This window comes from Helianthus annuus, chromosome 9 (assembly GCF_002127325.2).
Source record: "Helianthus annuus cultivar XRQ/B chromosome 9, HanXRQr2.0-SUNRISE, whole genome shotgun sequence".
Classification (NCBI taxonomy): domain Eukaryota; kingdom Viridiplantae; phylum Streptophyta; class Magnoliopsida; order Asterales; family Asteraceae; genus Helianthus; species Helianthus annuus.
In genome coordinates this window covers 180,444,302-180,516,390 of record NC_035441.2, presented here as the reverse complement: position 1 = coordinate 180,516,390, position 72,089 = coordinate 180,444,302, and the positions used below count along the sequence as shown (strand labels likewise).

The 72,089-nt window shown below is 36.2% G+C and overlaps 4 protein-coding genes across 6 annotated transcripts; 3 read left to right on the top strand and 1 right to left on the bottom strand.

The window, feature by feature from the left end:
- The first annotated feature begins 20,926 nt into the window (after nt 1-20,926).
- On the top strand, nt 20,927-21,526 carry LOC110875064 (F-box protein At1g67340). Its single transcript, XM_022123311.2, has one exon. It carries the CDS (start codon nt 20,927-20,929, stop codon nt 21,524-21,526), a length of 600 nt encoding a protein of 199 aa, XP_021979003.2.
- A 4,051-nt stretch (nt 21,527-25,577) lies between these two features.
- Nucleotides 25,578-33,636, top strand: LOC110875063. Of its 2 annotated transcripts, XM_022123310.1 has the most exons (5): nt 25,578-25,706; nt 26,237-26,290; nt 27,650-28,790; nt 33,047-33,100; nt 33,369-33,636. In XM_022123310.1, exons 3-5 carry the CDS (start codon nt 27,650-27,652, stop codon nt 33,383-33,385), a joined length of 1,212 nt encoding a protein of 403 aa, XP_021979002.1. In that variant the 5' UTR covers nt 25,578-25,706; nt 26,237-26,290; the 3' UTR covers nt 33,386-33,636. The 2 variants fall into 2 exon arrangements, 1 of the variants encoding a protein (XP_021979002.1); XR_002556484.1 differs by lacking the exons at nt 27,650-28,790; nt 33,047-33,100; nt 33,369-33,636 and adding an exon at nt 26,559-26,751.
- Nucleotides 33,637-42,770: 9,134 nt separating this feature from the next.
- On the bottom strand, nt 42,771-50,756 carry LOC110875062. 2 transcript variants are annotated; one of them, XM_022123309.1, is made up of 5 exons: nt 50,628-50,756; nt 50,044-50,097; nt 47,545-48,685; nt 43,232-43,285; nt 42,771-42,963 (listed from the first exon to the last, which is right to left on the bottom strand). In XM_022123309.1, the coding sequence occupies exons 3-5, from the start codon at nt 48,683-48,685 to the stop codon at nt 42,947-42,949; spliced, it is 1,212 nt and encodes a 403-aa protein (XP_021979001.1). In that variant the 5' UTR covers nt 50,044-50,097; nt 50,628-50,756; the 3' UTR covers nt 42,771-42,946. The 2 variants fall into 2 exon arrangements, 1 of the variants encoding a protein (XP_021979001.1); XR_002556483.1 differs by lacking the exons at nt 42,771-42,963; nt 43,232-43,285; nt 47,545-48,685 and adding an exon at nt 49,508-49,775.
- Nucleotides 50,757-62,812: 12,056 nt separating this feature from the next.
- Nucleotides 62,813-68,018, top strand: LOC110879908 (probable inactive purple acid phosphatase 27). Its single transcript, XM_022128449.2, has 11 exons — nt 62,813-63,107; nt 63,398-63,489; nt 63,584-63,653; nt 65,376-65,498; nt 65,580-65,672; nt 65,786-65,915; nt 66,193-66,274; nt 66,360-66,492; nt 66,576-66,781; nt 66,863-67,298; nt 67,390-68,018. Exons 1-11 carry the CDS (start codon nt 62,817-62,819, stop codon nt 67,693-67,695), a joined length of 1,962 nt encoding a protein of 653 aa, XP_021984141.2. The 5' UTR covers nt 62,813-62,816; the 3' UTR covers nt 67,696-68,018.
- Nucleotides 68,019-72,089: the final 4,071 nt, after the last annotated feature.

Genomic DNA, 72,089 nt, shown 5'->3' with positions numbered 1-72,089 from the left:
CGTTGAGCAAGCTTGCTTCAACTTCCTTTCAACATCTTGCCAAAGATGTAAGGATAGAAATACTCAAGAATCGATCAGTCCTGTTACCACAAGTCAACGTGATCGAGATAGGGCAACCATCCTGGATGACCCCTATAATTCAATATTTGCAAGAGGGGATACTCCCTGAGAACAAAGCAGAGGCGAGGAAGATTCAGAACAAGGCCCTGCATTACGAAATGAATGATGGTATTCTGTACCGAAAATCCTTCTTGGGACCACTGCTACGCTGTGTGGATCCCCAAGATGTGAATTACTTGATCAGGGAAATCCACGAAGGAATCTGGGGCATCCATGCAGGGCCGCGCATGGTTGTCGCGAAGATTATGAATGCCGGATATTACTGGCCAGGGATGCATGTCGATGCCCTGAAGGAGCTCCGCAAATGCGACTCCTGTCAGCGACACTCTCCAAAAACCCTGCGCCCTAAAAACGATCTTATCCCCGTATCGACATGGTGGGACCCTTCCCAGAGGCTCCTGGCGCCATCAAATTTATAATAGTGGCCGTCGATTACTTCACGAAGTGGGTGGAGGCCAAAGCTATCGCTTCAACTACAGCTATGATGGTGCGCAAGTTCATTTGGGAACACATCATCTGCAGATTTGGCCTACCACTCAAGATTGTAACTGACAACGTCACCAACTTTGCGTCTGAAGACCTCCAGAAGTGGATGAAAGAGATGAAAATCGAACACACTTTCTCCTCCGTTGCACATCCTCAAGGCAACGGGTAGGTGGAAAGCGTGAACAAGTGTATCGTCGATGGGATAAAGGCCCGACTGGGCACAAAGCGAAGAGGCTGGGTGGATGAGCTCCCGAGTATTTTGTGGGCTCACCGAACCATGCCAAAGACAAGTACCGGCGAAACCCCTTTTAGCCTAGTCTATGGCTCAGAAGCGGTTATCCCGGCGGAAGTTGGCCTGCCCTCCCCGCGCTTGACAGCAGTCAACGCAATCGACAACGAGGCAGAGCGACGTCTTGACTTGGATTTGCTAGAAGAAAGGCGTGAAATCACGCGAGTTAGAGAAGCCAAGTACAAGACGCAACTGGAAAGGTACTACAATGCAAGAGTCCGCATCTGTACCTTCACTCCAGGAGAATACGTCTTCCGAGACAACGAAGCGTCAAATGCTGAACGCCCAGGGAAACTGGCACCCAAATGGGAAGGCCCATACTTGGTTCACGAAGTGCTAGGCAAAGGGGCTTACAAGTTACGCACCCTGGATGGTCACATCATACCGCGAACGTGGAATGCGCAACAACTGCGCAAATGCTATATGTAATTAATCTCGGCCTTGCGCCTTTACCCGCTAATGTCGGCCACGCGCCTTTTACTTCCCTATGTTGGCTACACGCCCTTTACAATTAATGTATGTTGGCCTAAGCGCCTTTTTCCAAGTCAATGAAAGCATACGACATGTTTTCCATTACTTCTTTCGTTACAAATGCCTGTTAAACTTCTGATTAGCACGAAAACACTCCAGTAACTTACGAGCTCTCAAATGAGAACGCCTCCAAGGTCCTCCGCGAACAGAGCGCGAGACCGGGCAATTGCACTCACACGAGAGACTTCCATTTATTCGTGCTAACTTAACCAAAGTTTCTAACAACAGTGCAATAATTGTAACGGGAAAGAACAAATAGCATTCATTCAGTCTAAAACAAGCGCGACTGCGCAAAAGTTTACATTCAAAACAAACAAAAAATTACAAGGCACAAAGCCTGTCGACAGAGCCTATTCAAATTCATCACTACCATCACGTTGATCGCCTTCATCACCGTCATCACCATCGTTTCCACCGTCATCACCATCGTTTCCACCATCATCACCAGCTGGCTCCTCCTCATCTGATAGTTCAACAGTTATCGGTGGGTCGAGAATGGCCTTGAGGCGCTGACACCAGTCATCATGCTCTAGAGCCTTTGCGACTAAGTCCATCACAGGCAGTGATAGGTTATCATAAGCATTTTCAGCACGTGTCAACTTGGCACTAGCCTGGTTAGTCACCGAGCAATGACTCACGTCAAACTCCTGTCCAAATACCTCTTCAACATGTTGCGCACATTCCAGATACCCTCCTCGATGACCAACTGCGCGCGCGGCATCTGTCAAAGCAGCAACAGCGCGATCTAGCTCTCCAGCATTAAGGACAGAGTTGGCAACCTACAACGAAAAATGCGCATTAAAAACAACTCCTAACACAACTTCCAAAGGACAAAAGAATAGCATACCAGCACTACTCCGCGGCTTCGCATCCACTCGGCCTCAGAGACAAGCGTATCAACGATGCCTTGAGCTTCAGAATAGTTAGTCTGCGCTACATTGAGGGCGGCAGTACTAACATCACGCGCTTCCTCAGCAGTGGCAGCCTTAACTTTCTCCGCTGCAAGGTCGATTTCCAAGGATTCGCATTTATCAACTTGATCATTCAGGCGGCGTTTCAGTTCAGCGATCTCGACATCCTTGGCCTGTAGATCCTTGTCTTTGCTCGACAGCTGCAACTTCACATCAGCCAACTCAACCTAAAAAGCGACAAAGGACTTAGGCTATCTTACAAACAGAGCACAGAAGGAAAGGGTATAAGTTTTACAAACCTCAATCTGCTCCTTAGCAGCCTGTGCAGCTTGCGCATCCTCAACCTTCGCAGTCAACTCAACAACCTTGGCTTCAAGATCGACAATCTTGTTACGAGCCGCGAACGCGCGTTCATTGTCTTTCTCACATATGCGTTTGAACTCGGTTTTCTCCTTAGCCAGCTGCTGTTCAGCAGCTTGAAGTTTGTTTTTTAGGCCCTCACGCCCCAATTCCTCCGCTTTCTTATCAGCATCAAACTTTGCTTTCTCTTCATCAAAAGCGGCTTTGGACTTCTCGAACTCGCTAATACGCTTCAACATTCGCTCGCGGTAGCTCTCCCAATCCGACCGCTCCCTAACCATTGTCCGCCACTCACGAACTATCTGATGATTAGCAGCGCGAATGTTGGCCTCCCCGATCACATAAGTGCGATATAGCCCTTCATGAGTCTTCGCCCTCTGCCGATTAACCTCACCAGGAGTAAAGGAATTTAGGAACCAATCGCGGCAAGGCCCGAACTCTTGAAAGGTGTCCCTTTGCTTCAAACCCCAGGGAGCTTGGTGAGGAGCATTACCACGTTCCTCTTCAGTATAACTTTTATAGTAAATATCACCAAGGGTATCCTTCGCCCCGATAACTTGTGGGTTATAACCCCCAGCGCCACCAGAGCTCGCGCCACTAGAAACATACCGGCCCGATCCCCTGGTAGAAGTTACCTTGGTGCGATCGGGGACCTCAGAATGCGTGGGATGGATAGGTTTCTTAAACTCAGGCTCTTTTCTCCTCTCTTGATGGGGCCTCTCAGGCCCCGTGGTGATCACAAACTCCAGATCATCAATAGGCTCTTCCACAGCCTTTTTCCGCTCATTCTCCTTCTCCATATCAGAGGCTTTCTTCCTCTTCGCCTCCTCAGCCTTTTTATCTTCCTCAGTTTTCTTCTTCTTCTCTTCCTCCGCCTTCTTCCTACGCTCCTCATCAACCTTTCTCTTCTCTTCAGCAGCCTTCGCCTTATCCACCTCAGCAACATTTTTATTCTTGACAGACTCAGCCCCAACAGTCTTGGAAGATTTAATGGTAATCTTTGGCCTCTTCGGCTCTGGCTCGGTAAACGTAACACCCTTCTCAGGGGTCTTCTTCTTGGTCTCTGCAGAAGCCAAGTGATTAAGAAAAGAAAGTAACAAAAGGAGGAGAAGTTAAGAACTTACCAGGAGAGAATTTATAGAGAGAACGCAAGTTGCTCGTTTTCCCAATCAAGGGAATCGCACCAGCTACCGACGCGGAAGCCACACCAGTTGTGGTCTCGCTTCAAGTTCTCTTTCTGCTGATCAACTTTTCAGTAACCTCCTCTTCTTCCTCTTCCTCTTCCTCATGCGCATCAGTAGAAGGAGTAGCACCAGGATTAGGGTTACGAGAACCCGCGCTACCAGAGCTTTTCGAACCACCTGCTCCAGTCTTCTTCTCGGCTGCGCGCGACAAGCCTTCAAGTGAATCACTAATTATCACATAATCTTTTAAGTCACTCTGTCGAAGGCGAAGAGTACCTTTACCAGCAGCACTAGCGGTTGCGTGACTACTCCCAGTCCCCTTACTGGTCACCTCAGGATCCAAGTTGACTACCTTCTTCTTCCTCAAAGGTTTTTTCTTCTTATCTTCAGGGTCAATCCCCAGGTCGCGCAACACACCTGCAAAGATGTTAGACCACGGACTTAGCTCTCCGTTCGAAGACCCTACAGACTCCTCGCTGGAAAGATAGACAACCTCTTTCCCAGCAGAAGTCACAGAGCGCAAAGGACGAGGTTTAGGAATTTGCGCACCTTCGGTTGCAGTAGGCGGCGAGGCAAATGCATCAGCAACCGGGTACATGAAATTACCCCTAATCTGGTGGTACCAATACTCCTCCCCAGCCTGGAGGGGGCGCACACTCATAGAACCACCAAAGGTTGGGAATGCAGCTTGAAACAGTTGCGCCTCTACACAACAAAGTACGTAAATAAACAAGAGTTACGAAACAAGAAGTCAAAAAGGCTAAGTAAATTAATAACCTCTATCGTTGAACATCAGAACCGGAACGTCTTTACTATCAGCCGGCCATTGGTCACTCATGCGCGCCGCCACCAAGACATTTTCTCCGAACACCCGGTTTGGAGTAGAGGTAAGCTTCTTGTACCAAGCGTCATTCTTAGGGATCGCCAAATCCTCCTTCAAAATTGGTTCTGACCACGCGCGGAAAGTCATGGCGATTGATGTGCGTGAAGTGTGTTATATTTTTGATATATATTTAAGCCCTTTTTACACTTTTAGCCAAGTTTTAAATTTATAAAACACGATATTCACTAACACTAAACACACATATGGGCAAGTGCACCCATCGTGGACGTAGTATAGTGTTGGTAAGATACCGAGGTCGTCCAAGGACACAAGAGCTTTTAGTACCGGTTTATCCTCAACGTCTAATCAAATCAAAAAGGTTAGAAAAATGTTTTAAACTAAGAAAAATAAAAACTAACTAAATGCTGAAAATAAAAATAAAATAAAAACAGATAGACAAGATGAATCACTTGGATCCGACATGTGTATTAGTATAACCTTTGATTATTTTCGCACTTTTGCACTTGTTTAAGAGATTATCTTAGTTATTGTAGTAGGCCCCTCTTTTGAAGGCGACGTTACCCTCAACCCAGTAGTTTGAGTCAGCAAGGATACAATCCTAAAGGGTCGGATTATTGAAAGATAATGAATTAAGTTATTAATGCAAATTGTGGTAGGCCCCGCTTTTGGCGGTGACGTTACCCTCGGCTAAGTAGTCTGAGTCAGCAGGGATACAGTCCTAAATAGCCGGGTTATAGTATTAATAGTAGTTAACTTATGAGGGGGTCAAAGAGTTTGGATCCCCGCCATCCAATACCTATGGGCATTGAAGGAGATCCTACTAAATTTGACCCAGGTCCCAAGCAGGACCTCTAAACGCTGAACAAGGGCAAGACCCTTACCAAACCGTTCCCTTAACCCCCGACCAGGTAGCCAACATACCTCCATATAGATCGTGGAGATATGAATGGTGAAAATCTTTTATTTTATATAGACAGTAAAATAATGCCAAGACACCACGGACAAACGATAAGGAAAGATCACCTTCAATATAAGTAACTAGTTATTAAAGTCATTAATACAAAACCAAATAAAAAGTGCAAAAGATTAAAAATAAAAAGTATTATACTAAACACTTGTCTTCACCAAGTGATGTAAGAGACTTAGGCAAACATGGCCTTGATTGTCAAGAACTCTTACGATCAATCTTGGATCCCGAGACGACTCACACACTCTACGATGGACAATGGATGATGGTGGTGGATGATGGTGTTATGGTGGTGGTGGGTGGTGGATAAAGTGTGAGAGATGTGGTGTGCCAAGGGATGAGAGAGAATGAAGCCAAGCTCCTCTATTTATAGGCTGAACAGAAGGCTGGACACGGCCCCGTGTCCGCTGGACACGGCCCCGTGCCCGTCTGACACTCTCTCTCTTCATTAATTGTAATTGCGAATTACAATTAATGCGCCTGCTGTACTTTCACCACGCCCCCGTGCCCGCTGGACACGGCCCCGTGGTGGGCAATGGAAGCTTCTACTGGTTTGTCTTTTCTGCTGCTTCCTGGGCACGCCCCCGTGTTCGCTGGACACGGGGCGTGTTCAGACTCTGTTTCTTCTCCTTTGCCTTGGGAGGTGCCGTTGAGGGTCCGGGTAGTCCACTTTTGTTCCTTTTCTTGTATTTATGGTAGAATTAGTTGTCTTTTTGCTTCTTTTGTGATTTTGAGCTCATTTCATCCTGAAAATACAAAAGGAAGACAAAAACACTCTTTTTCCAACATTAGTACTTAAAAAGGGTTAGTTTTATGCCTTAATTGATGTGATTTATATGTTGCATTTTACACACATCAAATACCCCCACACTTGAACTTTTGCTTGTCCTCAAGCAAAACTCTTTAAATGTGGCTTACACTCCCAAATGGAATAGGTAGAAGAGAAAGTTTTTGGCTTGTCATAGAGTGTCGGGAATCCAAGGTCTTTGTAAGTTTTATTTTTATTTATTTACAATCCTATTCGTTATGATTTATTTTGAACGTTTCATAAGATAAATTACTTATTTGGGCATAGCATGCCTTATTAAAATTCCATTTATATACAAGTTCACATACCTCACGGGAGATCACTCAACACTCGGCCGAAGGTGTATATTTTTAGTGAATCACTCGAGAGCGGCATGGAACTTACGCCTTCCATAGGCTTGCCAAGCAATCAATCCTCCTCCTTTTTAACTTTTTACCTTTGTAAATATCAAGAGGACTTTTTTGGGGTGAAGGGTTAGGCTTGGGTTAAAGGTGGGTGGTTGGTTAGTGGTTAGTAAAAAAGGCGAAAGTCGTAACAAGCGTCGGTTTTCGTGAAATACCTTGTTTTTAGTGACTTTTTATTTTTGAAGTATTTCTCCAAACAAGCTTTTATATAGCTTTTGTTTGTTTTTGACTTCATCATAAAATTATTATTATTATTATTATTATTTTTTTTGATCGTCACATAAAAAGGTGAGTTTACGAAAAAAAACGAGCTTGTTACTAAAATAAAGGGTGAAAAATAAAAAGGTTTTTGGTGGGTAAAAAGGGTTTTGGGGTAATGAAATGAAAGGTTTAGGCTCAAAGGGGCTATCTAGGGGGATTTTGGGTAGGTAAAAAAAATGAAAAATAATGGTTTTGAAAGAAAAATGGTTAGTCCTAATGCCTCCATCATTTACTTACTTGGGTTTAAGTTGGTAAGGACCGGGAATGTATCGTCGTGGCAAGTTCTAGATTTGTAAGAACCGAGCGGCTATTCACACAAGAAACGAAAAGTGAGCATTTAATCTAAATATGTGTATTTTTATGCTCAATAAAGGCTCAAAACTCACTTTTGTGGGAAGGGGTTTTTAATGTGATCAAGTATATATAATTGAATTTTTAACTAAGCTTGTCATGCCGTTTCATAATTTTCTTGTGTTGGTTCTTTTTATCATGACGCTATCGGTTGTAAACTTGTAAAAATATAACCTTTTTAGAACTTGTTATTCCCAACTTAAACTAAGACAAGTAAATAAAAAAAAAGAAAAAGTTTTTGAAAAAAATTTGGGGTGTTTAGCGGTTCCAATAGAGTTTTGTGTAAGGCTTGTGTTTAGGATTTTGCAAAATTTCAAGGTTTTAGCATCCCCCCCACACTTAAATTACACATTGTCCTCAATGTGTCCAAAAATAAAGTTTTTGGTTGATTAGAATGTGTAAAAGTGGGTTAAAAAGCAAAGATTTATGTTACTGGCATCCTGGACACGGCCCCGTGTTGACCGGGCACGGCCCCGTGGTCAAGTGCCAGTAACAAAAATTACAGAATTGAAACAGAAGCCTGGACACGGGGGCGTGTCCGCTGAACACGGCCCGTGTCCAGTTACCTGAACTGGGTGATTTTCTGCAGGGGGCTCAGCACGGGGCCGTGTTGGTTGGGCACGGCCCGTGTTGAGCCTTCTGTAATGGAGATTTGTGTCGGGTTGCTCTGTTCTTTTTGCATGGTTCCATTTTTCTTGTTCCCTTTTTCATCCATTACCACCATGAGTGTGTTTTATTCTCAAAACAACCATCAATCTTAAAAACCATCATAGCATTGCAAATCATAGAGAGATATTACATTAAGTTAGCTAAATAACTAGGGGATACATAAGGTTATCATAAGGGTTCTACTTATTTAAGAAAATTTCGGGAATAGCTTCCCGATGTAGTAACTCTCTCTAGCCGATGGCTCCTCGGTTGTCATTCAAAGCCATTCTTCTATCTCCCTTGGGAGGTAGAAGGCAGCTTCATTCTCTTCGATGTCTCGAGGAGGAATGCTCACCGGGACTCCTTGCACCACCCTTGGTTGAGGTACTTGGTGCATGGCGTGCCATTCGGCTGGAATGATGACCTCGGGTACTACATTCCACGCCCTTTGGGTTATTACCGGAACCAAAGGCGGGGAAGCGAGAAGGTTTAATCTCTGGTGCAGGAGATTTACTTCTCGTAGGCAGCCCTCCAAACCTACCGTCAGATGATTAATACGATCCACCAAAGCTTCTTCTACTCCCGTCATCTCGTCTATGGCTTCCCTCAAAGCGTAAACGTAGTTTACTAGGGAATCCTCCGCCGTGGACGATCTCCTTCCATTTCGGTTACTTCTTGAAGATGTTCCGCTGTTTCTGCTGGCCATTCTCTGCGAAATAAGCCGAAGATAACTAAACTTTTGCAAAACAGTTCCTCGAACACGGCCTTGTGCTCAGTGAGCACGGCCCCGTGTTCAGCTGTCTGCAGGATTTTTGTCTAACGATTCCAGGTTTTTTTTTTTTTAAATTATTTTAATACACTTTTATTGCGTTTTAAGCTCAAATAATTTAAAACAAAGTTATAGAACTAACTTTAGACAAGAATCTGTTGCAAAAACTCCTACAAACCTTTCATAGAAGGTTGGAATCATGGGTTTCCAAGCTTCCATGGAGGTAAGGTTTGAAAAAATTTTGGAAGAAGGAGAAATGAACAAAAGTGGAAAAGACAAGATGGTCCTTAGGAACCTTCTTTTAGCACTTACCTAGGATGGTATATGTGAAGATCCCAGGAATCTCTGCTTGGTGAAGTGGTCAAAAATGAGCAGGATTCAGGCTGCATTTAAAGAAAACGACAGCACACTGGACACGGCCCCGTGTTCGCTAGACACGGCCCCGTGTGCAGAGAAAATCCTGACACATTTTGTCCGTATTCTGACAGAATCAGCAGAGAATCTTCTGAGTGAACACGGGGGCGTGTTGACCGGGCACGACCCCGTGTTGGCAGGCTGTTTTTATGGAGTTTTGTCTCTTACTAAGGAGCTAATCTATATCGGGTGGCTCTTGACTTGTTGGAACAACCCCAAAGTGCCTAAGATACCTTAATTGTCCTATACTAAGGCGAGAACGCAAGAGGTTGTCGGTGAGGGTAATTCCTATTTTCATTCTAGGTGGACAAGTCCAACCCTTTCCCGGGCTCTCGTTAAAGAAGGTGTATGCCGAATCGCTCAGGTCTATGTATGCATCGAACGAAGTCGATGGGGAGTCCTTCACGGCACAATCGGCACAGGGACGACTATCGTCCGCGTCTTTTCTAGGTAAGAAGGTATTTTCGGGAGCAACGACGTTGTCGGAATGCGGTTCCAACATTTCCTCATGGTCATCATCTTGGGATGGATCTAAAAAATCCTTCCTAAGTTCTTTTGACCAATTGAGAAGTAGTTCTTCTAGTTGAAATAACTCGTCAAGGAGCATTTCTCCTAGAATATCTGGCTGGGCGCATTCGAGGGAGAAATAGTGCTTATTTTTACTTTCGCCCCTCTTAAGGTTACAAGGAATCGGTGGGTCTATATAGTGGGGCCTATAAGTGAGGAAAAAACATTTTAATTCCTCATGTTCGCCTCCACATATTCGACACCACAAACCATAAGAGTGCCGAAAGTAAAAAGAATTACTATCACTCATGTTTGTGTCAGAAATTACCAACCGCCGGGATCTAACGGTTATGTTTTCAGCAACTGAATCTTGGGCACGGGGGCGTGTTGAGTGGACACGGCCCCGTGTTCAGCTTACTGTCTGACTTAAAACAGGATTGCCAGTTCCAATGATTGAGCATGGGGCGTGTTCAGCGGGCACGGCCCCGTGTTGAGCTCTGCAGAAGCTGAAAAACTAAGAAAAAATCCTAAAAAATTAAAGAAAAATAAAAATATGATTAGGCCGTTGATTCCTAACTTTCTTAAAATCCTTGTGTCCCCGGCAACGGCGCCAAAAACTTGATGTGCGTGAAGTGTGTTATATTTTTTATATATATTTAAGCCCTTTTTACACTTTTAGCCAAGTTTTAAATTTATAAAACACGATATTCACTAACACTAAACACACATATGGGCAAGTGCACCCATCGTGGACGTAGTATAGTGTTGGTAAGATACCGAGGTCGTCCAAGGACACAAGAGCTTTTAGTACCGGTTTATCCTCAACGTCTAATCAAATCAAAAAGGTTAGAAAAATGTTTTAAACTAAGAAAAATAAAAACTAACTAAATGCTGAAAATAAAAATAAAATAAAAACAGATAGACAAGATGAATCACTTGGATCCGACATGTGTATTAGTATAACCTTTGATTATTTTCGCACTTTTGCACTTGTTTAAGAGATTATCTTAGTTATTGTAGTAGGCCCCTCTTTTGAAGGCGACGTTACCCTCAACCCAGTAGTTTGGGTCAGCAAGGATACAATCCTAAAGGGTCGGATTATTGAAAGATAATGAATTAAGTTATTAATGCAAATTGTGGTAGGCCCCGCTTTTGGCGGTGACGTTACCCTCGGCTAAGTAGTCTGAGTCAGCAGGGATACAGTCCTAAATAGCCGGGTTATAGTATTAATAGTAGTTAACTTATGAGGGGGTCAAAGAGTTTGGATCCCCGCCATCCAATACCTATGGGCATTGAAGGAGATCCTACTAAATTTGACCCAGGTCCCAAGCAGGACCTCTAAACGCTGAACAAGGGCAAGACCCTTACCAAACCGTTCCCTTAACCCCCGACCAGGTAGCCAACATACCTCCATATAGACCGTGGAGATATGAATGGTGAAAATCTTTTATTTTATATAAACAGTAAAATAATGCCAAGACACCACGGACAAACGATAAGGAAAGATCACCTTCAACATAAGTAACTAGTTATTAAAGTCATTAATACAAAACCAAATAAAAAGTGCAAAAGATTAAAAATAAAAAGTATTATACTAAACACTTGTCTTCACCAAGTGATGTAAGAGACTTAGGCAAACATGGCCTTGATTGTCAAGAACTCTTACGATCAATCTTGGATCCCGAGACGACTCACACACTCTACGATGGACAATGGATGATGGTGGTGGATGATGGTGTTATGGTGGTGGTGGGTGGTGGATGAAGTGTGAGAGAGGTGGTGTGCCAAGGGATGAGAGAGAATGAAGCCAAGCTCTTCTATTTATAGGCTGAACAGAAGGCTGGACACGGCCCCGTGTCCGCTGGACACGGCCCCGTGCCCGTCTGACACTCTCTCTCTTCATTAATTGTAATTGCGAATTACAATTAATGCGCCTGCTGTACTTTCACCACGCCCCCGTGCCCGCTGGACACGGCCCCGTGGTGGGCAATGGAAGCTTCTACTGGTTTGTCTTTTCTGCTGCTTCCTGGGCACGCCCCCGTGTTCGCTGGACACGGGGCGTGTTCAGACTCTGTTTCTTCTCCTTTGCCTTGGGATGTGCCGTTGAGGGTCCGGGCAGTCCACTTTTGTTCCTTTTCTTGTATTTATGGTAGAATTAGTTGTCTTTTTGCTTCTTTTGTGATTTTGAGCTCATTTCATCCTGAAAATACAAAAGGAAGACAAAAACACTCTTCTTCCAACATTAGTACTTAAAAAGGGTTAGTTTTATGCCTTAATTGATGTGATTTATATGTTTCATTTTACACACATCAGCGATCGGTATCACCTCCTCACGAATATAAAAGAACTTCGGTTTCCAATCATGAAAACTCTTGGGGGGGTTCAGAAGTATCTTTTTTGCAGCACCTCGACTGGCGAATGAGTAGAAGCCCATGTTTTTGATTAACTGATAGAATACCCTAAATTTCTCAACCGTCGACTCAATACCATGTGACCAACACAAGAACTCAAAGTGACGAACCCGGACCATCCCGGGAGGGCTCATCTGCGATATATGAAACCCATAGAACTGCAGAATATGGGCCATAAAATTCGTTGCCGGTAGCCGGAAATTACCTTGATGAAAGAAGTCTTCGAATAACGTGATATACCCCGGTGGTGCATCAGCAGCCGTCTGGTTTTGGCCGGGGTACTTAGCGTCCCATTCCGGTGGAAACCGGAAACTCCTCGTGATCTGCTAAAAAAGACCTAGATCCCACCGGAGAACGGGAACAGGGCCCTCCTCCCCAGGAACATCCTCTTGATGTTCTTCAGCCATAGTAAATAAAGATTCAAGTTTTTCTTGAAAAACTTGAAGATACGAAGAAGGATCTTGAAGATCTGATACAAAGTTTGAAGATTCGAAGAGAAAAGATACGAAACGAGAGAAAGATAGCAATAATGGAAGAGAAAAGTGATGACCTCTCATATCTTTTCGGATATATATACCCATCGCATTTAATGCGATGGGTAAACGTGCCAAGATCGCCGCGCACGTGACCAATCAGAAGATGACACGTAAGGCGGGAATCTCGGAGTGACGGTTACCACGCGCGCGTGGGCCTCACTCGCCTGACGGAAAGCCGAACCGTCAGGAAAACCTGATGACAGCCGTGTAACAGGTCAACTCAAACGTCACCATCAACGACGTTTCTCACCAACTTGTCAGAGTTCAAATTTCGAAGTTTTTCTCGCCATAAATTAAAACTAGCTTCATGCAAAAGCTACTAAGACCGCGCAATGTAGCAATGCCTTAACAACCCTTCGCGCCTACTCAGAAAAGCAATAACCCACCTGGAACCAAGCCTGGAAGTCGCGCCGTTGTAACCAATAAAAGTCTACACGCGCCACGTCCCCAAAATCAAGGAAGCATTTTCTTCAACTTTTTTAAGTCCAGAGCTCCAACCACTTGCCTCGCGCATGGTGCAGCACTGGACTGGGGGGACTTGAAGGGGTATGGTCCCAAAAAAGCCACGCAAACCTCCATCAAGGTTGCGCGTGGAACCATACTCCTTATTCAATAAACTTCCAACCACGAGCCTTGTCACGGCCCCCGACCCGGTTTGACCCGTTTCAGGAGCCGCGGGACAGAAATCCTGCGGTATTTAATTTAGGCGACAGCGGAAGTCTTTTTAAAACAGGATCTTTGGTATTTAAAACTGCTCATTACATAATTTAGGGATAAAACCCAGTAATTTACAATAATGTGATTTCAGTGGAAATCTTTATTTTCCAAAACATGTTTCTTTATTTATTTACACTGAGCCACTTTTCTAAGCTGGTAGTGCTTCCTGGCACTTTTCTTTGCTCATAACAGATTACCTGAAACATGTTTGAAAAAGGTTTTATCAGCGGGGAAATACTGAGTGAGTTCATTCAGTTTTTAGGAAATGACCCATAGTTATAAATTACAGCATAAGAGCGATTACAATGGTTCATATCTTATTTTTATCTGGCTTTCTGTCACAATGGTGACAAGTCACAATGGTGACGATGGTCATACCACTATTAGGTCAATGAACTCTAATAGTGACGTTTCTCCCTAGTAGGTCAATGAACTCTAACTGGGAGAAATAGTAATGTGCACAATACCCCACTAACCAATAAATTAAGATATCCACGACTTAGTCCCTGTAATTATAACACTTTGAAAATAATTTGGAGTATTGTAAAACAGTTGATAAAAAGAAGAATGACTCACATTGCAGATTTAACGAGCAGTGTATAAGCCTACTGATTAGCCTTGATTATTTCTAATTTAACAATAAGGCACACAAAACAGGATTAGTGATCAATACAGCAGTTACGATAATTTCCCGAGATCAAATATTTGCAATGAATGACCAAGTGCAATACTTCAACTCATTTATCAAAATGACAAATGACAAAGTATAGTACTTCAACTCGTGTATCGAATTATCGACAACGACAAAGTACAATGTTTCAACTCATTATCGAATTATCGACAACGACAAAGCATAGCCCAATGTGGGCGGCACTTAGACATTCCTTGGATATATTGATTCCGGAAACTAAATCGTAATAGCGATCGAGTAATTACCCTGTTTTGCGGCAGCGATTCGATAATTGTGTGGGTGTATTGGACTGTTTTGCTTATAACTCGACCTACGTAACTCCGATTTTCGTCGTTCAAGTGCCAAAATTCAAGTCCCAACCCCTGCTATTTATACTGAGATTTTGACACCGTCGCGTAGCGCGAGGGGGTACCCCCTTAGGCGTCGCGCTACGCGAGTGACCACCCTATTTTCATAGAGTAGCCCTTCGTGCGTGTAGGCTTGCTGTGTTGTCAGTTTCTTAAAATTCGATTTTTACAATTAGTTATGAAGATAATCGTTGGCTAGGGTTTATCCCCCCCTGAGTTTTAGGGGCCCTGATCCTGATTCTGAAAATTCTGAAAATTTTAGGGTTTGCGTAGAATCACTTGGGTGTCTCAATTAGGGTTTCCTTAATTAGGGATTTTAGCGACAGTTGTTACATCCTCCCCACCTTAAGAAAAATCTCGTCCTCGAGATTCACTAAAATAGATGAGGGTATTTTCACTTCATTTTTGATTCTAGTTCCCAAGTATACTCTTGTTCTCTTTTGGATTCCCATTGGACTTTCACTAACACTAGTCGTTTGTGTTTGAGAAACTTAATTTTCCGATCTTCTATTTGTAGGGGTTTCTCTATCATTTATCTCTATATCTTGAAGAGGTACTACCAAGGATTCGCCTGATAGATGTTTCTTGAGATTGGATACATGAAACACATCATGTACTTCAGCTAACTCTTCTGGTAGTTGTAAATGATAAGCTACTGGTCCTATGCGTTGGATTACTGGTAATGGTCCTACGTATAAGAGACTTAGCTTCTTCTCTTACCGAATTTATAAATTCCTTTCCAAGGAAATACCTTCAATAGCATTTTGTCTCCAACTCGGACTTCGACGGCTTTTGTTTATTATTTGTATAGTTCTTCTAACCGTCTTCAGCCTTTCCTTCGTGATACTGAATATCACAGTCGTAATCACTGAGGATTTCCTTTTTCTCATGTTTAATTCTTGTTGCTCAAATATGTATCTTAAATTCTTATGACCCATATGGATAGTAAGCTTACTTAGATAATGTTTCCTAATCTTAAGCATAACTTGTGGTTTCTAAGCTTACAAGTGGTAAGGTTTTCTTCGTGCTTTTGTAATTGCCTTGATGCATACACAATTACCTTTTTGTGTCGCATTACCATATATCCAAATTTTAACTTTGAAGCATTACTGTATATTTTAAAATCTTCTGTTCCTTCTGGTAAGGCTAGCTAGAGGCTTCTTTTTGTTTAGGTTCTTATTTAGAATTAACTGTGTTAACTTAGTTAAGGATGTATCTATCTAAAAGAATTCTTAATAAACTGCCTATAGTATCCGGCTAAATTTACAAAATACCTACTTTCCATTTAAAGATTGCGAACTCTTCCACGGCTATCTTAGCAGGATCTAAGTGAATATCTTCATGATTTATCATGTGACCTTACGTGGTTTATTTCCTATAATCATAAATACTTCTCCGGCGGTTACCTGGATTTTCTATAAAGTTCTTATCACAGAGAATTCGAGTAGGGTTGGCTACTAACCAATCTATTTCTAACACAACATTAAACTTGGCTAATTTCATAGGAATTAGGTTAGCGAAGGATTATATGACCTGAGAGTTATATTTTCCTTTTTGCATGTTTTAACTGTAAAGATTTGTCTAAGTTAAGAGTTTGACAGAATGAAGTATTTATAAAACTTTGGTGTGCATCAGAGTCAGTTAATACTTTTTGTGTAAACGTTGTAACCTAGGACGTACCGGCTATTACATCTGGAATGAGCTCTGTTTCCTGAGCAGTCAATTGAAAGGCTCTTGCATTCCTTTTTGCTTCTTCTGCAGGTTTGGCTTTAGTGTCAGATGGTTTGTTCAGTTTTGGACAATTTGGCCTAAGATGTCCAGTTTCTCCACAGTTGTAACAAACTGAAAATTTCTTCCTCCTGCAGTCTTCTTCCTGATGCCCCGGAATTTTGCAAAAATTGCAGTATCCTTTGCATCTTCCAAAATGCTTCCTTTTGCAAAAATTGCAAAATGAACTAGTAGAAGATTGCCCATTCCCTCCTTTCTTAAAATCGTTATGGTTATCCGAACGGATTACCTGGGTAATCTTTTGGGCTACTTCCTTCCTTCTATTTTCTTCTCTTGTCCGTACTAATTCGTCAGTCAGAGTATTGGCTAAATCCACCGCATCATCAATCGTGCGAGGTTTCGCAGCCTTGACGATGTTACGGATTTCAGAAATCAATCCCCAAATATATCGAGAAATAAGTACTGGCTCTGGCGAAGCCAGGGTTGGTACTACTCGAGCATATTCGAAGAATGTCGTAGTATACTTTCGACAATCTACATCAACCATTCGGTGGGTTAAAAACTTGTTTGTCATTTGTTCTTTTTCATATTCGGGACAGAATTTTCTTTCTACCAAGCTCTTAAATTCTTCCCAGTTCATAGCATACGCCATCCTTCTTCCTTTTGATTGTAACACCGTATTCCACCATTCTAGCGCTCCTTCTTTGAAAAGGTTTGATGCGTACATGACCTGATCATCCTGAGCACATTTACTTATGGCAATTACTGCCTCAGTTTTCTCTAACCAACGTAGTGCCGCAGTCGCTCCTTCGTTGCCTGCAAACTCAGATGGTTTACAAGCAAGAAATTCCTTGTAAGTGCAACCAGGCGTTGCAATTTTCATTTTCTTAGGGAGCGGCGCTGGTTGTGGTTCATTGTCATGATTAACACGATTATTGCCTCCGTTTACGCTATTACTGAAGTTATCTTCAGAAATACGTTTGCTAGGAACGGGTTGTTGTGGTTCTATTGGATTTTTAATAGCAGCAACGATGGCTGGAATAGCGTTGGCTATCCCTTGAGCTATCATTGTTGGAATAGTGTTGGCTATCCCTTGAGCAACGATATTTTCTATATCCTGCCTAGTCATATATTGATCCCCCGGTTGTTGCTCGGAATCATTAACCTCATTAACTGGTTCATTATTAGCGTTTTCCATTTGACAACTAAGTTATAGATAAATAATTAGTATACAAGAAATAATCCAATATCATACTTAATTGCACATAGTCACGTATACGAACAAAATTTGTAAATTTTCTAAAATTTCATGCTTCTATATACAACCGTTTTATTATTTATCTTACACATACTGATTTTACTATTATTATTACATAATAACAGTTTCATAAATCCGCTATTCTTTTTGTCAACGATATTCTAGTAACTGTGTTCCCTCTTATTGTAGTTTCAGGAGATTTATCCCCCAATCTCTTGGATCCTATTCCCAGTATCCATTAGTTCTTCACCAAAGCGAAGTTCAGCCTTATTCTTGTTACTCATTGGTGGATTTGGTAAAGGTTCTAGATGGAACTTGAGGAAAAAGCTTATAGGGATAGTTTTGTAACTGTATTTCATTAATTAACCATTCGTTTATTTGCGAGTGGATTGAAGGGTTTGGAATAGATGGTTCTACGTTCATTGGTAGTTGTGTTTCGAGAGAGCGATTAAAAATATTTTCATTAACATGCTTAATAGTATTATGGCTTGCCAATATATAATCTAACTCTTCCTGAGATGGTAACTTTTCAATTTGCCTAGAACTTTCCCCAATTTCTATTTCCTTGGGCTTGGGTTTCTCGAGAGGTAAAGCATTGAATTCTATAGGTTCTTCTATATCTGGTATATACCTATCGAAATCTCTGGAAACTTCTACTCTTACTGGATAGAGATTTAAATTCTGAAGGGCCTCAGACAAGTTACTCATGCTGTTTAGCACAAATAGACATAGTCAGAATTCATAAAATTTATAGAAAACTTTTTAAATATTAGTTCCTACTGGGTACTATTGAAATTTACATCATACGAGGTTTTATTTTGAAAATTTTATGATTTTCTTGATAAGACTTCTAGATTGTAGATAATAAAGGTACTAATACTTGAGTCAAATTATTTAAGAATTTGTATGACTTACTATATTGACTAGCATATAAAGATCTGCTCATACTGTACACAATTAGTCAGATAAATAAACAAATAATCACAAAATAGCAATTAATGGAAATTAAGTATTTTCTAAATACTTAATTGGCTTAAATCAGTGGCTTGAGAAGTGGCTCTGATACCACCTTATTTCTGTCACGGCCCCCGACCCGGTTTGACCCGTTTCAGGAGCCGCGGGACAGAAATCCTGCGGTATTTAATTTAGGCGACAGCGGAAGTCTTTTTAAAACAGGATCTTTGGTATTTAAAACTGCTCATTACATAATTTAGGGATAAAACCCAGTAATTTACAATAATGTGATTTCAGTGGAAATCTTTATTTTCCAAAACATGTTTCTTTATTTATTTACACTGAGCCACTTTTCTAAGCTGGTAGTGCTTCCTGGCACTTTTCTTTGCTCATAACAGATTACCTGAAACATGTTTGAAAAAGGTTTTATCAGCGGGGAAATACTGAGTGAGTTCATTCAGTTTTTAGGAAATGACCCATAGTTATAAATTACAGCATAAGAGCGATTACAATGGTTCATATCTTATTTTTATCTGGCTTTCTGTCACAATGGTGACAAGTCACAATGGTGACGATGGTCATACCACTATTAGGTCAATGAACTCTAATAGTGACGGTTCTCCCTAGTAGGTCAATGAACTCTAACTGGGAGAAATAGTAATGTGCACAATACCCCACTAACCAATAAATTAAGATATCCACGACTTAGTCCCTGTAATTATAACACTTTGAAAATAATTTGGAGTATTGTAAAACAGTTGATAAAAAGAAGAATGACTCACATTGCAGATTTAACGAGCAGTGTATAAGCCTACTGATTAGCCTTGATTATTTCTAATTTAACAATAAGGCACACAAAACAGGATTAGTGATCAATACAGCAGTTACGATAATTTCCCGAGATCAAATATTTGCAATGAATGACCAAGTGCAATACTTCAACTCATTTATCAAAATGACAAATGACAAAGTATAGTACTTCAACTCGTGTATCGAATTATCGACAACGACAAAGTACAATGTTTCAACTCATTATCGAATTATCGACAACGACAAAGCATAGCCCAATGTGGGCGGCACTTAGACATTCCTTGGATATATTGATTCCGGAAACTAAATCGTAATAGCGATCGAGTAATTACCCTGTTTTGCGGCAGCGATTCGATAATTGTGTGGGTGTATTGGACTGTTTTGCTTATAACTCGACCTACGTAACTCCGATTTTCGTCGTTCAAGTGCCAAAATTCAAGTCCCAACCCCTGCTATTTATACTGAGATTTTGACACCGTCGCGTAGCGCGAGGGGGTACCCCCTTAGGCGTCGCGCTACGCGAGTGACCACCCTATTTTCATAGAGTAGCCCTTCGTGCGTGTAGGCTTGCTGTGTTGTCAGTTTCTTAAAATTCGATTTTTACAATTAGTTATGAAGATAATCGTTGGCTAGGGTTTATCCCCCCCTGAGTTTTAGGGGCCCTGGTCCTGATTCTGAAAATTCTGAAAATTTTAGGGTTTGCGTAGAATCACTTGGGTGTCTCAATTAGGGTTTCCTTAATTAGGGATTTTAGCGACAGTTGTTACAAGCCTTGCGCGAGTTACACCATCTCCTGCTCTACGTCGCGCGAGGGTTAGCCGACAAGAAGCTCCGATAACAGCACTTAGCATACTGAAGGAACACCTAGTCACCCCAAACCCCGTGCAGGTCAGTTACGTGCTCAGCAAGAATCACACAAGGAAGCAGCGCAAAGCTGCTCCAGGTAGTACACAAGGTACAAGTGGCAGAGAAAAAGAGCCAATGACCATCCAGCAGGCTCTGTTCAATCGTGCGCCACGATCGTCTGACGAGAAGTACTTAAGGACGCCTACATGGCACCAATCAGACGACAGAGACATCTGTCCCACGATCTCCACTTGTCTGCTGATGGCAGAAGGACGACAGGGCCGACAACAATGACACGTGGCTCCAATCAAGGCGCGCCAGCGCCGAAGAGCTTCTAAAAGCCACTAAACGGTCGACACCAGTGAGAAAAAGAGCATATCCATTATGTTGTCAATTACCGGCCCAAGGCCCATCAGCCCATATCCTCTTACACTTCTCCGGCTATAGATAGAGACCTCACTCCACAGGTTAAACATTCTACTCCTTCTACTCTCACTCTTAACACTTAATTATCCTCCCAAAGCAGTCACTTATTCTCACGCCGGAGCCCGGTTAAGAGGGAAACCCCCACATTCCCCTCTTGACGAGTGACGGTGTTCTGTTTTGCAGGATTAAACATCAAATCGGAGCTCAGACAATTCATTAGAAGATTAACCACTATGGTAGAAACATAAACCAAACTGATTAGTTGCCTAATTAGTTCAGTGTTTCTTCAATTGCTTTTATTAGATTCGATTTTATTGCTTGCAAAATCGAGGAAGTGGAGCATCGTTGATGACGAAAGCCGCGGTTAAATCACACGCTCCGGCACTATACTCACTCGCTCTTCTTCAGTTCAACGGTAGTGGAGGCTTGAAGAACGATAAAGACCTTTGTGCAGGTGTTGCTTTGTGTGCAAGAGCAGCGTGCCTTGGCCATCCGGATGCTCTTCGTGAACTCGCTCATTGTCTTCAAGACGGGTATGGAATACGAAGGAACATTTCCGAAGGCAATCGTCTTCTCGTGCAAGCTAACTCACGCGAATTTGCTTTTGTCCTACGTGTCCTCAAAAACAAATCGACACATATAAATTTCGACTATGAATTACTTAATGACTACGGGTTTAACCAAGCTAGTAGACAAATGCACCCGGTTAATAAGTTTATGGCAGAATGGTTCGGGTCAAAGGAAAATGGTGTCCCGGGCCAAGGTTTGAGAATGTGTTCTTGCAAGGGGTGTGGGCGCCCCGAGACCCGAATAAACGAGTTTCGAAGGTGTTCGGGTTGTGGGAAAGTGAACTATTGTTCGCGTGGGTGCCAGGCTCGTGACTGGAGGTTGCACCACAAGGTGGAATGCGCACCTATAGAGGAGTGGATTGGTCATGCGTTTGATTGATGACGTGGAGGAAGAAGTTAATACGAACGGTGAAGATTGCGTGATGGATGATCGGGCGGTGGAGATTGAAGAAGGTGAAGTTGATGGGATCGAGATTTGAGTTTGTACCGTTTCTTTCTGCAGTGATATTTCATTTCTTTTTTACTTTTTGTAAAGATGGTTTTAGAGTTTTAGGTGTGGGATTTTCAGACCATATATGATATATCCGTGAAGGATGGGAGAAATTGAAAGTGAAATTCTAATGTTTTTACTTAGCTATCCTTTTTATTCTCTTAATTAACAAGTACTAATTTAATTGCTAGTAGTACAAGTCATCAGTTTATTAGAAGATATTATCATTTTTTTCTTATAAGGTTTTTTTAAACGGCCAACAATCAATCCTGAGTACTATTATAAGTTAAAAAATACCTTTTTTAATATTTTGTTATGCAAATAACTACATAATAAGATTCAAATCTCCTTTTTTTGTTATTTTTGAGTTTGTTTTATAAATTTAGTTGGCTATAATCCTGTGTATTACACATGTTGATTAATGTAGTATTGTTATGAATTATTGTATATTTATTGTGTGACTATCCACTTGTGTTATGACTCTCCATATACTTAACTCTCATCTCTTCATATACTTAACTCTCATCTTGTAAGCCTATAAATAGAGGCATATGTAATCCCTTTTAGACATCAATAAGATATCCATTTACCCCAATCTCTATTTCTTATCTCTATAATGTTAATAGGCTAGTTGTTACACAACACGTTATCAGCACGACGCAACGTGTCCTCTATGGCGCTGTAGCCCTTGGTTTCACCTTCGTTCGACAACCTCCATATAAAACGTCATCGTTAATGAACCACCGATGGTGAGGGCCTCACGAGAAGTTATGGGTCTCTTTACCAAACTAGGTAAATAAACTATTCTTATAAACCTTTATGAATCATATGTTACTATTTCCAATATATTCGACTATGTCTTTTTTTTATTCCTGTCGAATTCATTTTGAGCATCTGGGATGGTTTACGACAAAGTGAAAAAAAAATCCTAACTTTCGGAAGATGACTTTGGTGGGTTGTGACGTTTCATTCATGTATTCCCCATCAATGTATTTTATTAAGTTACTTATTATGAATTTAAGTCATTTAAAATGCCATTTAATATTAATTGAACTTAAAGCAATAAACCATTTTCCTTTAACATTTTAAGTTATATATTAATAAAAATGAAAGTTGCGTATAAATTCATGAGTTTTAGGATAAGTAATTGAAATGGTTAGTTTGAATATTTTTTTTATAAACCTCTCAGTTGGTACACCATTGGTTGATATAGGATTATAATTATTGTTTTACTATTTTTAAATTAAATAAAAAAAATTATTTAGTGCACTAATATTATATTTGTTGAAATAAATATATAAATAGAGGTATATAAATTTTGAAATATCTAGAGATATTATGAAATTAACCTTGATTATTGACAATTTGATATTAAGGCGTTAATTACCACATATCAAGCTTTTCTGTATGTTTGAAATTATTGTTGTAGTGGTTAAAGCGTAAAAGTTTGATATAGTATTAGAAACAATATGAAATTAATGATTTATTACACTTAAATCATAAAAAGTATGTGAAATAAATTTATATGTTATATTGCTATGTAGTGAAAAGACTAAAAGTGATGCAGCAAAACATTTTTATTATGTTGATAATAGCATAATGTAAGTTTGAGAAAAATTATATATAATAGATTATATATGTACGAGTGTATTATAAATAGTATTATGTAGTACCTGTAAGTTATGTGAATTAAAATTAATGTTTATTTGAGTAAATCTAACTGTGTAGACTGTTTGTGAAATTATCAATAAAACAGTACGTGGTGAACATTATTATTGAAAAATATTTTGTCATATCTGTGTTTATTGTAAAAGCTTAGCTTGTTAAATTTACATTGTGATGTTAATAATAAATATAATCTGAAGCAAGTGAAATGCATATTCTAGTAGAAAGTGAAATGTCATCTAGCATACATAATATTATAGTTATGAGTTTCAAAGAGACATTACAAATTCTAAATCATTATGTGCCGTTATTATTATAGTTATGAGTTTTGATATCATTATGTGCTTTTTTATTATGGTTATGAGTTTTGATTGGTTCATTAATTAATTTTTATTAATAGTATTTATACAATTTATGATGACTACCAAAATACAATTTGTATTAAAAGGTGATGCCTAATAGTTCTATTTGAAGATAATCATTAGTGCAATTCTGTTAATTAATTTAAAATAATGCACATGTTTATAGGATAATATGTTATAATAGAATCAAATCACATATTTAAATATCAAATAGCAACTAAAAGGCTTATACAATTGCAATAACAATGATATACAACAAAGTTAACTAGAGATTATAGAGATTCATATGTTATTATATGATCGAGAAAGTTGATAGTGACATTTGTTTATGTTTTAAACTATAGTGACAAATATGTGCATATATGATATACTTGTGATTGGTTATATCATGTTACATTTATGGATAACTTACATACATTTTCTTGCAAGTGATGAAAAAATCTTATTTCATAAGGTTATATCATAACCTATTTATTTGGTGACATGTTATATAGTCATACATTGTATAATCTAATGTATATATTATGTTCCATATGTTATAAATTTGGAAGAGGACATCAAAGTGACCAGGGTTGTGGTATATGATCACAAGCTATAAAAACGATTGAATTGTGGTCACGGTTTATATAAAAAGACACATGGAGTATCTAACTTCTTAAAGCTTATTATGAGTTTATCAAAGCTTGTAAGATTTTAAACCGATAAGTATGAATGCCTCGGTTGTATAACTACATCTCTATTTATATCATGTGATGAGAAAAATATATATCATATTGAGCAAAACAAGTTCCATTGTCAAACCTCAAATATGCTCTTGAAGAAACAAGATTGTTAAAGAATATGTAAGGTTTGAAACGACCACCATGAAAGTTGTGTGATTCTAATCCGTTCATGAAGTGAATGTGATGATATAATGACTAATGTAAAGGTCGTGATCATGTATATAATAACTAAGAAAATTGTAATGATGTCACCATGATAGTTGTTTGGTTATAATCCATTCCTTGAACTGAATGTGATGATATAATAATTGGTGTAAAGTTCGTAATCATGGTAATTGAGAAAATTGTTATGATGCTCATGTAATGAGATCAACCATGTTAATAATGAGATGATTATACAATGATCGTTATAAAGGTCGTAAGATATAAGATTGATAAATCTTATACGACTCAACTACTTCTCAATTGTTGATAAGCAAATAGAACATTATTTACAAGGAAAAATCGATTAAGTTCTTTTCATTTGTCACACTTAAGAGAAAAAAAGAAATGATTTTATTATACTCATGTGACCGAGTAAATATTGAAAAGCTATGAAGCTTGTTTGGGTTCTACTCCATTCCCCAAAGTGAATGTGATTATATATTAATCATTGTAAATGTAATGATGGACCTAATTGAGTCATTTGTAATGATGAGATTGACTATACGAATTGTAATGATGGCCATTTTATTAATGAGATGGACCACCAAAAATGGCAAACTAAGGAGTGATTGCATAGCGTGATGGTTTTAACTTTGAAGTTATAATATATTCTCTCGTATCATATGTTTTGTATTACATACGAGCAAGTAATACACATACGATCATAAACCAGAAGTTTATGGATCATAATTATTTAGTTAGTTGGCATGACCGGTTAGACCACACCGAGTCAATTGTAACGCCCCAAAATTTATAAATTATGTTAATAATAATATGTGTGTAGAATTAATTAACAATAGAAAGATAAGCAAAAATTCTTGATTTTAACTAATACACATATATATAAGTAAGACTTAATTAAAAGAGAAGAGTTAGCCTTAAATGACAAAAGGGTGAAGTTCTAGGGGGCAAGAATGATAAAAGTTAAAACATGAATGGTTAAAACAAGAACAAAACACAACACACACACTGGTAGATGTGTGTGTATCGCGAACCAGGAAGGAGAACAGGGGGAAACCCCTTATCATCACAAATTCACCAAATTGAAGCCCTAAATGTGATCCTAAGTTCGTGCATGTCTTAATATTGGATCATCTACGCATTATTAAACACAAGGTAAGTAGAATTTTGGTATTTGATGATCTTGAATGTGATGGGTTTTTATGAATCCTTGAACATTTGAGAAATTAGCATGAATAAGGAGTAGGAACACTATTTGGAACATGATTGATGCTGAATTTTACTAAAATGTTAGTAACTATGAAAACCCACTTGGAAATGTAATGATGGGAAGAATTGTAAAAGTTCTATGTTAATTGGTATGATGACTAAAAATGGTAGTGTTCATATCAATGGGTTGTTAGTTAGAAACAATTTACAAATGAAAGTTACATAGAAAATTATCGGAATTTGATGTTCTTGATGAAGTTGATATGAAATGGTTAGGTTATGCTCATAATACTTGTACTCTATGCTTGATAGGTAGTACGCACGCCAAGTGTTTGTTAAAATGCTTGAAAGAGATAAATCTCATATTAAGCAATATTACATTGATTAGGACTTGGACAACCTTGAATGTTAATGCATATCTTAAGAACGAATTTCAAATATGACATGAGATTAAAGTATGTGAATTTGGAGTGTAGGAATAAAAGAAGAAAGCTCAAATCAATCCGGGTCGCAAACGAAGGACGGCAAAGGTAAGTTTTTGCTTACACAATACTAATGGCATGTATTATTATAGCACTTTATTGATCAATGGTTGAAGTTGTTCACTTGTAAGAAAGGCATTGTAAGTCGATTACATAATATAGATATGGGTCGAATAAGTTAGAAGGGTAATGTACCAAGTTAAGGACAAATTCATGTATAAATGAAGATTAGAAAGGTTTACTTGAGGTTCACATATGTAATTGAAGTTGTATGAATTTTTGTAATAAAGACGTCTAACGGTTTGGTTGAATGTAGGTAAAGCAACTTGTTGACGGCGCTACTTGGGTTGAACACACTTGTGAGGCACGCTTCCGCGAAGATATTAGTTTGGGTTAAAACTTTTGTTAAATGTGCTTTTTGACTAAAACGGGTCTTTTTGTAAGTAACGTAACTTGGTCGTTGTAAGTTGTCGAATTTGTAGTTGAAGACTATGTAGTCGTTTACGAAATGTTGGCTTGTAGCTATTTTGTAACTCCTCGTTAGTTATGTCATGGTTAAAAATAGAATTTTTACTTGTTAATTGTTTGACCCGTTTGGTATTTTGTTAAGTGAAGCTTGTTCTTTCTTTCGTAAAGTTTTAGACCTTACAAGTTGATATCAGAGCCTAGGTTTGAGAGATTCGAGTAGGCTATGGTGCTCGAACTCAAACCGAAAGCTCTTGTGAAAGTGTGTTCGTTCCAAAGCGCCACGCAAGTAAGTAATTTAAGGATTTTATGTTTGTAGATAGAAATGGGAATGGGTTATGGTTTAGTTGCTAGTATAACATGGTTGGGGACGTTAAGGTGCGCTATGGAAGGTTTCGGGGCTGCCCAAGACCATTTCGGGTTGGAAAAAAGGGGCTGGGAATGAAAATTTTGGTTAAGCAGCGCCTGCACATCAGAGAGGCCGTCGGTGACGGACCCCTATACCGTCGGCGACGGTACCCTTTCACCCGACGGCTTAACTTCCTGCCTACGGTCAAATGGCAGCGACGCAACAAACTAGGGACCGTCGGCGACGCACACATGTGCCGTCGGCGACGGCTCTCCCTTGTTTGATTTTTCTGAATTGCTTGTTTGTTATATAGAAACTCCTTAGTTCAGTTCTAGCCTTCTTAAATGTTTGAAACACTTCAAGGTGACAACAAAACTATGAAATTTAGCCTGACTAACATATCCAAGGGTGAATGTGTGAATGAATAAGAAGTTGTGTGTACAAACGAATGAAGTAAGTAATGTAATGAGAATGTTGTAAAGAGAGGTCGAATGGGTCTATAACTTAAGAGAATGAATTATTAAGAATGAATAATGCATAGAATGATAAGGAGAACGAATGTAATAATGTTTGACACGAATGTTTATTTGTAGATGGCAAGTGGAGGAAACACGGATACTACCGAACGTATAACTCGAAACGAGTTAAACAAGATGATTTCGGATGAAGTAACGAAGGCATTTGATGCAAACGTTTCAAAGTTAGCACAAGAAGTGGAGGGTCAGGTACTAAGTACAGTGGAAAATATGGTTACGAGCAAAGTGGATGAATTGAAGGAAATGATAACAGGGATTCAAAGCAAGAAGGAGGCAAGACGGTGCACCTACAAGGATTTCATGGCATGTAAGCCTGCCACTTATAATGGGGAAATTGATCCCATCGAATGCCAAAGATGGATAGCTAATATGGAGGGGGTGTTCATTCGAAGTCATTGTGACAAGGAAGATCAAGTCATGTTTGCCACAGGGCAACTTACACGAAGGGCTAAAGATTGGTGGGATTCGTATAGTAAGGAGATCGGAGAAAATAGAGTTCAAACTTTGACTTGGCAAGAATTCAAACAACCTTTTGTCAAGTACCATTGTCCACAATCAGCTGTGGATCGAATCCAGGAAGACTTTCTCCGACTCCGACAAAAGGATGAATCAGTCAATGAGATCACGAACACTTTCCTTGATCAACTGAAGTTTTGTGAAGAAATAGTCGGAACGGAGAGGAAGAAGATTATCCGTTATCATGGCATGCTTAAGGCTGAAATCCGGGAGTTCATAACTCCTTCTAAATGTGGAACTTTGGACGAGATTATTGATCTGGCAAGGGATAGGGAAATTGAGATAAGGAGGCAAGATGAACGTGGGGAGAAAAGGCAAGTTGAGAAGGGATCAACACAAGGCTCTTCTAAGAAACCCAAAATGCATGATCAAGGAAAGAAAGAAGTTTCCAAAGGCGGGTTTCCACGATGTAAGACATGCGGAAAACCCCATTCCGGTGAATGTTTATTGGGAAGGAAGGGGTGTTACAATTGCGGACAAGAAGGGCATCCGTACTATAATTGTCCGAATCCCAAAAGGGTGTGCTACAATTGTAACGAATCGGGCCATGTGAAGGCTGAATGCCCAAAGCTAAAACAAGGGGTGAAGAAGGAAGGGAAGAAAGAAGAACCCACGAAAGCTAAGGGAAGAATGTTCCAAATCTCCACGGAAGAAGCAAGAGCTCACCCGAATGTGGTCTCAGGTATCTATATGATAAACTCTATACCCACTTATATATTATTCGATACCGGAGCTAGTAGATCATTCATTTCTAGTGAGCTTGTGCGTTCCCCTTTATTCACGATAGAAAGAATGTGTACACCACTCGAGGTAGAAATTGCCGATTGTAAGAGTTACCTTTTGCATGAAATATGTAGAGGGTGTAGAATTACTATAGATGATGAAGATTTTGATATTGATTTGATTCCCATGGTTTTGGGAGAATTTAAAGTAGTGGTAGGTATGGATTGGTTATCCCGTTATCACGCGGAAATTTTATGCGAAACAAAATTATTCATGTGACGTCTCCTAAAGGGAAACGGGTAACCATTCATGGGGAAAGGGAAGTAGGGGCAAAATTTTGTACTATCTTAGAAGCAGTTAAGTACGTGAGGAATGGAAGTAAAGCATTTTTAGCCTATGTTGTCGATACTAAATTAGGAGCTTTAGGAATTGAAGATACTAAGATAGTGAACGAATACCCGGATGTATTCCCGGACGAATTACCGGGACTTCCACCCGAACGGGAGGTCGAGTTTCGTATTGAATTAGAACCAAATGCCAAGCCGGTAGCCAAAGCCCCTTACCGGTTGGCACCCGCGGAAGTACGGGAATTAATGGTCCAATTACAAGAACTTCTTGACAAGGGTTTCATACGCCCTAGCGTATCCCCGTGCGGAGCGCCTGTTTTGTTTGTTAAAAAGAAAGATGGGTCGATGAGAATGTGCATCGACTACCGTGAACTTAACAAACTCACGGTAAAGAACCGATACCCACTTCCGAGAATAGATGATCTCTTTGATCAACTACAAGGGGCAAGTTGGTTTTCAAAAATCGACTTGCGATCGGGCTACCATCAAGTTCGAGTAAGGGAAGAGGATGTACCTAAGACTGCGTTCAGAACTCGCTACGGACATTACGAATTCCTGGTAATGTCATTTGGGTTAACTAACGCTCCGGCCGCTTTTATGGATCTAATGAATAGGGTATGCCGAAACATGTTAGATCAGTTCGTCATAGTGTTTATTGATGACATTTTAGTATACTCTCGTAGCGAGCCTGAACATGCAAGTCATTTACGTCAGGTACTTGAGACGCTTCGAAGGGAAAGATTATATGCTAAGTTTTCTAAATGTGCGTTTTGGCTTAGGGAAGTACAGTTTTTAGGTCACGTAATTAACGAAAAGGGGATTTCGGTGGATCCTTCTAAGGTGGAGGCCGTGATGAAATGGGTACCCCCGAAGAATGTTAGTGAAATAAGAAGTTTCTTAGGTCTAGCCGGCTATTATCGGAGGTTCATTCAAGACTTCTCCAGAATAGCCCTTCCTTTAACTAGACTGACAAAGAAAGAAGAAAGGTTCGAATGGAATGATGAACAAGAGAAGGCTTTTCGAATGTTAAAGGAGAAATTGTCAAGTTCCCCTATCTTAACCCTGCCAGAGGGGACTGAAGATTTAGTGATATATGCAGATGCATCTCATCAGGGGTTAGGATGTGTCTTGATGCAACGAGGCAAGGTCATTGCCTACGCTTCAAGACAACTAAAACAGCATGAAATTAACTATCCTACCCATGATTTGGAACTGGCAGCGGTTGTTTTTGCCTTAAAAATCTGGAGGCATTACCTCTATGGAGCAAAGTGTACAATTTATTCTGACCACAAAAGCCTTAAGTATTTCTTTGAGCAGAAGGATCTTAATATGAGGCAACGAAGATGGTTGGAATTGATTAAAGATTATGACTGTGACATTCTTTACCATCCAGGTAAAGCTAATGTTGTGGCGGACGCACTAAGCCGGAAAGAATACCCACCGCCTATTCAGGTAAAATCAATGAGAATGATAGTTACCCCAAATCTTCTTGGAACGATACGAGAGGCACAAGATAAGTCCTTAAATGTTGGAGATCCGAAAGGTGATAGGACGAAAGGGTTTGAAAATAAATTAGAAGTAAACGCAAGTGGGTTACGAACGAGGTATGGGCGAGTTTGGGTACCGCGACACTGTGAAGCAAAGGCCTTATTATTAGAAGAAGCACATAAATCCCGTTACTCAGTTCATCCGGGGGCCACTAAAATGTATAGAGACTTGAAGGAAAGATATTGGTGGCCGGGAATGAAGCGTGACATCGTTAAATATGTATCTAAATGTTTGACGTGTTCCCAAGTGAAGGCGGAACATCAAAAACCTTACGGGAAACTACAACCTTTAGAAATTCCAGTGTGGAAATGGGAGAATGTGACTATGGATCTTGTAACCAAACTTCCAAAAACAAAGAAAGGGCATGACGCAATATGGGTCATTGTCGACCGCCTTACCAAAAGCGCCCATTTCCTACCCATTCGAGAGACTTACTCCTCGGAGAGATTAGCGGAAGTTTATGTAAATGAGATCGTCTCCCGCCATGGTGTACCGGTGTCTATTGTTTCAGACCGGGATACGCGATTCACCTCCCGCTACTGGCGGAAATTTCATGATGGAATGGGTACCCAATTGCATGTGAGTACTGCATACCACCCACAAACGGATGGTCAATCCGAGCGAACAATTCAAACTCTTATAGATATGTTGAGAGCGTGTGTGATGGACTTCGGGGGAAACTGGGATGAACACTTGCCGTTAGTGGAATTCTCGTATAATAACAGCTACCAAAGTAGTATAAAAATGGCCCCGTATGAAATGTTGTATGGGAGAAAGTGTAGGACCCCTGTCTGTTGGGGAGAAGTAGGGCAAAGGGAACTAGCACCGAATGATGTAGTAGCAATAACCAATGAAAAGATCGACGTTGTGCGGGCTCGACTGAAAGCGGCGCAAGACCGACAAAAGTCATATGCGGATAAAAGAAGACGCCCTATTGAGTTTCAAGTGGGAGACCGAGTGTTCCTGAAGGTGTCCCCGTGGAAAGGCATAATTCGGTTTCGTAAACGAGGAAAGTTGGGTCCTCGGTATATCGGACCGTTCGAGATTTTAGCGCGAGTTGGAAAGGTGGCCTACCGGTTAGAATTACCTTCTTCACTAGAAGGAATTCACAATACCTTTCATGTGTCACAATTGCGGAAATGTTTAACGGATGAAACGGCTCATGTACCTCTTGAAGACATCGAAATAGACAAGAAGATGAATTACATAGAAAGACCGGTAGCCATAAGGGATTCCAAGATAAAGACTCTTCGCAACAAAGAAGTTAAGCAAGTATTGGTTCAATGGCAACACCGAAAGGGGTCGGATCTCACTTGGGAATCGGAGGATGAGATGAGAAGGTTCTACCCGTCTTTGTTTGGTACGTAATTAGGTTTCGGGGACGAAACCTATTTTAAGGGGGGTAGACTTGTAACGCCCCAAAATTTATAAATTATGTTAATAATAATATGTGTGTAGAATTAATTAACAATAGAAAGATAAGCAAAAATTCTTGATTTTAACTAATACACATATATATAAGTAAGACTTAATTAAAAGAGAAGAGTTAGCCTTAAATGACAAAAGGGTGAAGTTCTAGGGGGCAAGAATGATAAAAGTTAAAACATGAATGGTTAAAACAAGAACAAAACACAACACACACACTGGTAGATGTGTGTGTGTCGCGAACCAGGAAGGAGAAAAGGGAGAAACCCCTTATCATCATAAATTCACCAAATTGAAGCCCTAAATGTGATCCTAAGTTCGTGCATGTCTTAATATTGGATCATCTACGCATTATTAAACACAAGGTAAGTAGAATTTTGGTATTTGATGATCTTGAATGTGATGGGTTTTTATGAATCCTTGAACATTTGAGAAATTAGCATGAATAAGGAGTAGGAACACCATTTGGAACATGATTGATGCTGAATTTTACTAAAATGTTAGTAACTATGAAAACCCACTTGGAAATGTAATGATGGGAAGAATTGTAAAAGTTCTATGTTAATTGGTATGATGACTAAAAATGGTAGTGTTCATATCAATGGGTTGTTAGTTAGAAACAATTTACAAATGAAAGTTACATAGAAAATTATCGGAATTTGATGTTCTTGATGAAGTTGATATGAAATGGTTAGGTTATGCTCATAATACTTGTACTCTATGCTTGATAGGTAGTACGCACGCCAAGTGTTTGTTAAAATGCTTGAAAGAGATAAATCTCATATTAAGCAATATTACATTGATTAGGACTTGGACAACCTTGAATGTTAATGCATATCTTAAGAACGAATTTCAAATATGACATGAGATTAAAGTATGTGAATTTGGAATGTAGGAATAAAAGAAGAAAGCTCAAATCAATCCGGGTCGCAAACGAAGGACGGCAAAGGTAAGTTTTTGCTTACACAATACTAATGGCATGTATTATTATAGCACTTTATTGATCAATGGTTGAAGTTGTTCACTTGTAAGAAAGTCATTGTAAGTCGATTACATAATATAGATATGGGTCGAATAAGTTAGAAGGGTAATGTACCAAGTTAAGGACAAATTCATGTATAAATGAAGATTAGAAAGGTTTACTTGAGGTTCACATATGTAATTGAAGTTGTATGAATTTTTGTAATAAAGAAGTCTAACGGTTTGGTTGAATGTAGGTAAAGCAACTTGTTGACGGCGCTACTTGGGTTGAACACACTTGTGAGGCACGCTTCCGCGAAGATATTAGTTTGGGTTAAAACTTTTGTTAAATGTGCTTTTTGACTAAAACGGGTCTTTTTGTAAGTAACGTAACTTGGTCGTTGTAAGTTGTCGAATTTGTAGTTGAAGACTATGTAGTCGTTTACGAAATGTTGGCTTGTAGCTATTTTGTAACTCCTCGTTAGTTATGTCATGGTTAAAAATAGAATTTTTACTTGTTAATTATTTGACCCGTTTGGTATTTTGTTAAGTGAAGCTTGTTCTTTCTTTCGTAATGTTTTAGACCTTACATCAATGACGATGTGAAACATAATGAAGAACTAGAAGATTCTTCAAGATAATAATTAGCATGTAATGTTTGCTCTCAAGGGAAATTATATATTTACAAAATAAACGAGAGTGTGTATACCTAAATATTCTGGAAGCGATTAAAGGATATGCACATCCCAACATGATACCATTTAGTGTTTTAAATCGATGCATCGTCTAAATGGTTATCAAATCCACAACCGGAAGCTTGTGTGATTGTGACTTAGCTAATGTGATAGCAAGCATATTAATCCAGATTAGTATATTTATTTGTTAATAGTGAATTTGATTCCCAAATTATTAACGATCATTGGAATAAGTGTTATTGTGATCACTAAACGTCTACTATTGGTTACAAAGCTAGTAATCATGAGATGAGCAAAAGTTCATTTAGGTACATGTAATTTTATATATAGTACCATCAATTCACATCAAGCCAATAAGTTATAGTTCTCCCCATACAGTTGGTTTTTGGTCAGGAACCAAAGATGTCTCATCAAAGATTTTGGTTCTGCGACAAATATTGAAACTCATCCACCACACCGCATAAATATGAGACTTCTACAAAGCTTGAGAATATGTTGGGTATAAATAATCGTCTATGATTAAATATTTAAAGCCATTAGTGAGAAATTCGTTTATGGCTCATTGGTTTTCACTTTAATGAATGAATGTTCCCAACATTAGGGGGAGATAACAGGCAGTTGAAAAGTGAAAAGTGAAAAGTGAAATGAATTATCATGTCATCTTGATCCTCAGACTATAAACTATGAACTAGAAGTTTAAAGTATAATTCATTTACCAATATTAAAGATCAAATTACCAGACAAGTTCACTGACCTAAATAGAGTGACTAAGTAAGTCACATAATTCCTTTCAAAAAAAAGTAAGTCACATAATCAACTGCTTATGCTCCAGTTATATTTGTGTCCCAAGAGGACAACCACATATTTTTTAATGAGTCTATTGCACGCCTAAAGCGTGGTAGACTAGTTGATTCCAATAATAAAATTCCTCGAAAATTGGAGCAAGTAATTAAGATGGTCAAGTCGAGGTTATAGTAATAAGATATCCTGAAGAGACAATAGACAGGATGGTTCAAGAAGAACCTCAGGTACCTGAAAATAAAGAGATATCGATAAGTTGTATCATGTCTAAGATATGTATGGAATCAAAAATAAAAATCAACGTCGTTATACTTTTATATATAATGTAGCGCTTAAAATAATTAAATGATGAGGATCAAGATTTAAGATCTACCTATGAATGAATATTAAGAAATGATTGGCCAAAAAAGAAACACACAAATAAGGCAGAGTCTAGTTATCTAATGAAATGAAAAGTTTCTAGATCAACAGTCCATACAACTGAAGTTGTAAAATATGTTGGATACAAATGTGTCTTTTACGCAAATCATGTGAAAAATCAAATTAAGTGAAATAAGTCAAAATTGGTGGCACATGAATTTTCACAGAGACCTATGATTGATTATGAGGAAACGTATTCTCCAGTGGTGGATGCATTGACTTTCCATTATTTCATTAGTCTGGTAATATAGAGAGAGAATTGATGTGTGTCTATGAATGTTATGTATCACTTGATACTAAAAGTGTACATGAAGGTCCCTAAAGGATTTGAGTGATCAAAATCATGTAAGTTAAGTTCTCGAGAACAATATGATCAATGTATATAGATTCGTTTTTGTTTACGATTGAACTCCTGATGAGTTTTCTAAAGCAATTGAGTTCCCTAAGGTAAATCAAAACATCTTAATGATGTAATTCTTGTGCACCAATAAACATACATAGAAACTTGTACCTAGTGATTGTGATATCTCAATAAATAATGTACACGCATGGTACAATATGAATTTTGAAGATAAAAGCAAGTGTTTATGACATTTTGCATATGATATAGATATCTATGTGTTATATGGGTAAGTTTATGTAGCAAAACTCATGAAGAGTGAATGCACATGTATATTTGGATAAGATGGGCAGAATTCGCTCATGGATTGATAATGCCAGAAGCATTGATATAAAACTTCAAGAACGTACTATATGAAGTCGACAAAATACGCATGTTCTAAAATAGTTGGGTCGAGTGTTGTACAACTCGAGATATTCGCATAAAGAAGGATATAAGTTTGATTAAATTAGCCATGTTCTATGAATATTCTACTTTTAAAAGTTCACTATAATCGCAATTCACAGTAATTATGTCTAGGCATCATTGAGAGAAATTGTCGAGCTTTTAATTTTTGTATGACCTTGGCACGGTCTAATTATTACTCGAACTGCAGTTCGAGTATATATGTAATTATATTTTACTAATCCATCAAGTACATCTAGAAGATGATGTTTAGATATTTTAGTATGGACATAGTTGAACCTTAAAGTATGTTAAAGGTTGTTAAATCATTTATTATAAGAAATGTCTATTATCATCTCCTACCAAAGTAGAGATTCTCATTCTAGAAGTACCATCGTTAAATGCATAAGTGCATTAAAATGTTTTGCTAGCTATGTATGGTTATAATATCTTTCACTTGAGCTTATTGTCATGATATTACCTTTGTCAAGCGAAGAGACATTGGAATGAGTTCAAATAAATATGTCAGGTATAAACGATATTTGGTTATATTTTACTAACCCATCAAAACTAGTTTGGTTAGTCTTGTAGTTATAGGAATGTAACAAAACACAGTCGTGGACATATGATATTTTTTTGGAAGGAGGCACCTAAAGTCTCGTTAGAAGATTATACAACATTGCTCAACATAAAGGATTGCACATTAAGGGATCAAGCGACAAATCATTCGCTACAAAAGCTTTATTCAACTTTCAAGGAAGATGGACACACATCACTTAAAGGATACATGTTAAAATGAGGGGGAGACTTACTCAAGTTGCACTCTTTTTCCCTTGACTAAGTTTTGTCCCATTGGGTTTTCTTAGTAAGGTTTTTAATGAGGCAACACACCTGATCCAAAAGTATCAGGGGGAGAAAATATGTGCTGCACTCTTTTTTCCTTAGCTATGGTTTTATCCCACTGGGTTTTCCTAGCGAGGTTTTTAACGAGGCAGCATCACCAAGCGTATTATAAGAATAATATATTATTTTGTCACGTGGATAGTCAAGGGGGAGTGTTATGAATTATTGTATATTTATTGTGTGACTATCCACTTGTGTTATGACTCTCCATATACTTAACTCTCATCTCTTCATATACTTAACTCTCATCTTGTAAGCCTATAAATAGAGGCATATGTAATCCCTTTTAGACATCAATAAGATATCCATTTACCCCAATCTCTATTTCTTATCTCTATAATGTTAATAAGCTAGTTGTTACACAACAACTATTATATTATATAATTAATAATAATAATAATAATAATAATAATAATAATAATAATAATAAACTATGTCTAAAAAAGAATATGCATTGCCCAGATGTATAAATCTGTGTATTATACAAATGGAATAAAATTTAATGTAATTTATTAACATATACAATCTTCAAAACATGTATAAAAAATTTACATTGATGTGACAATTATAAAATTTATTATAAAGGTTATAAATAAATGACCTAATATTTCTTTTCTTTTTATAACTCCTTTCATCTTTAAATATTTCTGTTTTTATATATATACGCCTATAAATTTTTCTTTTAATATAAAATATCTCAATCTTCATAGAAATAATAAAGAGAGAACGTAAGTCATTTTATCAAACCGACTGCTTCTGATTCATGCGTAGAGAGAGGGGGGGGGGGGGCGAGAGAAAAATTGTAAATGTCTGTACGGTGGCGGTGGCGAAGACGCGGTGGCAACCGGCGCGGCTGTAGCTGCGGCTTCTCCGTTTCTCCGTTCGTTCCACGACTCTCTCTCCGGCTATGCTTCCGATTAATTTTTGGCAAATTTCGTGAAGACCGTTGCCATTTTGAGCCACCAAGGACTATTAGCGGCGTCTTTAGATAAATCGCGGTCTCCGTTAAATACATAGAGTTAATCATATAGATAGTCCTTAAAAATAACACATTTAGGTACTAAGGTTTTCAAGTTGCAAGTTCAGGTTCCGTGCCTTTCATTTTGGGTAAACTAAAGAATTATCTGTGTAACGAACTCTTAATAATAACATACTTCTAACCAAATGTTAGAAGACAAAGATACAATCATACATGATAACCCAATAAGTTGGCAAAATTATAATGACGTACGTGTCTATGTATGCATATTTATATAGTGAATTTCCACACGAACTTTGTTTTAATATTTATAACAATGGTTTATATCTTAACATTAAAACACACACAACAAAGAACAAGTGTATCCCGTCATATATGCAGTAAAGTATTGGTAAGAGCCAGATATCGATCCATGGAACACGGGCGTTATTAAGTACTAAATCTTTGTCATTAGATTACCAGATAAAAGGATATGTGAATGAATGTTTAACTAAGTTATCTAAATTATATCTAAAACATAAGTATACTATTATCTTGTTTCACAAACAACCTAAACATGTTATCTATCAGATATGTCACAAAATCACTTAATCAATTTTCCAATTTCGAGACAGTTAGTCATCCGCTAGGAGTTTTCTAACATGATGATTCTTCAGAAAGTTAACGCGATAAACACACGTTAACCACCTAAACTCATTCTTTAGCGAGCTATTGATATTCATTCATGTGAACCGTTAAAGATAGATTAGTCATCCGCTAGGAGTTTTCTAACCTCACTTATCAAAGAAAGCAATACCGATGGTCACAGTACAGCCACGAGGATAAGCATTTAAGTAGATCATATAACAACATATTTCACCTTTATAAGTCTTGAACATAAATCTACCATGTCAGCAATTTTAGACCAAAACTACTAAACAAGGATCATAAACCGCATGCAAGAACATGTAATCAACACCATATAATGAATTAGAACCCTTACGTGCAAGAAAGCATTCCTAATCAAAATAAGATATATCTTAGATAAAAGCAATACCCCTCTCGAGTCTCATGGTGTAAACAAGTTTACAAACAAGTGATTAATCAAGAAATAATTACCATCCCACTAACCACAGATTCATTATCCAAGATAATCAAACATTATCAGGAACTCAACATCAATGAAACGTTCTTTATATAATCATGAAGATTCAAACATGAAAAAGTACTAAAGTTTCATACAAACAAGATTACAACATAAAGATTATTCAAGAAACAAGTTTATAACTACTATTACATAACACTACATTAAACACAAACTAACATCAGCTCATAACTTGAAAAATGACCAGAATACATGTTCAAGAACAAGGAATCGATCCATAAACAAGCAAGGAATTGATGGGTTGGATCGGTTATGCTTCCACTTGGTCTTTAAGTTTCAAAGTGGTCTGATCAGGACTGCTTCTGAACCCAGAAATCGCCCAGAAACATGGAAAAAAACCCAACATTTGAACCAGTAGCGAATGGCTGTATTTATAGGAGATTTTCTGATCAGCACGGTCGTGCCACTGGTCGCACGGTCGTGCGACAGGTGTTGTCAGGTGACGTCAGTTTGCCCCATTCCATGTCAGCCAAGTGGACTAGTGGACAAGTTGCCTGGGTCTTTAAATCGGCACGGTCGTGCCGCTGGTCGAACGGTAGTGCGACATCATCAGAATGTTGGTCAGAAACCTTGGTCAAGCTTTGGCACGGTCATGCGTCGGGTGGCACGGTAGTGCATCCCGAGAACAGATCGGCACTGGCGTTTGCACTGGCAGTGCTTCCGAGATCGAATCAATCGGCACGGTAGTGCCACCGGATGGCACGGTCGTGCCACACCTGGCATCATCAGAATTTTGTCCGTTTCATCATAAATGCATCAGAATTTGTCCGTTTTCATCAGACTTTTCTTTCATGCTCTGTTTAAGACCTGAAAATATAAAAGTACCAAATTTGGCACCTAAACGTCGTGGTTTCAGTCAAAAACGCTTAAAACGGAAGTGTTTTGGGGTATAAAAACATGTATAATTTAACGTATATCATATAACTACACCACATTCACCATTCTAACAATGTTAATCTCACCATTTTTTTTGCCATAAAAACGAAGTGCACCCTAATGTCTTCAATTATCTTGTAAAACGAGGAGGATTTGTTGTAGAAAACTCTTTAATTTATATGTTTTTATACTTTTATTATTGTCAATAAATATAATCATACAACAATAATTTGTACAAATAAATATATGTTACGAACAGATGTTCAAAACATAATCAAAAATATGTAGCGAATTGCATAAATGAGATAAAACTCATATATATTGTTATAATTGTAATGTATATAAGACGGTCTATGTTATTGCCTACCACAATTTCTTTATGTCTCTCTAATATAGAAAGCAAATCATATAAATATATTATATGGTTATTGTCCAGATATATTATATGGCAATATCAATTCCATATTCAAATGCATTATTATTGTCGGCTTTGTGATCGTTAGATGTAATCTCAGTTTTATGATCTATCGCTTATGGTACAAACAGTAAAGATTAATGTTGTATCATGTTGGGCTGCTACTTGTTAAACGTGATGGGCACAAATTTAAAGTGGTTGTTGGGCCTGTAAAACCTAGTGGGCTACAAAAGGAATAGAAACTAGAAAGTAGAAAGTAATCAAGCACTGTTGGGGCCGCTGACGCGAGCCGGGTAAGAGGCAGCGTAATTTTGGGTTGTAGATAGGGTTGGGCTTGGCCACTTGGGTTGTAACGTGGGAGAGTGCACGGGTCGAAGGATGCAAACCGGTTTCAATCCGGCTCACGTTGAATATCATAATGCACAGAGGTGAACAAAAAACCTGCTTGCATATGGAAACCGATGTCTATCCGACCCAAACCAATTATGAAACCGGTCCCGGTTTTAAATCAAACCGTGGGTGTTATATCAGTTCTAAACTACTCCAATGAAAACGAACCGCTGCGGACTGATCCTTTTCCACTTCAAAACAAGTTCCAAATCCGAATTGGTTTTAACCATTTTGACCCAAACCAAATTGAGTTTAAAGAAAATAAAATAGTACTTATAATGTCCACATCCCATAATATATATGTGCTCGTACCTCTAATTATGCATAGTTTCTAAAGACTTCTTGATCTAGTGAGTTAATATTCACACATCCTTGCTCTCTGTCTCTTTCTATACATACATAGATATATATAGAGAGAGATAGAGTAAAAAAGAATATTAAAATAAGATTTAGAGATGTAAGGATAATAAAAGCCTAAATAAATTTACACCCACCATTCATTTTTAAAATCCTCATATCCACCAACCCAAAAATGTCCACATTTTATTTTGTTCACTTTTTTAGTTAAAATAACAAGAGCTTATCTTGTGGATCACAAATAAAATCTCTATGCATGACACTTGTAGGATTTTTATCGGGATTTATCTTGAAGCATATCAACTACATTGTTATAATAAGTCGTGGGTTGTGGCGCACACCTTAGTTGTTTATAGCTCACGACATATCATATGACAAAAGAAATAGAATCGAACCCGAGTTGGTTCGTTTAGTGAAGGTTCCACCTAACTACTACACTGCTCTTACCTTTGTAGTTTGCATTAAGACTTAGCAGCGTTAAAACGTACAATAACTCGAATGTACAAGTCGAATGAATACGTATTATATTTGGCCCAACTTATTTCCGAACACAATATACGTCAAAGCGTAGTCAACCGAAAACATACGCAAAAATAAGAATGAAAACATATTACAGTAAAACCTCTATAAATTTATAATGTTGGGACCGGGATATTTTATTAATTTTGAGAGATATTATTATATCGATAAATTAATAAGTTATTAATTTAGCGTGGTTTTACGTATGACCTTTAAATTTCTAAGTCCAATATACAATCACAAAGTAGCTGAATTTGTCAAGTTCATTGTTTTTTAATACAAAAAGTTAATTCATGGTTCCAAAAAATAAATTACAAAAACAAGTTTCAATGTACATTTCTTAAGTGCATTGCAAGCGGCAACAACTCTTTACAATTTTTTGTTGTAATACGAGAAGACAATGCCCCAACTCTTATGTACAATGAGGAGATTAAGATGAACTTAAGATAGATTTGAAGTTCAACAAAAAACAAATAGATTTATTTTTTAATGGACAATCTTAGAATTTGGAATTTTTTAGTAATTATAATTTATAGTTTCCTTGGGACCAATTTATATACACTAGGATTTCAAAAAAAAAATTATTATCTTACTATTATATCGATTGGGGTCCAATTTTGTACGGGTCCCAAGTTGGGACTAGACAAATTATTAATTTTATCGAGGTTATTAATTTATCGAATTTTAATTTATAGAGGTTTTACTGTATATTTGACCTGATTCGTTTTTGAAATTTTTTTTATGTCCAAACGTGAATTTATACCGACACATACATGAAAATATCAAAGCATAGACCAACTAAAAAATAACATAAAAATAAGCATAAAAACGTATTATATATGACCGACTTGTTTTCGAGAAAATTTATTTCAAACGTGATTTATATTGACACGTACATGAATTTATATTATTTACGTTAAAACGTTAATTTATACCTGTACGTAAATACAATTTATATAACTGGTGTTGTATTCAATAACTTCAGCCAAGCATACATCTCTTAATAAACGTGAGTGAAAAATAACCTACGTGGTGTTTCACTGTTTCCCGTATGACATAATTTTCAAATTAACTAGGATTTTGACCCGCCGCGCGTTGCGGCGGCGTTAAAAGTTAAAATCACTCGTATTTATACTTTATATTTAACCATACTTTTTACTGAAAAAAATTATGTCGCCATCGAATGAAAACGTATTATATTTGACCCAACTCGCTTTCGAATACAATTTACAAACTGTAAGGTCTAAAACTTTACGAAAGAAAGAACAAGCTTCACTTAACAAAATACCAAACGAGTCAAATAATTAACAAGTAAAAATTCTATTTTTAACCATGACATAACTAACGAGGAGTTACAAAATAGCTACAAGCCAACATTTCGTAAACGACTACACAGTCTTCAACTACAAATTCGACAACTTACAACGACCAAGTTACGTTACTTACAAAAAGACCCGTTTTAGTCAAAAAGCACATTTAACAAAAGTTTTAACCCAAACTAATATCTTCGCGGAAGCGTGCCTCACAAGTGTGTTCAACCCAAGTAGCGCCGTCAACAAGTTGCTTTACCTACATTCAACCAAACCGTTAGACGTCTTTATTACAAAAATTCATACAACTTCAATTACATATGTGAACCTCAAGTAAACCTTTCTAATCTTCATTTATACATGAATTTGTCCTTAACTTGGTACATTACCCTTCTAACTTATTCGACCCATATCTATATTATGTAATCGACTTACAATGACTTTCTTACAAGTGAACAACTTCAACCATTGATCAATAAAGTGCTATAATAATACATGCCATTAGTATTGTGTAAGCAAAAACTTACCTTTGCCGTCCTTCGTTTGCGACCCGGATTGATTTGAGCTTTCTTCTTTTATTCCTACATTCCAAATTCACATACTTTAATCTCATGTCATATTTGAAATTCGTTCTTAAGATATGCATTAACATTCAAGGTTGTCCAAGTCCTAATCAATGTAATATTGCTTAATATGAGATTTATCTCTTTCAAGCATTTTAACAAACACTTGGCGTGCGTACTACCTATCAAGCATAGAGTACAAGTATTATGAGCATAACCTAACCATTTCATATCAACTTCATCAAGAACATCAAATTCCGATAATTTTCTATGTAACTTTCATTTGTAAATTGTTTCTAACTAACAACCCATTGATATGAACACTACCATTTTTAGTCATCATACCAATTAACATAGAACTTTTATAATTCTTCCCATCATTACATTTCCAAGTAGGTTTTCATAGTTACTAACATTTTAGTAAAATTCAGCATCAATCATGTTCCAAATGGTGTTCCTACTCCTTATTCATGCTAATTTCTCAAATGTTCAAGGATTCATAAAAACCCATCACATTCAAGATCATCAAATACCAAAATTCTACTTACCTTGTGTTTAATAATGCGTAGATGATCCAATATTAAGACATGCACGAACTTAGGATCACATTTAGGGCTTCAATTTGGTGAATTTGTGATGATAAGGGGTTTCCCCCTGTTCTCCTTCCTGGTTCGCGACACACACACATCTACCAGTGTGTGTGTTGTGTTTTGTTCTTGTTTTAACCATTCATGTTTTAACTTTTATCATTCTTGCCCCCTAGAACTTCACCCTTTTGTCATTTAAGGCTAACTCTTCTCTTTTAATTAAGTCTTACTTATATATATGTGTATTAGTTAAAATCAAGAATTTTTGCTTATCTTTCTATTGTTAATTAATTCTACACACATATTATTATTATTAACATAATTTATAAATTTTGGGGCGTTACAAGTCTACCCCCCTTAAAATAGGTTTCGTCCCCGAAACCTAATTACGTACCAAACAAAGACGGGTAGAACCTTCTCATCTCATCCTCCGATTCCCAAGTGAGATCCGACCCCTTTCGGTGTTGCCATTGAACCAATACTTGCTTAACTTCTTTGTTGCGAAGAGTCTTTATCTTGGACTCCCTTATGGCTACCGGTCTTTCTATGTAATTCATCTTCTTGTCTATTTCGATGTCTTCAAGAGGTACATGTGCCGTTTCATCCGTTAAACATTTCCGCAATTGTGACACATGAAAGGTATTGTGAATTCCTTCTAGTGAAGAAGGTAATTCTAACCGGTAGGCCACCTTTCCAACTCGCGCTAAAATCTCGAACGGTCCGATATACCGAGGACCCAACTTTCCTCGTTTACGAAACCGAATTATGCCTTTCCACGGGGACACCTTCAGGAACACTCGGTCTCCCACTTGAAACTCAATAGGGCGTCTTCTTTTATCCGCATATGACTTTTGTCGGTCTTGCGCCGCTTTCAGTCGAGCCCGCACAACGTCGATCTTTTCATTGGTTATTGCTACTACATCATTCGGTGCTAGTTCCCTTTGCCCTACTTCTCCCCAACAGACAGGGGTCCTACACTTTCTCCCATACAACATTTCATACGGGGCCATTTTTATACTACTTTGGTAGCTGTTATTATACGAGAATTCCACTAACGGCAAGTGTTCATCCCAGTTTCCCCCGAAGTCCATCACACACGCTCTCAACATATCTATAAGAGTTTGAATTGTTCGCTCGGATTGACCATCCGTTTGTGGGTGGTATGCAGTACTCACATGCAATTGGGTACCCATTCCATCATGAAATTTCCGCCAGTAGCGGGAGGTGAATCGCGTATCCCGGTCTGAAACAATAGACACCGGTACACCATGGCGGGAGACGATCTCATTTACATAAACTTCCGCTAATCTCTCCGAGGAGTAAGTCTCTCGAATGGGTAGGAAATGGGCGCTTTTGGTAAGGCGGTCGACAATGACCCATGTTGCATCATGCCCTTTCTTTGTTTTTGTAAGTTTGGTTACAAGATCCATAGTCACATTCTCCCATTTCCACACCGGAATTTCTAAAGGTTGTAGTTTCCCGTAAGGTTTTTGATGTTCCGCCTTCACTTGGGAACACGTCAAACATTTAGATACATATTTAACGATGTCACGCTTCATTCCCGGCCATCAATATCTTTCCTTCAAGTCTCTATACATTTTAGTGGCCCCCGGATGAACTGAGTAACGGGATTTATGTGCTTCTTCTAATAATAAGGCCTTTGCTTCACAGTGTCGCGGTACCCAAACTCGCCCATACCTCGTTCGTAACCCACTTGCGTTTACTTCTAATTTATTTTCAAACCCTTTCGTCCTTTCACCTTTCGGATCTCCAACATTTAAGGACTTATCTTGTGCCTCTCGTATCGTTCCAAGAAGATTTGGGGTAACTATCATTCTCATTGATTTTACCTGAATAGGCGGTGGGTATTCTTTCCGGCTTAGTGCGTCCGCCACAACATTAGCTTTACCTGGATGGTAAAGAATGTCACAGTCATAATCTTTAATCAATTCCAACCATCTTCGTTGCCTCATATTAAGATCCTTCTGCTCAAAGAAATACTTAAGGCTTTTGTGGTCAGAATAAATTGTACACTTTGCTCCATAGAGGTAATGCCTCCAGATTTTTAAGGCAAAAACAACCGCTGCCAGTTCCAAATCATGGGTAGGATAGTTAATTTCATGTTGTTTTAGTTGTCTTGAAGCGTAGGCAATGACCTTGCCTCGTTGCATCAAGACACATCCTAACCCCTGATGAGATGCATCTGCATATATCACTAAATCTTCAGTCCCCTCTGGCAGGGTTAAGATAGGGGAACTTGAAAATTTCTCCTTTAACATTCGAAAAGCCTTCTCTTGTTCATCATTCCATTAGAACCTTTCTTCTTTCTTTGTCAGTCTAGTTAAAGGAAGGGCTATTCTGGAGAAGTCTTGAATGAACCTCCGATAATAGCCGGCTAGACCTAAGAAACTTCTTATTTCACTAACATTCTTCGGGGGTACCCATTTCATCACGGCCTCCACCTTAGAAGGATCCACCAAAATCCCCTTTTCGTTAATTACGTGACCTAAAAACTGTACTTCCCTAAGCCAAAACGCACATTTAGAAAACTTAGCATATAATCTTTCCCTTCGAAGCGTCTCAAGTACCTGACGTAAATGACTTGCATGTTCAGGCTTGCTACGAGAGTATACTAAAATGTCATCAATAAACACTATGACGAACTGATCTAACATGTTTCGGCATACCCTATTCATTAGATCCATAAAAGCGGCCGGAGCGTTAGTTAACCCAAATGACATTACCAGGAATTCGTAATGTCCGTAGCGAGTTCTGAACGCAGTCTTAGGTACATCCTCTTCCCTTACTCGAACTTGATGGTAGCCCGATCGCAAGTCGATTTTTGAAAACCAACTTGCCCCTTGTAGTTGATCAAAGAGATCATCTATTCTCGGAAGTGGGTATCGGTTCTTTACCGTGAGTTTGTTAAGTTCACGGTAGTCGATGCACATTCTCATCGACCCATCTTTCTTTTTAACAAACAAAACAGGCGCTCCCCACGGGGATACGCTAGGGCGTATGAAACCCTTGTCAAGAAGTTCTTGTAATTGGACCATTAATTCCCGTACTTCCGCGGGTGCCAACCGGTAAGGGGCTTTGGCTACCGGCTTGGCATTTGGTTCTAATTCAATACGAAACTCGACCTCCCGTTCGGGTGGAAGTCCCGGTAATTCGTCCGGAATACATCCGGGTATTCGTTCACTATCTTAGTATCTTCAATTCCTAAAGCTCCTAATTTAGTATCGACAACATAGGCTAAAAATGCTTTACTTCCATTCCTCACGTACTTAACTGCTTCTAAGATAGTACAAAATTTTGCCCCTACTTCCCTTTCCCCATGAATGGTTACCCGTTTCCCTTTAGGAGACGTCACATGAATAATTTTGTTTTCGCATAAAATTTCCGCGTGATAACGGGATAACCAATCCATACCTAACACTACTTTAAATTCTCCCAAAACCATGGGAATCAAATCAATATCAAAATCTTCATCATCTATAGTAATTCTACACCCTCTACATATTTCATGCAAAAGGTAACTCTTACAATCGGCAATTTCTACCTCGAGTGGTGTACACATTCTTTCTATCGTGAATAAAGGGGAACGCACAAGCTCACTAGAAATGAATGATCTACTTGCTCCGGTATCGAATAATATATAAGTGGGTATAGAGTTTATCATATAGATACCTGAGACCACATTCGGGTGAGCTCTTGCTTCTTCCGTGGAGATTTGGAACATTCTTCCCTTGGCTTTCGTGGGTTCTTCTTTCTTCCCTTCCTTCTTCACCCCTTGTTTTAGCTTTGGGCATTCAGCCTTCACATGGCCCGATTCGTTACAATTGTAGCACACCCTTTTGGGATTCGGACAATTATAGTACGGATGCCCTTCTTGTCCGCAATTGTAACACCCCTTCCTTCCCAATAAACATTCACCGGAATGGGGTTTTCCGCATGTCTTACATCGTGGAAACCCGCCTTTGGAAACTTCTTTCTTTCCTTGATCATGCATTTTGGGTTTCTTAGAAGAGCCTTGTGTTGATCCCTTCTCAACTTGCCTTTTCTCCCCACGTTCATCTTGCCTCCTTATCTCGATCTCCCTATCCCTTTCCAGATCAATAATCTCGTCCAAAGTTCCACATTTAGAAGGAGTTATGAACTCTCGGATTTCAGCCTTAAGCATGCCATGATAACGGATAATCTTCTTCCTCTCCGTTCCGACTATTTCTTCACAAAACTTCAGTTGATCAAGGAAAGTGTTCGTGATCTCATTGACTGATTCATCCTTTTGTCGGAGTCGGAGAAAGTTTTCCTGGATTCGATCCACAACTGATTGTGGACAATGGTACTTGACAAAAGGTTGTTTGAATTCTTGCCAAGTCAAAGTTTGAACTCTATTTTCTCCGATCTCCTTACTATACGAATCCCACCAATCTTTAGCCCTTCGTGTAAGTTGCCCTGTGGCAAACATGACTTGATCTTCCTTGTCACAATGACTTCGAATGAACACCCCCTCCATATTAGCTATCCATCTTTGGCATTCGATGGGATCAATTTCCCCATTATAAGTGGCAGGCTTACATGCCATGAAATCCTTGTAGGTGCACCGTCTTGCCTCCTTCTTGCTTTGAATCCCTGTTATCATTTCCTTCAATTCATCCACTTTGCTCGTAACCATATTTTCCACTATACTTAGTACCTGACCCTCCACTTCTTGTGCTAACTTTGAAACGTTTGCATCAAATGCCTTCGTTACTTCATCCGAAATCATCTTGTTTAACTCGTTTCGAGTTATACGTTCGGTAGTATCCGTGTTTCCTCCACTTGCCATCTACAAATAAACATTCGTGTCAAACATTATTACATTCGTTCTCCTTATCATTCTATGCATTATTCATTCTTAATAATTCATTCTCTTAAGTTATAGACCCATTCGACCTCTCTTTACAACATTCTCATTACATTACTTACTTCATTCGTTTGTACACACAACTTCTTATTCTTTCACACATTCACCCTTGGATATGTTAGTCAGGCTAAATTTCATAGTTTTGTTGTCACGTTGAAGTGTTTCAAACATTTAAGAAGGCTAGAACTGAACTATGGAGTTTCTGTATAACAAACAAGCAATTCAGAAAAATCAAACAAGGGAGGGCCGTCGCCGACGACACATGTGTGCGTCGCCGACGGTCCCTAGTTTGTTGCGTCGCTGCCATTTGACCGTAGGCAGGAAGTTAAGCCGTCGGGTGAAAGGGTACCGTCACCGACGGTATAGGGGTCCGTCGCCGACGGCCTCTCTGATGTGCAGGCGCTGCTTAACCAAAATTTTCATTCCCAGGCCCTTTTTCCAACCCGAAATGGTCTTGGGCAGCCCCGAAACCTTCCATAGCGCACCTTAACGTCCCCAACCATGTTATACTAGCAACTAAACCATAACCCATTCCCATTCCTATCTACAAACATAAAATCCTTAAATTACTTACTTGCGTGGCGCTTTGGAACGAACACACTTTCACAAGAGCTTTCGGTTTGAGTTCGAGCACCATAGCCTACTCGAATCTCTCAAACCTAGGCTCTGATACCAACTTGTAAGGTCTAAAACTTTACGAAAGAAAGAACAAGCTTCACTTAACAAAATACCAAACGGGTCAAATAATTAACAAGTAAAAATTCTATTTTTAACCATGACATAACTAACGAGGAGTTACAAAATAGCTACAAGCCAACATTTCGTAAACGACTACATAGTCTTCAACTACAAATTCGACAACTTACAACGACCAAGTTACGTTACTTACAAAAAGACCCGTTTTAGTCAAAAAGCACATTTAACAAAAGTTTTAACCCAAACTAATATCTTCGCGGAAGCGTGCCTCACAAGTGTGTTCAACCCAAGTAGCGCCGTCAACAAGTTGCTTTACCTACATTCAACCAAACCGTTAGACGTCTTTATTACAAAAATTCATACAACTTCAATTACATATGTGAACCTCAAGTAAACCTTTCTAATCTTCATTTATACATGAATTTGTCCTTAACTTGGTACATTACCCTTCTAACTTATTCGACCCATATCTATATTATGTAATCGACTTACAATGACTTTCTTACAAGTGAACAACTTCAACCATTGATCAATAAAGTGCTATAATAATACATGCCATTAGTATTGTGTAAGCAAAAACTTACCTTTGCCGTCCTTCGTTTGCGACCCGGATTGATTTGAGCTTTCTTCTTTTATTCCTACATTCCAAATTCACATACTTTAATCTCATGTCATATTTGAAATTCGTTCTTAAGATATGCATTAACGTTCAAGGTTGTCCAAGTCCTAATCAATGTAATATTGCTTAATATGAGATTTATCTCTTTCAAGCATTTTAACAAACACTTGGCGTGCGTACTACCTATCAAGCATAGAGTACAAGTATTATGAGCATAACCTAACCATTTCATATCAACTTCATCAAGAACATCAAATTCCGATAATTTTCTATGTAACTTTCATTTGTAAATTGTTTCTAACTAACAACCCATTGATATGAACACTACCATTTTTAGTCATCATACCAATTAACATAGAACTTTTATAATTCTTCCCATCATTACATTTCCAAGTGGGTTTTCATAGTTACTAACATTTTAGTAAAATTCAGCATCAATCATGTTCCAAATGGTGTTCCTACTCCTTATTCATGCTAATTTCTCAAATGTTCAAGGATTCATAAAAACCCATCACATTCAAGATCATCAAATACCAAAATTCTACTTACCTTGTGTTTAATAATGCGTAGATGATCCAATATTAAGACATGCACGAACTTAGGATCACATTTAGGGCTTCAATTTGGTGAATTTGTGATGATAAGGGGTTTCCCCCTGTTCTCCTTCCTGGTTCGCGATACACACACATCTACCAGTGTGTGTGTTGTGTTTTGTTCTTGTTTTAACCATTCATGTTTTAACTTTTATCATTCTTGCCCCCTAGAACTTCACCCTTTTGTCATTTAAGGCTAACTCTTCTCTTTTAATTAAGTCTTACTTATATATATGTGTATTAGTTAAAATCAAGAATTTTTGCTTATCTTTCTATTGTTAATTAATTCTACACACATATTATTATTAACATAATTTATAAATTTTGGGGCGTTACACAAACGTACATAAAATAAGTATAAAACGTATTATTTTTTTACCTGACTCACTTGAGAAAAAAGTTTACGTCAAAACGTGAATTTAAAATGACAGGTACGGTAAAACTGCGATACACAACACATTACGCCGACGACACCTTAGTTGTTTATAGCGGACGACACATTATGCGATGCGTTGACCATATAAAACACCTGTTTGATGTATCCGATCAAACTCAGTGTATAACCTATATAAGCATTTGTGGTTAAAACGTACACTGATGACAATAACGTTTGATGCCTGCACGTGACATTACACGTTTTTACTTTGTTACACACGGTACGTTCATGACATTAACACCATTAGATATATATATATATATATATATATATATATATATATAGTATGGCTCGATTATTGCGGTGTAAAGTTGTAACAATATTTTAGACAATCGTGTAAAGTCGTAAAAGTAATTTAGAAATTAACATGGTTATACATAGATAAAAAAATAGTATAATAATGTATGACGCTATGGTCTAAAGTCGTAAAAGCAATTCAAACAAAATGAGACGTCAAGTTATTAAGTAGAAAAAGTTGGCGGATCAAAGTTGTCAATTACCAAAAGTTAGAAGTGAATGTGTAACTTACTTAGTTTGAAAGTGTGAAGTGAAAAAATTAAAAGTATAAGAGGTTAGAAAGTAAAGTATTGGAGTTAGAATTATAATATATGAAAATTGAAAGAACATAAATGTTCAAAGGCTAAATGTGTATTTTTTGTAAATATTGAGGACTTAATACACAAAAGGACTAAATGTGTATTTTTTTTGTAAATGTTGAGGACTTAAAACACAAAGTCCACCCACCAACTTTGTGTTTTAAGTTGTTATAGAATATGCTGCATGAGCTAAAATTGATGTCATGGTGTGTGCTCTGAAATAATTTGTTGTATGTATGTAATGGTAAAGGATCCTGTAAAAAAGACCCAAAGTGTGAGAAAGGTAAGAAAGAATCTCAACCATTAGATCTTTTGATCTAATGGTTGAGATCAATAGGGACCAAATTGCAAATATTTTTGTTAATTTGGACTGAATTGAAATTTATAGGGGCAATTGTGTCTTTTTATCTTCATTTGTAAATCAAATCCCTGCAATTTCGTTCTCTCTCTCATACACACGATCACAATTTCTCTCTCTCTTTTCTTCTTCCATGTTCAATCAATCGGAAGATTATATGTTTTATTTGTATGTCTGGTCTGTCTCCGGTCAATCAAGCGGCAGCGGCGGTGGTCTGTCCGGCGATAATTATCTGTTATATTTGTATGTCTGGTCTGTCTCCGGTGTTGATTATGACGACAACTGAAGATGGAGGTTGACGGTGAATGTGATGAACGACGGTCGGAGAATGTCGGAGATGATGGATGGCAGTGGTGGTGGTCGTGCGATCTCTCTCTCTACATCGAACGGTGCCGGAAGTGGAGAAGATGATACAAAAATATTTCTTTCAGTCATGGTGTTTATTTTCTTTTCTGAATGGTGTTATTTTCTTTTCTGAATGGTGTTATTTTGTTTCTGAATGGTGTTATTTTCTTTTTCTGAATGGTGTTATATTTATTTACTGAATGTTGTTATATTCTTGTACTGAATGGTGTTATATTATTGACTGAATGGTGTTATATTGTTTATTGAATGACGTTATTTTTTGTTTACTGGATGGTTTTTTTTTTCTGAATGGTGTTATTTTGTTTCTGAATGGTGTTATTTTGTTTCTGTATGGTGTTATTTTGTTTCTGAATGGTGTTATTTTTTGTTTACTGAATGGTGTTATATCTTGTACCGAATGGTGTTATTTTGTGTACTGAATGGTGTTATATTTTTGTTTGCTGAATGGTGTTACATTATTTTCGTAAAAAACACCATGAATTGAAGTATGGATTTTTTTAAAACACTATGTCATGAACATGGCTCTGATTCTGTGAATGATGCAAAAAAAAAATTAAAATGAATGATGTTATGGACGGTTATATTCCTTAAATCAAGGATTTTCTCTCTCCAAATCCTTAAATCAAGAATTACCATATTTGAATTTGTTAATGCATTTACAATCTTACCCTTTTCAATTAATTTAGATCTAATGGTTGAGATTCTTTCTTACCTTTCTCACACTTTTGGTTTTTTTTTTTTTACAATAATTTCACCCTTCAATTATGTATGTATGCATGGTGTAATAAGCAAACGAAACTTAAAACAACAGAAAATAAGCAAACTGAAAACTTAAAACAATAGAAAACTTTACAAAAATCACTTGTATTTTTTTTTCTCCTTATCCTTTCCCAGAAAAAAAAAAAAAAAAAAACTAGATGCGGTCCATGAAATATATATATAGTTCGTAAACTACATATACATACCTCAAATCTATACTATATAATAAAAGAAACCATTAATTGGACACATGTCATTCATTGGAGCCATCTATTTTTTAGCCTATTAAAATTAAAAAATTGTTTATGAAAAAGTTATATTATGAGATATCCGAATAGATATCAATTTAATATTATATTATTATTTAAGAAATATATATATATATATATATATATATATACTATTAATAACCTATTTAGAAAAAAATATACTATTAATATTAATATATTATTTTTATAATATATTTCCTTAGATATAGGAATAGGTTGCATGATATATTTACGTTTATACTTTCATCATCCAAATTTAGGCAACGTATTCAAATTGTCTATGATTCTTTATAATCAGTAATATGTTTTAAATATATTTAACTCTTTATAACCATTAATATGTTTTATTAAAAAATATGACTTAAGATGTAATTTTAAGAAGCGAAAAAATTATTGTTATTTAATAGGAGAGAAAATGCAGGAAATCAAAATCTAAAATTAATCAGAACTCAACTCGTGTATTACACAAGGTTTTTTAAAGATATAACTTTTTATTATTTACTATCTAAAATTACATTTATTTAACATGTGTAATACACATAGTTTTTTAAAGATATAACTTTTTTATTATTCACTATACAAAATTACATTTATCCAACATGTGTAATACATGAGGTATTTAAAAATATAACTTTTTTATTATTTGATATATAAATTTAACCTATGTAATACACGATGTTTTTTAAAGATATAACTTTTTTTATGAATTACTATACAAAATTACATTTATCCAACCCGTGTAATACATGAGGTTTTCAAAAATATAACTTTTTTATTATTTGATATATAAAATTAGATTTATTCAACCAGTACAATAGTACAATACACGGGGCTTTTAAATATATAAATAATTTATTATTTAGTATTTTTTTCCATTATTTGATGTATAAAATTACATTTATTCAACCTGTACAACAATACACGAGGTTTTAAAGATATAACTTTTTTATTTTTTTAGTATATAAAATTATATGTATTCAATCCGTGTAATAAACAAAGTTTTTAAAGATATATTATTTTATTATTTAGTATATAAATTTACATTTATTAAGCCCGTGTAATACACGGGGTTCTAATCTAGTGAGATACATATATGTAACTTCATGAGCTCTGTATATTATTATTTTTTTATCTTTTACAAAAGTAACCTTTAATTCAATAAATGAGAACAAAAATAATTAGTTGGGTAGTAAGTTTTTTGAATTTTAAGATTTTAGTAGTTTTATCATAAATGTAACCTTATGTATTAATGTACATTACAACCATAAAAATACTATTTTGTTATGCTTCATATAATTAAATCAAATGCGAACATACACAGAGTTACGGAGAGAAAATAGTTAAATAATGAATTAATTTAAAAATATACAAAATTACATTTATCCAACATGTGTAATACATGAGGTATTTAAAAATATAACTTTTTTATTATTTGATATATAAATTTAACCTATGTAATACACGATGTTTTTTAAAGATATAACTTTTTTTATAAATTACTATACAAAATTACATTTATCCAACCCGTGTAATACATGAGGTTTTCAAAAATATAACTTTTTTATTATTTGATATATAAAATTAGATTTATTCAACCAGTACAATAGTACAATACACGGGGCTTTTAAATATATAAATAATTTATTATTTAGTATTTTTTCCATTATTTAATGTATAAAATTACATTTATTCAACCTGTACAACAATACACGGGGTTTTTAAATATATAACTTTTTTATTTTTTTAGTATATAAAATTATATGTATTCAATCCGTGTAATAAACAAAGTTTTTAAAGATATTTTATTTTATTATTTAGTATATAAATTTACATTTATTAAGCCCGTGTAATACACGGGGTTCTAATCTAGTGAGATACATATATGTAACTTCATGAGCTCTGTATATTATTATTTTTTTATCTTTTACAAAAGTAACCTTTAATTCAATAAATGAGAACAAAAATAATTAGTTGGGTAGTAAGTTTTTTGAATTTTAAGATTTTAGTAGTTTTATCATAAATGAAACCTTATGTATTTACTAGTACAATTTACATGAGGGCAATAGTTCAGCCACCACATTGGTGGAAAACGGGCGGCCCCCATCTTTCTTTTCTTTTTCTTTTTTTTTTTAATTTTTAATATGATTTTGCCCGTTTCAAAATAAACTTATGCTTTTACCCCTAATTTAAAATTACGAATTTATTCTCGGTTTAAAATTATGAGTTTGCTCTCATTTAAAAAATCACAATTTTGCCCCAGCTAAAATTTGTAGTATTTCCGTAGTTTTAGTTTTTTCCCTAGCTCAAAATTATGATTTGACTCTTAGTTGAAAAATATGATTTTGCCCCCTTTTCAAAAATTACGATTTCGCCCTGAGTTTAAAATTACGCTTTTGCTCTCAATTCAAAATAAAATTATGCTTTTGTCTCCAGCTAAAAATTATGATTTTGCCATTCGTTCAAGACTATGATTTTGCCCCGTTCAAAACAAAATTTTGGTTTTGCACTCTTTTAAAAACTTCTGATTTTGCCCCCAGTAAAATCTGTAGTCTTGCCATCGTTTTAGTTTTTTTTTTAATGCAAAACTATAGTAGTTTTTATTTTACTTGGTTGACTCAATCTAACTTTTTTGTCAACGAAGTGTCTAACACTCGCTCATTGTTTCTGACAATTTATTATTTGCCCCCAGCTCAGGTTTGTCATCTTTTTTTTAGCAAAATTATGGCAGTGTTTTGGTTTAATTGATTGACTCGATGTAATTTTTTTTTTTAAATCGTGTTATGAGTAATATACACAAGTAACTAAAATACATGCATATATGTTATGAAACTAAGAAATATTTGACTTAACGCCCCGCAACGCGGGCGGGCATCTGACTAGTTAATGTACATTACAACCATAAAAATACTATTTTGTTATGCTTCATATAATTCAATCAAATGCGAACATACAGAGAGTTACGGAGAGAAAATAGTTAAATAATGAATTAATTTAAAAATAAAATTAAACTAGTTTTTTTATTATTATTTCAATAAAAGAGCACATGTTTAATTGTTTGTGGACCTGGAAATCAGATTCAGGAAAAGTGGTCCTGGATTCCTCTGTATGGGTGTGGTTATTTCTACCACACGTGAATTTTGTTTTTTTTCAAGTGAACAGTTTAATGTATTATCCGGACTGCAATAATACAAGCTCTTCTTTTTTTCAAGGTCAGGAGAACTCGTTAGTTGGTCGGTGAGATGGTGACTAGCAATTACTTAGGATTTATTGGATCAGTTTTTTATATGTAATTTTTAGTTTTATGTACATATATACAAATTATTATTGGTAAATGTTTTAAGTAGCTAGGTTTTAACTTTTACTCCAACTTATTTTTTAAGTATACAAGATTAATTGTTGGAATTCACATGGTTTGGTTAGAAATTGGCCGGAATTTAGAGGTTTTGGCCGGAATATACATGTTTTTTGCTAGAATCTGGCCGAAATCGCCGATTTTTGGCTGCCCGACTTGGCCGGCTAGCGATTAATGGACTGACTAACGAAAAATTATTCAGTTACTGGCCGACTAGCGATTAATCGCCGACTAGTCGCGATTTTTACAACACTGCTTTTTTATAAAATTAACTTCATTAACAAACGCCTTCGGCCCAAACAGGCAAAAGACCATTACAAAACACGACCTCGACCCAAACAGGCAAAGGACAAGACAATTACAACATGTACAGATGACATTTACACCAATCTACCTAACTAATGGATTTAAATGTAGACCTATTCTTCAACCAAACATAGCCTCTAGATTTAACTTCTCCCATGATATCTTGAGTTGTAGCTCGCTTGTTTTCGAACGCCAACTAGTTCCTACTTTTCCAAATGCACCAACATGTGATCATGATAAAACCGCGGATGATCTTTTTTTTTTCCTTTAGACCCAACATTAAAAAAACAGGGTGCCTCCATGAGGTCTTTGAAAGCAAAATTGAGTGAAGATACTTGCAATCAAATAGGCAGTCAATTTCTAAACATGGTCATGGTCTTTTGACCTACCAAATCATGGTGTGGTGGCTTTAGGATCAAGAGCTAGTGACACAATGCAACTTTTAAGAGCATAACAATTTTAATGAACTCAACTAATAATACAAAACTCTGAAACTAAGGATATATAAAACATAAAAACAGTAATCACACACAACTACTTAGGTGATACTTTTAATGCCGATATAGAACATGCCTCTTTTAACCATGACGAGTTCATATCATTTATTCAACTCGTGTACACAAAATTTAGACAAATCTCTTAACCTTATTTTTATCTATATTAATGGATGTAATTTCATTTATTTTTAGATTATTCATGAAGTCATGAATAATATAATTTACATTGTGCAACCCATGTAATACACGGATACTAACTTAGTGTCATATGGTATAGCGTAGCCGCGTAAATGATCATATACATGCCAGTACGGGTCAAGTTACATGACTCGTGTTAAAAAAAATAACTGACATGATCACTGTTAAAGCAATCACGCCCTTATAAGTATAACTTTTTTCTCTCTACGACACATTTAATATGATACACTTTGGTATGCACACTTTATTTGACATCATATGTCCCTAATGACCACATTGAGATATTATCTTATATTAATCATCTATGATCTACCATGTCCTAAAACAATTTTTCAGAGTTTTGAAGGATTAAAGATGTGTAGTAAAATTGTGTTAATGTAAAAATATAGTTTTTATGTGTCATAGATTCAAGATGTATCCTTAGCAAACACCTTCTTTTGTTTTTATTTGGTAACATTATACATCATGTCTATCGTTTAATAATAACAGTCTGCCTAGAAGGATTAAAACACTTGATAAAATGGAAATAAATGGAATTTTTTTATAGCTATAATGAATTTAGACAATTTGCGAGGCATGTCTAAACGGTTTGGCTCGGATAAAAAATGAGGTAAGGTTAAGAAGAGTTTGATAAAAATGATTTTTGGAAAACACGAAATATAACCCAAATAGACTTGGTTGAAATGCTTTTTTTTTTTTAACCCATGCATATCAATTCATCGACTTAGAAAATGTTATTTTACAAGGGAAGAGTTTGACCTTAAGTAAAAAGAACCCACCCTTACTTTGTTAACTTAAAATGATTTGCATTATCTTAAACATAAGCATAACGAAAATAAAAAATCAAACAAATATTTGTTATATAAATCATATATAACAGTCCACAAAAGGACATCTTGTTGTAATGCATGTGTTTCACAAACTAAAAGGTTACACGTTTAAATTTTGAAAGATGTATTTATTAGTGTATTTATCCTAGGTATTGTTGTTAAGAAAAGTATAAACCATGCATAACACATAATCACATAAACATTAAGAATATAAATTGCAAAAGAAGGCTAGAAAAAGTTTGCTAGTTTATTATTATTATTTCCAACAAGATCCTAATACATTATTTTGAAATAAAAATATAGTTTCAAAACTAGATGTGATACCTTGTTTTTTAGTGTTGTTATTTTGAGTATCAAGAACTGTGTAGAAAAAAAAAAACACTTGTTCTTTATTTTCTAACTAGGTTAGAAACAGTGGCGAAGCTTGAAATTTTTTATGGGGGTCGAAAACGTATATACCAAAAAAAAATTTATAGAACCGGGGGTCGAAAACATATATACCCAAAAATTTCTATACGAAAACTACATATATAACACTACTGGTCGAAAAGTTCGGGAGGTCGGGCGCCCCTCCCGGCCCCTTCAAAGCATCGCCCCTGGTCAGAAATATGTTAATTACACTGTATAAATCAAATGAGTGAAATAAGAGAAATGGGAACAAAATCTTAAGCTTTCAAAACTGTGATACGTAACACAATTAATTACTTATTTATTAGGTATGAAATTGTACAATAAAAATGATATAGTATATAAAGAAAACTAGGTTATAACCCCGTGTATTACACGGGTTGAATAAATAAATTTTATATATACTAAATAATAAAACAATATAGTTTTAAAAACCTCATTTATTGCACGGGTTGAATAAATATAATTTTATTTATTAAATAATAAAAAGTTATATCTATAAGAACAATATTGTACGGGTTGAATAAATGTAATTTTATATGCCAAATAAAAAAGTTATATCTTTAAAACCACGTGTATTACACGGGCTAAATAAATAAATTTTATATACTAAATAATAAAACAATATATCTTTAAAAACCTCATTTATTGCATGGGTTGAATAAATGTAATTTTATATACCAAATAATAAAAAAAAAATACATCTTTAAAAATATGTGTATTACACGGCTTGAATAAATGTAATTTTCTGAACTAAATAATATATATATCCTTAAAATACCCCGTGTACTGTACGAATTGAATAAATCTAATTTTATACATTAAATAATAAAAAAGTTATATCTTAAAAAACTCATGTATTATATGGGTCGAGTAAATGTAATTTTGTATAGTGAAACTAAAAATATTTAATATATTAACACAAAGTTTGGTTTTCGTGATAAAAATAGATTATTCTGTTGTTGCAAAATTTGTTAACGAAGTCTCAATAAATTTAACCCTTTATTTAAAACTCTGTAAATGTATAAATGATAAATAATATAAGTTAATTTTATTTTAAGTTTCGTAAAATCTATTTGATATCAAACTAAAGAAAATGTTCAAATATATAGTTAAGATCAAATTAGATAATTAAGTTTGAATTTGAAGTAAATAGATAAATATAAAAGTAATAATTAATTCAAATAAATAATATTATAAATGAGAAGAAGATTAAACTAAATAATAATTATCTATAAGATATTAAACTAAATAATATCTAGTAGGAGGGTTATCTATACTTAATTAGAAGAGATTAAAGTAAAATAATAATTATCTATAAGGCTGGAGGGTGTGGGGCGCCACCCTTCGCCACCTGGCCGCCTATAGTGCCCCCCTCCAAATTCGACCACACCCCCGGCGCCATAGCCGGGGCGCCATTGATGCTCCGCCACCGCTATGGCGAGCGGCAACGCACAGGGACCGAGACAAATTGAATGTTTTGGACCGTTGAAACGGTCAAAAGTTTAAAAAAAAAATTTACTTTTTATTTTATTTATAAAATCACACTATAAATATCAACTTCTACCTCTTTTTAAATCATTCCTTTCACTCTCTACCTCCATTTTTATACAACTCTCTTCAATTTTTTAAAAAGAGTAAATTTCAAAGTTCGTCCTTTATGTATGTCTAATATATCAAAGTATGTCCTTTATCTTTAATAACCTCAGAAAACATCCTTAATGTTTGAAAAACCAATCAGGTTATGTCCTTTACCCTAAACCTTGTTTGTTTTACCGGTTAAATCAGGTCACGTGAGAAGCACATGAGGGTATATTGGTCTTTACTTTAATACTAGAAAAATAAAATCATAAAAAATTCAAATCTTCTTTCTCTTAACTATAAGCTTCATAATCTGCACATTATATCTTCAAAACTTCAAACAAAACCCAGATCTTCAAAACACAAAGAAAAAAAATATTCAAAACTTCAAAACCTAGATATTCAAAACTTCAAAACCCGGATATTCAAAACTTCAAAACCCATATTATCATCAACATTATCATCAATAACCCATGAACAAAAAACCCCCCAATTTCTTACAACTCACCAAAATTAGGGCAACAAAGTGGTTTATTGAGATCGATGACAAATGATTCATAGAGATGTTCATAACACTTCTATTTTGTCGAAGAGGTTCATAACCACCACCCAATCACAACCACCACCCGCCACCCAATCACAAGCACCATCACCATCGCACACCACCACCGCTGACATCGACCGTACCGTATGGCCAGAGTGACAGCTCCGTCGCCGGTCAGCCGTCGTCGCTCTCTCTCTCTCTCTCTCTCTCTCGCCAATCTCCTTCTGCAACCACTCTCTTGCCGATCTTTCTCTCTCTTTCGTCGACTCCCGTCAACCGACACCACCGTGAGCCGTAGTCGGCTCCGTCGGCCGGAGTCTGGTCGGGCATTTCCTGAAGGAGAGGGTAGCCGAGAGGGGGGGTGTTGAGAGATGAGTGTGAAGTTTCTTTTTGTTAGATGATAAATGTACAAACACTGATTGGTGTAATTCTTGAATGTGTCTTGAATAAGGTCTGCAAAGAGAGATTGGCTAGGGTTTGTTTTTGTAAGTGAAGAAGATGAGGGTTTATGATCTGATTATGTTAGGTGCGGTGATGGTGGTTTTGATGATGTGATTGGTTGGTGGTAGGGAGAATGACATTAATGCCCTCATGTGCTTCTCACGTGACCTGATTTAACTGGGAAAACAAACAAGGTTTAGGGTAAAGGACATAACCTGATTGGTTTTTCAAACATTAAGGATGTTTTCTGAGATTATTAAAGATAAAGGACATACTTTGTAATATATGACATACATAAAGGACGAACTTTGAAATTTACTCTTTTAAAAACTTCCAACAATGTTTCCTAACAACCCAAACAACCCATGGGATCCGACCAATCCGTATTGACAAACTTTGCAAAACAACGAGCAAGAGGACCGCTATCGCTGAGACCCGCGTACGAGGGAGGCTGGATAAAAGTCAAGGCAAAGGCACGTGGAAAGTCTACTAAATCAGATGGCCCGTCAAAGATTACCGAGTTCCAGGCAGATCTGAAGCAAATAATCTCAATAATCTCCGCTATTGACTTTGTAGTTTTTTTTTTAATGAAATTATGTTTTTATTTTTAATTTTGTAGTTATTAAATCCATCCACACCCTCCAAATTAAAGGGGGGAATGATAAAGCCCCTTTGCTGACATGGCGGTGACATGGATCCTACATGACATGATAAAGCCCCTTGGGGCTCCATCCACACCTCATAGCCTAAGAGATGCCCTAATATAATAACAAGTGTACTCAAAGTAGAGTAATAAACTTATGAAACCGTAACAAACCCACATAAAAAAAATACACGTATGCTTTCTTGACGCATGTTTAACATATAAAAACTTATAATAAGAATCTCACGAGACATCCTTATATGATATTACACGATCGTTAGAAGTGAGACGATTATTCAAATTATTGTTGAGGATGCTACGATGACAGAAATAATCAAATAAGTTAAATAAAAAAAGACGAAATGTCTTGTATACTGTAAATAAATTTATACTTGTTGTCGAGGAGAGTCCTCCATGTTTGCTTATGAATGGACCACGTTTTTTTTTTTTTTTTTTTTGAAAAATTATGGATGGACCACGTGATTGATGATTCTGATCACCCAAATTTCAATCAAGATTTTATTTATTTTTCCTTTTTTAGTGAAATAGATATCATGGGTGATGACCTATAAAGGCAAGAAACATTTCTCTTTGAAAGACATGCCTAAACAGGAAATGACTACTATGAAAAATCTTTCATTCTTCTTGCTTTTGGTCTCAGCTATTTTTGTTCATACAGTTAGTGGTCATGATTCATTTTACTCTCGTCTTCTAAACAATGGTATCGAGAATCATCGCCCTCATGTTCCCATCGGTGAACAACCACTCGCCAAAATCGCCATTCACAAAGCTGTTATTGCTCTCCATAAATCAGCTTACATTCATGCTAACCCTTTCATTCTTGGATCTAAGGTAAAATAAATCGAAACTGAACAACGGTCTAAATTCACAGTTCATAATGAAGTTTTATAATATAGTTTTTTTTACGTTAAAGCTTGATTAGAATTTACATCGAAATAGAAAGTAAACAGGCAACAAGCTGGTCGCTACCTCTTTTTGAATAGCAAAACTAAGTCTTTTAAAAACTACATTCATAGATCTCGGGGTCATGCCATTACTATGCATGATAATAATGTTTTATAACTACATGTGTGTGTATATACTGTTGTATGATAATAATGAGTTATGACTTATGACATTAGGGTGAGGATACTGAATGGGTCAACATTAAATTTGAGTACCCTGAGCCAACTAATGATGACTGGGTTGGAGTTTTTTCACCAGCAAAGTTCAAGTAACGAACTGTATTTCTTAAAATACTTGCATATTATTCATACATGGCTTTCTTTTTATAATTTTTTTTATAAACAATTGAATGAATTTTACAGTGCATCGGATTGTTACCCCGAGACCGGTAACTGGCCAGAAGCTCCATACATATGCACAGCCCCAATAAAGGTATGCTACATTGCTCTTATAAATCTCGAAGGATATATATATATATACAGGGGATGGTTCAAATGAAAACCACTTTTATTGTGAAAACTCGAAAACTAACTAAAAAAAGCCTAAAAAACACACAAATTTTTTTTTTTCATTTTTTTTATAAAAATCGCTAGTTTTTATATATAAAAAAATATTTCAAAAAAAAAAAAAAAATTTGTGTAGTGCACATGTGTAATAATACACATGTGTAGTACACATACATATGTGCAGTATTACACATGTGCACTACACAAAAAAATGTTTTTTTTTTTTTTGAAATTTTTTTTTATATTAAAAAACCTGCGAAATTTTGATTGCAAAAAAAAATATTAAAAAAAAAATTTTGTATGTTTTTTTGGCTTTTTTTAATTAGTTTTCGAGTTTTCACAATAACTAGTGGTTTTCATTTGAACCTTCCCCTATATATATATATATATATATATATATATATATATATATATATATATATATATATATATATATAGCTATGAGAACCAGGATAACTCCTACTTCCCGTGCGAGTTTGGCCACACTTTTTTAAACAAACGTAGATGAAAATATTATAAACACATCAGTAAAAAAAACAAAAAAAAATTTGTCGAGTCGGTAGTTTTGCCCGATGTAAGTTTTGTTTATGCGCTGATGTAAATTTTGTTACGGAGATAAATATTTTTTTACACCTCATATAAATATGTGTATGCGGCATTTTTTTAATTTTTGCTGAAACAAGTGATTTTTTATGATTTTTGAGGGAAAAAAATTGGAAAAACCTTTTGGATGGCCTAGTTCTCATGGTTCTCTCAACTCAAGGTGGTTCTCATTTTAGCCGCCTGACCCTATATATATAGGGTGAGGTTCTAGAGTGAACACTAGTAAATTTGTGAACTGAGTGAACAAATCCTGACCATTGGTTTACATCATTAAATCGTAAAATACACTAGTGTATTTTCATCATAAAATCTTAACCATTGATTTACACTTTTGTATTGATAATCAAGAGCTATGATTAGTTCACTAGTGTTCACAAACAAGTGGGTTGTTCACAAAAGAACCTAACCATATATATATAATGGAATTATAGGGAGAAATCCCACGTGAGTTGCAATAACTTTGAAAACCTAATGGATGGACATCATGCTACCACGTGTTACACTTTTTCGTTGCAACACTTTTACCGAAACCTGCAACATTTTCAGACACTGACACACTTTCGTAACGGTGGAGAGAGGATAGAGAATGTGTTACATTTTTTCAACTGTTCACATTTTTTGTAACTCACCTGTTACACATTTTTATTGTTTTTTGACAGCAAATTTTTAGATTATATGAAGTGTATGGATTTTAGAACTTATAATTTACGAAGTTTTTATTTTGTAATGCGCGTAAAAAACATGTTACATTTTTTATAGCAAGATTTTTATGTAACAAAGCAGGTGTCACGTGTTTTTGTGTCAGATGAGAGAGGAAAGAGAAAAGTGTATCCTTTTATATTTTTTGTCGAACTGTAACATTTGTCTGAAAAAGTAACTTTTTATACATTTTTACTATTCTCCATTGATCATATGAGATGGATGATGGAGATAAAGTTTTCTAAGTTTCTTTAACTCAAGAGGGTTTTCGTTTATCTCTTTCCTATATATATATATATTATCATGAATATTGAATAATAACATGAAATTATATGTTTTGTAACAGTACAAATTTGCAAACCACTCTACTGCTGATTATGTTAACACTGGGAAAGCGACGCTGAGCTTTCAGATTATTAATCAACGTGCAGATTTCTCCTTTGCCTTGTTTACGGGCGGATTGGAAAATGTAAATTTGTGGTTTATTAAGTTAAATAAAGAAGATATCAGAAATTGTTTATGGGACTGAATTTTGTTCATGGAATTACAGCCAAAATTGGTAGCTGTTACAAACCCGATATCATTTGCAAACCCGAAGGCCCCTCTATACCCTCGTCTTGCTCATGGAAAGGCTTGGGATGAGGTACATTTTTCAGTTATCCTAAATTTCTGTTATATATATATATATATATATATATATATATATATATATATATATATGATTTATAATATGTGTTATGTTGTGCGATTGTGTAGATGACGGTGACATGGACCAGCGGCTACAACATTGATGAAGCCACTCCACTTGTTGAATGGGGTTGGAAGGGCCATATCAAAAAGCTTTCTCCTGCAGGAACATTAACCTTTACACGCGGCAGCATGTGTGGTATGATATCATCTTTAATGTGGACAAACGTGCTTAATATTTATCTGATCATAGATTCAATAAAAACTGACATCTTTGATCAGATGAAAATTATGCACTCTTGTACATTGTGTCTTTTTTTAGGCTATCAAAATCAATGTTTAGCATTTAAATGTATCTATTCACTGTTCATTTAGATATAAATTGGCTATAAATGTCTGTTTTGGTGATTTTGCGGATTATTAAACGATACAACAAAACTTGACATAAAATGAACTTGTACCATTTTAATCTACAGGAGCCCCTGCACGTACAGTTGGATGGCGTGATCCTGGTTTTATCCACACTAGTTTCTTAAAGGATTTGTGGCCCAACACCATGTATGCGTGTGACCTCTATAGTTATAAATTATTTAGTTATTTGTTGTCTTTTTATTCTTATAATTTTATGAAAATATTTGTCTAGATACGAATATAGAATGGGGCATATGCTCAAAAATGGATCTACTATTTGGAGTAAATCATATTCATTCAAATCATCCCCATACCCAGGACAAGACTCATTGCAGCGTGTTATAATATTCGGAGACATGGGAAAGGTAGTTAGTTGCAATTTCAGATTTTAAAAAATTGTTATCCTGTGAGTTTTTCTAATAATTCTACAATGAAATCATGTATTTAGGCTGAACGTGATGGATCAAACGAGTATTCAAGTTATCAGCCCGGATCCCTGATTACTACAGACCAGTTAATCAAGGACCTTGATAACTATGATATAGTTTTCCATATAGGAGATTTGCCTTATGCAAATGGATTTCTGTCACAGTGGGATCAATTCACCAAACAAGTCGAACCCATTTCATCAGTAAAGCCATATATGATTGCAAGGTTGTATAGTAATATCTCTGAGTAATAAGATGTAATATATATATATATGTATATATTCACAACTTATACTTGATCTTGCAGTGGCAATCATGAACGCGATTATCCTAATACAGGATCCTTCTATAACACTCCTGATTCAGGTGGGGAGTGTGGTGTGCCAGCGGAGACTATGTACTATGTCCCTGCAGAAAATAGAGCTAAGTTTTGGTACTCAACAGATTATGGAATGTTTCACTTTTGTATAGCGGATTCAGAGCACGATTGGCGAGAGGGTTCAGAACAATATGCATGGATAGAGAAATGTTTGGCATCAGTTGACAGAAACAAACAACCATGGCTGATATTTTCTGCTCACCGTGTTCTTGGCTATTCTTCGAACGACTGGTTAGCCAATGAGGGTGCTTTTGAAGAGCCCATGGGACGAGCGCACTTACAGAAGCTATGGCAGAAATATAAGGTGGACATTGCATTTTACGGGCACGTCCATAACTACGAAAGATCATGTCCTATATATCAGGTACATGTAAATATAGATACATTACTCTTCCTTAATTCTTTTTAACTTTAAATAATGAAGAGTATTTAATTATTTATTTTTCTTATGGTAGAACCAATGTGTGAACTCGGAAATATCTCATTATTCTGGTACTGTAAACGGGACGATTCATGTTGTGGTTGGTGGTGGAGGGAGCCATTTGTCGGAATTCACCAAGATTAATACATTTTGGAGCTTGTATAAAGATCATGATTGGGGATTTGTGAAACTAACAGCGTTTAATCACTCTTCGTTGTTGTTCGAGTACAAGAAGAGCGCTGATGGAGAGGTTTATGATAGCTTCACAATATCAAGGGAGTACAGAGATGTATTGGCATGTGTACATGATGGTTGTGAAGCTACAACTTTGGCAACTTAGTAAACGGTTAAAGATTTCGGCAGCAATCATACAAATCCCACATAAATAAGTTTCATCGTTGTCTTTTAATTTGAGTAACATATGATTGGTGCAGAAAATTTGTCCCACATAAATAAGTTTCATCATTGTGTTTTAATTTGAGTAACATATGATTGGTGCTGAAAATCTGTAGAATAACTGAGCTGAGTGACAAGTTGCTTGTAGAATTATTAGATATTTAGATGTATGGGGTTGCGCTTGTTCAGTTTGTAGTTGTTGTTGTTGTTGTTGCTTGTAATAACATGTTTTACGATATAAATAAATTCTATATGGATGCTGCATAATATAACTTTGTATTCATTTTGTTATATATTAACTATACTAAAACAAAACCAGCTTATATCTCTTGCCATGAACTTAGGCCTATTATTGCCACTTGGCAATGTAATATCACTCATTCATGTGTTTTGAGCGGCAAAATCATTCACAACCTATTCTTCTTCTCAATCACAAACTCCCTTTCATAGTTAGATTTAAATAACTTACCGATTTTATATTCAAACCAAGAATAAAAACATTATTTATGGTATACAAAATTAATTTCTTTTGTTGATGTAGACATCGAGGACCTTCAAAACAGATACCATGTCTGTCATGCTTTTATTAAATATCTAAATTTAATCAATGTTTCCGTGTTTATTTATTAATTAATTTATCACTCTTTAATGTTTCTCTCAAGTCAAGTGAGCGTTGATGTGAAGAGTTGCTTACATAGGTTCCAGAATCTACTAGGTCTCTTCCGTGGCAGATCGAGGCCATTCAAGTTTTTATTATATTTATATTTTACACATCATTCACCTTCCATATGTGATTCGCCTTCCACATGTGTTCCACTAACCTTTTTTTCTTTTCTTTTTAGGAAACAGCTTCTAGAAAGGAAAAAGTTTGGGGGTGCTGTGGAGAGATTATTAAACTCACGTCTTCAGGTCTTACTCATATATATAATCTTAAACTTTATCTCGCATAGATGTCCTTGAAGCTCAGGTGGATACTCTTTATTTGTTGGTTAGATGGTTAAGCTAACAATAGAGATAGCAAACTAAGAGGGTTCGGCGGGTTGGGTCAAAATAAATACTTATTGTATGGGTGCCCAAGGTGGCTTGACCATTGACAAAGAGTAACTCGGTATATATATATATATATATATATATATATATATATATATTTAAATGTTTTGGTGGTCAAATTTGGAAGATGAAATACATCATCAAGGCCATCTTTATCTGGGGCAGACTTATTTATGCCCGTGAGTGGGCGGCCGCACCCTGTGAAAAAAATATTTAGTGTTATATATATCTGTGAAAATATTGAGCGCACCCTATAAAATTTTGTGATCGCACCCCTTGAGTTGAACTTTTAAAACCAACCTCTAAGAAGATACCTAATTTTGATAAAATTTTGAAAATCCGACTATTTTTTCGACTAGTCTACGTATAGACCGTTCAACCATGTTGGAGAAGATGATACATCTGTTATATTAATATGCTTTCTATTGAAGGGTATTTTTGTAATTCTACCAATCTATTAAAACTTTGTTGCAAAAGGTTAAGTGGTGTGTAGTGTGCACTAATACATTTCCTTTTCAAAAATTTTAGTGAAATCTAAAATATATAATAATAAGAAGAAAAGAAGGTTTCTGTTTTTCTTAATTTCTCATTTTTAAGTTTGTTTTTTTATTTGCTGATCTTGTTTATTTATTTATGATGGATTCTTAAAAGATAATTATTATACAATAGTGAATTTAATATATGTGTCTCGTTTAACTCGTCTATATTATCTAATACTTTGTTTTGTCCCGACCCAATCTGGATTGATTTTTTTTTTTATATAACGATAACCAAATGACCCCTAAAAATTTTCGCATCCCATGAAAAAAATTAATGGGTCCATCACTGATCTTTATGAATACGATGTATATAATTTGTTTTGCCGGAACGGAAAAACTTTGATGGCAGGTTTACATTGGCTAACTATTTTGTCTATTTCTAAATTGTGAATGTGGTAATTATGATTGCAAAAAAATAAAATTGTACTGTGTTATTATAACTTATACACAATGAGTGTTTATATATTTGGGCTTGGTGCTATGACTTGACTTGACTTCTGTTTTATCACTTTAACTAGGTTAGAACCATGTGTAATACATGAGTTGAATAAATATAATTCAATTTACCAAATAATAAAAAAATATATCTTTAAAAATCTCGTTTATTATACGAGTTGAATAAATGTAATTTTATATATCAAATAATAAAACAATATATCTTTAAAAGTATCGTTTATTACATGGGTTGAATAAATGTAATTTTATATATTAAATAATAAAAACGTTATATCTTTAAGAACCCCGAGTATTGTATGAGTTAAGTAAATTTAATTTTATATATTAAATAATGAAAAAAGTTACATTTTTAAGAACCTCATGTATTGTACGGGTTGAGCACATGTTATATACCAATCAATAAAAAGTTATATCTTGTTATATCTTTATAAACCATGTGTATTATAAAACCTTTGAACTAAACTAACAAATGGTCCAAACCACATGGACTAAAATGACATTTAACTCTTTACTTTGTATTAATTTATATTTAGTGTACGTCTTTTGTTAATTTCAAGATAAATAATTTTGAAATCTAATAAATATTTCAAAAGACTATATTATCTTCTATACGAATTGTTTAAATTTATATTAAATTTAATTTTACAATTATCTTTTAATTAATATTAATTATAATTAAATAGGAGATAGAGATGAGAAAACTAAAAAATAGACGACTCCAATGAATGACATGTGTCCCTTCATTGGTTTCTTTTATTATATAGTACTTGCGGTAAGACCCGTGTGCAAACACGGGTCGTTTTTCGAAAACCATGCATAATATATTAAACAACGAATCACTATATATTTTTTAAGGGAATTACTTTCCCGAATGTTCATATCTGTTGGAAATGTGCTTATTAAACTTCGATACAGAAGCTGTAAAACATCAAATGAATATACTAACAAACTTAAAATCTTTACTTTGAAAAAAATCAATACATGAAATATAACTTGACTTTCAACAAACATTAACTACGATCAAACAGCCTAATAAACTCCTAACATCTACTATTAGCCTAAGCACTGTTACATTGTTAACCTCTGTTGAGCAGCATCTGTTGAATATCATATGTTAGTCTTTAACATCTGTTGAGCCATAGCAGACCTTTGTGTAACACCCCGAAAACGGGTTTGGTAATCAAACCCCGTTAATACTAAAAGACGGGTAAAGTACCATTAGTAATAAAATTTACCCGGTGAATATTAGGAATTTTAAGTAAATAAACCTAATATTTAATAAAAAGATAAATAAAGGTCTATGGATAAATAAAGTTTATAAAAGGTCTGAGTTAACGGGACCTAAAATAAACTTAGTCGTAAATATCCCCGAAACCCGCTAAGTTAACTAGAAATGTATGGTTTAGTTAATAAGAGGGAATGTGGATTTAAAATAAGAAGGGTGTAACATCCCGAAAATACACATTTTTAAATTTGTATTTAGTTACAAATAAAATTGGTAAAATAAACTAACTAGGATTGCCATTAACCTAGTTAAATGACAACTTATGAGTAGTTAAAATGTTAAAACAAAAGAAAAATGAAACTTGAGGGACTAAAGTTGTGTAAGTGAAAACTAGTAATAATAAAACAAAAAAAAAATTAAAACACAACACTTGTTTGTGTTGTTGGGTTCGATCAAAAGGCAGGGGGCGACTTCAAGCTCCCCAAAACCCTAGTTCACATCAAAAACCCCCAATTGAAGGATCAAATCGAGTCCAAAACGAAAATCGAGCATATATTCGTGATCCCCATCGAAAGGAGATCATAAGGTATGTGAAAATTCATGAAAATCCTCTACTTGAAATTCTCAAGAATTTGGGAAATCTGAAATTTGATGATGCATGTTTGTTAATTTGATAGAATAGGGATGATATAATGTCTAGGAGTAAAACCCTAGTCAATCACATGTTGAAATCATGCTTATTTCTTGTGAATTCACAATCACCATTGAAGGTGATAAGTGGGTGTAGTAGGAACATGTTAAACACTAGAATTTTAATTGTGGTTCTAGTGTAATTTGAGTTCTAGGAAGTAAATTCAGATTTTTGTTAATGTGAAAATTTATGTAAACATGCTTAGTTGATGTTAACCATGGCTAAATGACAAGTATTGAGCTTGTTAATAAATTGCGAGAAATTATGCCCGCAAGGTGTTTGTTAAAATGCCTAAGTGAATGTTATATGTTGAGATTACGAATGAAACGCGTAATTGCCTTGTTTGACTAAATACGTAAGGTGGAATAGTCGTGAAT

Bases quoted from the DNA above. Each gene is read 5' to 3' on its own strand.
- LOC110875064 (XM_022123311.2), top strand. From the start codon at position 20,927: ATGACGAAAGCCGCGGTTAAATCACACGCTCCGGCACTATACTCACTC.
- LOC110875063 (XM_022123310.1), top strand. From the start codon at position 27,650: ATGGCAAGTGGAGGAAACACGGATACTACCGAACGTATAACTCGAAAC. The intron at 28,791-33,046 runs GTATCTATATGA...TTTGGAATGTAG, and splicing joins TCACCCGAATGTGGTCTCAG to GAATAAAAGAAGAAAGCTCA.
- LOC110875062 (XM_022123309.1), bottom strand. From the start codon at position 48,685: ATGGCAAGTGGAGGAAACACGGATACTACCGAACGTATAACTCGAAAC. The intron at 43,286-47,544 runs GTATCTATATGA...TTTGGAATGTAG, and splicing joins TCACCCGAATGTGGTCTCAG to GAATAAAAGAAGAAAGCTCA.
- LOC110879908 (XM_022128449.2), top strand. From the start codon at position 62,817: ATGACCTATAAAGGCAAGAAACATTTCTCTTTGAAAGACATGCCTAAA. The intron at 63,490-63,583 runs GTAACGAACTGT...TGAATTTTACAG, and splicing joins TTTTCACCAGCAAAGTTCAA to TGCATCGGATTGTTACCCCG. The intron at 65,673-65,785 runs GTACATTTTTCA...GCGATTGTGTAG, and splicing joins ATGGAAAGGCTTGGGATGAG to ATGACGGTGACATGGACCAG.